General features: G+C 44.2%; 1 protein-coding gene across 1 annotated transcript; it reads right to left on the bottom strand.

The window, feature by feature from the left end:
- Nucleotides 1-4,209: 4,209 nt before the first annotated feature.
- Nucleotides 4,210-28,544, bottom strand: LOC149971438 (uncharacterized). Its single transcript, XM_090223408.1, has 6 exons — nucleotides 28,421-28,544; nucleotides 7,043-7,195; nucleotides 6,019-6,168; nucleotides 5,872-5,896; nucleotides 5,324-5,451; nucleotides 4,210-4,268 (listed from the first exon to the last, which is right to left on the bottom strand). The coding sequence occupies exons 1-6, from the start codon at nucleotides 28,542-28,544 to the stop codon at nucleotides 4,210-4,212; spliced, it is 639 nt and encodes a 212-aa protein (XP_090079534.1).
- Between the last annotated feature and the right edge of the window lie 33,385 nt (nucleotides 28,545-61,929).

The raw sequence follows: 61,929 nt of genomic DNA, 5'->3' as shown, positions 1-61,929 counted from the left end.
CCCCAACCATCCCTCCATTCCACCCCCAACTATCCACTCCTCTCCATCCCTCCCCCAACCCTCCACTCCTCTCCATCCCTCCATTCCTCCCCCAACCCTCCACTCCTCTCCATCCCTCCCCCTACCCTCCACTCCTCTCCATCCCTCCCCCAACCCTCCACTCCTCTCCATCCCTCCCCCTACCCTCCACTCCTCTCCATCCCTCCCCCAACCCTCCACTCCTCTCCATCCCTCCCCCTACCCTCCACTCCTCTCCATCCCTCCCCCAACCCTCCACTCCTCTCCATCACTCCCCCAACCCTCCACTCCTCTCCATCCCTCCCCCAACCATCCACTCCTCTCCATCCCTCCCCCAACCATCCCTCCATTCCACCCCCAACCATCCACTCCTCTCCATCCCTCCCCCAACCATCCCTCCATTCCACCCCCAACCATCCACTCCTCTCCATCCCTCCCCCAACTCTCCACTCCTCTCCATCCCCCCATTCCTCCCCCAACCCTCCACTCCTCTCCATCCCTACCCCTACCCTCCACTCCTCTCCATCCCTCCCCCAACCATCCACTCCTCTCCACTCCTCTCAAGACGCGTAAGGCAAGTTTCAGAGTTTGATAGTCTTGTTTGCTTTTAAGTTGTCCATTTAGTGGGCCTTTGAAGAGGCCCTGCTTGAAGAGAAGAGTGTGGATGCAGTTGCTTCTCTGTTGCTGTGATCTCTCCAGTAGCCTGCTCTCATTTCAGGTTGTGGCAGATTACACAAATGGCCCTCTCCCTCGTTTCTTTGACTGTTTGTTTCAGTACAGGGGAGCAGGGATGGCCATGCGAAACACAATTGAAACGCTCAACGCAGACAGCCATTCTAATGAATTAGTTTCAGCTTTATTGCTATGGACTGGATTTTCCACTCTCGTTATTAAACCGCATTGAAAATGCACTTTCATTTCAGATAAGTACCAGTAATCCTGTTTGCAGTGCGCAGTAGATGAAGTTAAATATAATTTAAGCAGAAACGGAAACTGGTGGAACAATGTAATCACTGAAAGTGAGATTGAAGTGATGCTATTATTATTATCACTATTATTATTTTCATTATTAGAGCTTACTGCAGTGTAGAGAGCAGGGATGGTGATGGCAGGTAGTATCGGTGAGGGGAAGAGAAAACCCACTCTACCCAATAGCTATCAGAGAGATCCAATAAATCATAGCTCACTCAGCACCAGGCTTTTTCATATTGCCCATCTCACTGTTTGTCCCTGTGACAATGGCTTGCAAATGACATTCTAGGGCTTATTGCCTGCAGCCTACTGGAAATCCACACATCCACAAAGAGCTGTGCACATTGCAGAAAGTAAAGTACCATAGTAAAGTGCTACTGTTAATTACATGGGGTTAATAAGACGAGGGAGCAGTTAGCATGGCCTTAGAGGTACAGTGTAGCCGTAGCATTAGCCATGGCCGTGGCGTAATGCTCGCTTTTGTCTTCTACCCACATAGGAGTGCTGCCCACTCTGGGAACAAAAAGAGAACTCCCTGGTGACAGTATGGCAGAGTTGTGATAAAAAGGTGCAAATATTAATCCTGCACTGCTTTATTTTAGTCACGGCGTTTAACAAATAGGAATTATGAATATTAAAAGAGCATTACAGAGCAGTGTTGAATAATTTAACATTCATTAGGATGGAAAATGAGGTTCTCAACACAAAGATTACAGGTAATGTCATAAAATGGAACAATTGACATGTTATTAGCCATTTGTTAGCATGCTAATTGCCCTTAATTCTTTTCATTTCTGGGCTGTGCTCATTGAAAGCATTAGCATTAATCCCCTGGTGATGAAGTTAGTGTTAGGAATGGGAAGCCCTCGAAGCAAGTACAGGTAGGGAAGAGAGTGGACACGACATTTCACATCCATGTTTATTAGACCATTTTACAACAGGGAATTATCTCAATAATAATGCAGCTAGTCTTACTATTGATGTACTGTGGGTTCTTTTATGACAGATATGCAGATATATGTTAATGCATTTCCTATACAGGTGAATATGTCTCCTTTGCAGTCATTTTTTCCTGTGGCATAATTGATCTAGATATTGTATCTAGCAAGTACATTGGACACAAAAGTAGCCTAGTACAGGACTAACTTATACATAGGCCTATCATCTGCATGACAAATAGCAAATTATTGCCCATAGTACTTTCCTCCTTATCTATTTGACAGCTAAGATCAAAAAATGGCATAACAAATGGGATCATTTGAAAGTAATGGGATCATTTGAAATATGTGTATCTTTGGTCATGATTGGACGCAGAACCCCACTGACATACAGTAGAGTGTTTCACACACCTGGGGTGCATCCAAAATGGCATCTTATTTCCTATTCAGTGCACTACTTTTGGCCAGAGCCCTATGGCTTGACCATATGGGCCAAGGTAAAAAATAGTGCACTATATAGGCAGTGGTGGCCAGGGGGTGGCCAAGGCTACTTCAGGGGGTTCATAGACCATGACAGAAAATGTGTGTGTAACCCTAACCTGGCATCTAAGGAGCATGAATGAATCCTTTGATTGCTGATTAGAGGTAGAAGTGATAATTCACTTAACCCGGATTTCTTCAATGTGGCACACACACACACACACACACACACACACACACACACACACACACACACACACACACACACACACACACACACACACACACACACACACACACACACACACACACATACTGTACTCACATACTGGAGAGACTTGGGTCACTCTGTTTTCATGAATATAGGATCTGGGTCTATAATGTTGAACATCCAACACATTTTCAGAAAATATCAAGAAGATAAGCTAGCATTTGTGTGATACATACAGTGCCTTGCGAAAGTATTCGGCCCCCTTGAACTTTGCGACCTTTTGCCACATTTCAGGCTTCAAACATAAAGATATAAAACTGTATTTTTTTGTGAAGAATCAACAACAAGTGGGACACAATCATGAAGTGGAACGACATTTATTGGATATTTCAAACTTTTTTAACAAATCAAAAACTGAAAAATTGGGCGTGCAAAATTATTCAGCCCCCTTAAGTTAATACTTTGTAGCGCCACCTTTTTCTGCGATTACAGCTGTAAGTCGCTTGGGGTATGTCTCTATCAGTTTTGCACATCGAGAGACTGACATTTTTTCCCATTCCTCCTTGCAAAACAGCTCGAGCTCAGTGAGGTTGGATGGAGAGCATTTGTGAACAGCAGTTTTCAGTTCTTTCCACAGATTCTCGATTGGATTCAGGTCTGGACTTTTGACTTGGCCATTCTAACACCTGGATATGTTTATTTTTGAACCATTCCATTGTAGATTTTGCTTTATGTTTTGGATCATTGTCTTGTTGGAAGACAAATCTCCGTCCCAGTCTCAGGTCTTTTGCAGACTCCATCAGGTTTTCTTCCAGAATGGTCCTGTATTTGGCTCCATCCATCTTCCCATCAATTTTAACCATCTTCCCTGTCCCTGCTGAAGAAAAGCAGGCCCAAACCATGATGCTGCCACCACCATGTTTGACAGTGGGGATGGTGTGTTCAGCTGTGTTGCTTTTACGCCAAACATAACGTTTTGCATTGTTGCCAAAAAAGTTCAATTTTGTTTTAATCTGACCAGAGCACCTTCTTCCACATGTTTGGTGTGTCTCCCAGGTGGCTTGTGGCAAACTTTAAACAACACTTTTTATGGATATCTTTAAGAAATGGCTTTCTTCTTGCCACTCTTTCATAAAGGCCAGATTTGTGCAATATACGACTGATTGTTGTCCTATGGACAGAGTCTCCCACCTCAGCTGTAGATCTCTGCAGTTCATCCAGAGTGATCATGGGCCTCTTGGCTGCATCTCTGATCAGTCTTCTCCTTGTATGAGCTGAAAGTTTAGAGGGACGGCCAGGTCTTGGTAGATTTGCAGTGGTCTGATACTCCTTCCATTTCAATATTATCGCTTGCATAGTGCTCCTTGGGATGTTTAAAGCTTGGGAAATCTTTTTGTATCCAAATCCGGCTTTAAACTTCTTCACAACAGTATCTCGGACCTGCCTGGTGTGTTCCTTGTTCTTCATGATGCTCTCTGCGCTTTTAACGGACCAATGAGACTATCACAGTGCAGGTGCATTTATACGGAGACTTGATTACACACAGGTGGATTGTATTTATCATCATTAGTCATTTAGGTCAACATTGGATCATTCAGAGATCCTCACTGAACTTCTGGAGAGAGTTTGCTGCACTGAAAGTAAAGGGGCTGAATAATTTTGCACGCCCAATTTTTCAGTTTTTGATTTGTTAAAAAAGTTTGAAATATCCAATAAATGTCGTTCCACTTCATGATTGTGTCCCACTTGTTGTTGATTCTTCACAAAAAAATACAGTTTTATATCTTTATGTTTGAAGCCTGAAATGTGGCAAAAGGTCGCAAAATTCAAGGGGGCCAAATACTTTCGCAAGGCACTGTAACTGCCTCAGACACTGATTTTACAGCATCGACAAGAACCAAATTCAAACAATGTTTATTACAGTGCACATAAAATGCAAATCTTGCTTGTTTTTAATCCGTGCAGACACACCAGAATGCTTTCCGCTCGTGACGCATGCACCATCATAGCCTAGCCCCACAAGATTATTTCTGTAGTCCAGGCCATGTTTTTCAAGGCAATCAATTATACTTTTTGTGAGACCTGCTGCATCTAAGCTTTCAGCTGACTGAAAGTGTAAAACGCTTTCGTGGATAGCCCCGTTGTAGTAGTACCTCACAACTAAAGACATTTCTTATTTTTTCTTGAAATATTTGGTTTCATCTGCAATTACACTAAAAACGTCACTTTCTTTTACTTCTCTTATTATTTCACTTTGTACCGGACAAAGCCCTCAAGAACTTTGTTCTGGATTTGGTGGCTCTGGTACTCATTATTTTCTCTAAGAGAGGGTCATGCTTTGCTATTTCTTCTAAGATTGTCAAAAAGTAACCCTTGTTGTGAGAGTCACTAGACTCTCGATGGCCTCTCTGCGCTATACTTTGACTGGCAGTTACTAGGAGCACATCTGTAATTGTTTTAATGTAATGTTCCTCCACTTTCTTTTCCCGGTCCTCATATACAACATCTAACATTGACGAGTTGCTGTCAATAGCCCTTTTATGCTGATTCCAAGCATACATAGCATTGATTTGATGCTCTGCCTTCGAATGGAGCTTAAACCCAGAATCTTTAAACAGCGCCTTTTTCCAGTAACAAAAACCTGACTGTGATGTGAAGGCAGATTCAGGTGTATTGGGCAGAGAAAAATGCCTACAGGCGAAACAATAAGTCAAATCTTCACTTACAGAATATTCACGCCATGAATTGTCCATATACCAGGAGCTGTTGAAAGCCCTTTTCCTAGTACCATGCTGAGTTCTGGGAAATGTTTTCAAACACGGCTGTATAGCATAACACGGCTGTATAGCATAACACGGCTGTATAGCATAACACGGCTCTATAGCATAACACGGCTGTATAACACAACACGGCTGTATAGCATAACACGGCTGTATAGCATAACACGGCTCTATAGCATAACACGGCTGTATAACATAACACGGCTGTATAGCATAACACGGCTGTATAGCATAACACGGCTGTATAGCATAACACGGCTCTATAGCATAACACGACTGTATAGCATAACACGGCTGTATAGCATAACACGGCTCTATAGCATAACACGACTGTATAGCATAACACGGCTGTATAGCATAACACGGCTCTATAGCATAACACGACTGTATAGCATAACACGGCTCTATAGCATAACACGACTGTATAGCATAACACGACTGTATAGCATAACACGGCTGTATAGCATAACACGACTCTTCTCTGGAACTTGAAATGTCTTAAATACACGTTAAATAATGTGTCATATCTCTATGGAAATGTATAATTAAGGGATCCACAATATTAGATACTAACAGCTGCTAACTTACATGTGTAGTTTAAAGTATAGGCCGGGCCTACCATTGGGTCCTTTTGGAACAGTATACCTGGTGTTTGATGCAGTTGGGAGGGGCTCGATGACATCTCCTGGCAGCTCTGGCTCACTGTCTTGCTCAGAGATAGAGGTCTCTGTGTCATCCCTTGATGCAGTTGGGAGGGGCTCGATGACATCTCCTGGCAGCTCTGGCTCAATGTCTTGCTCAGAGATAGAGGTCTCTGTGTCATCCCTTGATGCAGTTGGGAGGGGCTCGATGACATCTCCTGGCAGCTCTGGCTCAATGTCTTGCTCAGAGATAGAGGTCTCTGTGTCATCCCTTGATGCAGTTGGGAGGGGCTCGATGACATCTCCTGGCAGCTCTGGCTCACTGTCTTGCTCAGAGATAGAGGTCTCTGTGTCATCCCTTGATGCAGTTGGGAGGGGCTCGATGACATCTCCTGGCAGCTCTGGCTCACTGTCTTGCTCAGAGATAGAGGTCTCTGTGTCATCTCTTGATGCAGTTGGGAGGGGCTCGATGACATCTCCTGGCAGCTCTGGCTCACTGTCTTGCTCAGAGATAGAGGTCTCTGTGTCATCCCTTGATGCAGTTGGGAGGGGCTCGATGACACCTCCTGGCAGCTCTGGCTCACTGTCTTGCTCAGAGATAGAGGTCTCTGTGTCATCCCTTGATGCAGTTGGGAGGGGCTCGATGACACCTCCTGGCAGCTCTGGCTCACTGTCTTGCTCAGAGATAGAGGTCTCTGTGTCATCCCTTGATGCAGTTGGGAGGGGCTGGATGACACCTCCTGGCAGCTCTGGCTCACTGTCTAGCTCAGAGATAGAGGTCTCTGTGTCATCCCTATTACATTAAATTAACACAAGAACCATTCATGTATAATCACAATAAAAACGCCACAGCCATCAAAACAAGAACAAACATGAATCAACAACCAACATTTTAAAGTGAGACTTAATCTGTCAAAATCATCTATTACAAGATTAAGCTTAAATTCTTAAACTTAAATTCTGAACTGGGCATGTGACTCACTGCCTGGTAGATGCTCTGACCTGGTGGTGGTAGACTGGGTCCTTGTGAAGTCTGACCACACTGACTCTGACTAGCAGCCTCAGGTAGGGAGCTGCTCTGGGGTCCGGTGGTGATGCAAGGGCTGGGGTCTGTTTGCACCTGATCTGCTTGTTTGTGCTTCTTTAAAAAGAAGTCTGATATTTATTTTACCTTTATTTAACTAGGCAAGTCAGTTAAGAACAAATTATTATTTTCAATGATGGCCTAGGAACAGTGGGTTAACTGCCTGTTCAGGGGCAGAACGACAGATTTGTCAGCTCAGGGATTTGAACTTGCAACCTTCTGGTTACTAGTCCAATGCTCTAGCCACTAGGCTACCCTGCCTCCCCCATATCTCTCCCTTTCCTTTCATGTTTAACTGACCCTATGCAAAAATAAGAGTCTATGGTTACGTCTAAGCATCCGATTACCCACATTTTAGGTCCAATCTCAATCTTAATTACAAATCCCCATTTTCATGACTGTACCTTAAATCAACTACCAGCTTAAGTTACTATTTAGATCATGGCTAGCCCTACTCTGCAGTAAGTAACACAGCTAGCTATAAACTCTTACACCTTTACGATAGCAAACAGGCTATCTTCATATTGTGGTAACCTTTTGAGTACGTTAACAGATTGATAATAACAACTGTTTGTTTTGAGTTCAAGTACAAAAATCTTACTGAGTTAATGGATTTCAAATTGCTGAATGTTAACTTGCTGAACACTGACAGCTGTAGCCTACTAGTTACCCCACATGAACTAAATATGTATATACTGTAACCTATGACACTGCACTGTATACGTGTGTATTACTAGCACATGTAAACATAATGTTAGGCTAAATTGGGAACCAAACTCTTTTATCTGATTAACTGTCTGTTAATGGAGCCAAGGGTCTAACGTTAACAAGCACAGCGACTCAATTTTCGTAAAAGTTGTTCAGGTAACCTAAACCTGATGCTAAACCTTAAAACTTACTTCAAATATGATGCTTTCGCCAGTCGTGAAATCGTGAAAAGAGCTCGTGGAGCTGTGGAAATATTCTCTCTTCTTCTTCTGTATGCTCCAGTGCCACCCCAGACACCCCTCTGGCTCCACCCCTGTATATAGGGAATAGGGTGCCATTTTGGATGCACTCTGAACTCCTGCCAGAGTATGACCCTGTGGTCCCATCGTCATGAAGAATCCATTCACAGAGTAGGGGTCCTCCTGATGAACTTCCCTCCCTACTGGATCAATCCATGGCTGCAGTCAGGAATCTACAAATCACCACTCAATAAATCAGCCAACACATGGGGATGCAGACCAATCCACATGTAAACAGCAGTGTCGGGAAACAACATGGACTGTGCGGTTAAAGTATTTACAACTAATGTTGAACGAAACTGGCTAGACAAGAATACAAGCATCCTGCTTCATATGATGGTAATGATGATGATAATGATATTACAGTAATGATGGACAAAAAGTAATTATATAGCAATAGTACTATTATCACTACCACTACTATCACTGATTATATATATATATATATATGACCAATGAGAGTAGTAATGGTACCAAGGCTACCAACAACAAACAAGCACTCATGTCCATCTTTTGTCAGACCGTAGAAAGCAGGTGAAAGAATACACAATGGGATTGCCTTTTCAGCCGTGGCTCAAAAAGACCTTGTCAAGATTGATGTCTTCCCTGTAGCTCTTGAAGTCTCTAGTTAATAGAAGGGGAAGACTCTTGAAATTAGAATCCAATTCTTGCTAAAAGCACCAGCCGTGAATTGAGGACATTAGAGAAAAAACAGAAAAGGCCATGTCATTTCTATAGGGTGGTGAGACACCAGGAGAGGAGAATAGCCAATCTGTGCGGTGTAATGGATATGTCAAGAGTTTCTAAATCATAGGTGTCCAGGGCAGAGAGACAAGAAAGCCAAACATAATGTCATCCTTTAGAGAGAAAGAGAGAGAAGAGGAGAGGGGGTGGGAGACAAACCAAAAAGTTCAAACAGATGCAAGACAGAGGTCATGGAGTAAAGGGTTTACATTTGGGCTCAAACTTCAATAATATGAAGTGTTTATTATTTTCCTGTATGCTGTTACTTACTATTACCTCCCTGGCATATTGGCTTGTGAGCATTATGGAAATTAAGTAACGCTACTTTGCTTAACAATAACACACTGACTTTGAATCCTCTTACTTAAGGTTTGATTGCTTCTTGACGGTGGTTTTAAATGAATTGTGTTGAGGAGTGATAAAGAGCTTATTGTCAGGAATAAAAGCCCAGAGCAATGAAGAAAAGCTACACATGGAGTGGCCAGACGATACAGGCTATTACGGTGAGGGAATGGTGTCCTTGACTGCCAGGACGGCTTAGAATTTTATTTCATCTTGTTTTGCCGGCTGCTGACAATGATGCGTGACTCTGGCACTGGTGGAAGAGGGCAAACATGAGAGCCATTTTAGATCTCATTTACGTGTGTGTGTGTGTGTGTGTGTCTGTGTGAGCCGCGTGTATTAGCAAGCGTGTATGTGTGTGTGGGTGTGTGTCTGTATGTATGAGAGTGTTGTGAGAGTTTGTTTTGAATGCATTTTAAGAGTACACTTTGAGCTAGTGCGGTACTGCTTGCTATTCTCCTTGCATTGAGTGAGGTGGGTGTGTGTACTGTGTACTTGCACATGTGTGTACCACATTCAGACTGACCTCTAGAAGTCTCACGCACCTAAGCCCTAAACTTCATGTAAATGACCACCGTGGAGACCTGAGGGACTCTGGGAATTGTTGTTTGTCTGCCTTGTAGAGAGGACGGTTGAGTTGTAATGGCTCTCCAGTGTGTTCAGAATGAGGACCTTCTGTTCCTCAGCAGTTTGAGGCCGTCCCTTTGTGCTGTCTCCATGTTAGTTTGGTTGGCTGCTTGATTTGAGGCTAGCACATAGTGCGTTTAGAGGTTATCATTGGTTTTGTCAAGGTGAGTCAGTGCCTTGATTGTTTACAGGCTCAACCCTGGGCAGATCTGGACTGGCTGGAGCCCCAGGGAGAAGCTCACACCAGATATAAATGATTACACCACCATAAACGAAGGCAGAGTTAATTGGTCTTTTAGGAATAAGAAAAAAGGATCCATACAAGGAGAAAAAAGAAAGTCTGTGATAAAAACCTCACAGAGAGAGACAGTAAGTTTGTTAAAGGCAGCATCCCAATGAATTATGCAGAGCTACAAAACAAAAGGTAAGAAAACATCCAGTCTGAATTTGTCTCTGAGTCAGGCATGCCAAAAGTCTTTACTCTTTAAGTAAAGTACAGTGCCTTGCGAAAGTATTCGGCCCCCTTGAACTTTGCGACCTTTTGCCACATTTCAGGCTTCAACAATAAAGATATAAAACTGTATTTTTTTGTAAAGAATCAACAACAAGTGGGACACAATCATGAAGTGGAACGACATTTATTGGATATTTCATACTTTTTTAACAAATCAAAAACTGAAAAATTGGGCGTGCAAAATTATTCAGCCCCCTTAAGTTAATACTTTGTAGCGCCACCTTTTGCTGCGATTACAGCTGTAAGTCGCTTGGGGTATGTCTCTATCAGTTTTGCACATCGAGAGACTGACATTTTTTCCCATTCCTCCTTGCAAAACAGCTCGAGCTCAGTGAGGTTGGATGGAGAGCATTTGTGAACAGCAGTTTTCAGTTCTTTCCACAGATTCTCGATTGAATTCAGGTCTGGACTTTGACTTGGCCATTCTAGCACCTGGATATGTTTATTTTTGAACCATTCCATTGTAGATGTTGCTTTATGTTTTGGATCATTGTCTTGTTGGAAGACAAATCTCCGTCCCAGTCTCAGGTCTTTTGCAGACTCCATCAGGTTTTCTTCCAGAATGGTCCATCTTCCCATCAATTTTAACCATCTTTCCTGTCCCTGCTGAAGAAAAGCAGGCCCAAACCTGATGCTGCCACCACCATGTTTGACAGTGGGGATGGTGTGTTCAGCTGTGTTGCTTTTACGCCAAACATAACGTTTTGCATTGTTGCCAAAAAGTTCAATTTTGTTTTAATCTGACCAGAGCACCTTCTTCCACATGTTTGGTGTGTCTCCCAGGTGGCTTGTGGCAAACTTTAAACGACACTTTTTATGGATATGTTTAAGAAATGGCTTTATTCTTGCCACTCTTCCATAAAGGCCAGATTTGTGCAATATACAACTGATTGTTGTCCTATGGACAGAGTCTCCCACCTCAGCTGTAGATCTCTGCAGTTCATCCAGAGTTATCATGGGCCTCTTGGCTGCATCTCTGATCAGTCTTCTCCTTGTATGAGCTGAAAGTTTAGAGGGACGGCCAGGTCTTGGTAGATTTGCAGTGGTCTGATACTCCTTCCATTTCAATATTATCGCTTGCATAGTGCTCCTTGGGATGTTTAAAGCTTGGGAAATCTTTTTGTATCCAAATCCGGCTTTAAACTTCTTCACAACAGTATCTCGGACCTGCCTGGTGTGTTCCTTGTTCTTCATGATGCTCTCTGCGCTTTTAACGGACCTCTGAGACTATCACAGTGCAGGTGCATTTATACGGAGACTTGATTACACACAGGTGGATTGTATTTATCATCATTAGTCATTTAGGTCAACATTGGATCATTCAGAGATCCTCACTGAACTTCTGGAGAGAGTTTGCTGCACTGAAAGTAAAGGGGCTGAATAATTTTGCACGCCCAATTTTTCAGTTTTTGATTTGTTAAAAAAGTTTGAAATATCCAATAAATGTCGTTCCACTTCATGATTGTGTCCCACTTGTTGTTGATTCTTCACAAAAAAATACAGTTTTATATCTTTATGTTTGAAGCCTGAAATGTGGCAAAAGGTCGCAAAGTTCAAGGGGGCCGAATACTTTCGGAAGGCACTGTATATGTCCAATAATTATCTCATGTCATCCTGCGTGTTTTCAAACATACAGGAAATAATGATCCTTCTCCAAAAAAGTGCTCGAAAAATAGCAGGAGTAGGACATTTTGTTCTGATTGGTTCAGGCACCCCAGACAGCCTTTTCAAAGAGATTCAGCCAGAGCCTTTCTTACTCATAAACACATTGAAGAGCAATCTGTAGGATTAGAGGACATTGCAGAGATGATGTTCGTGCTGAAGAGGTCTACAAGACCAGGATCCCCCAGTGTCCTGCTAAAGTCCTCTTAGCTGGAGCCTTGGCCACAGACAGACACAGACATCCCAACCAAACCCCCAGCTGCAATCACAGCTCCAGCCCCTCTCCTATGAAGCCTCACCATCATCCACCTCCCCAGCAGCAACACCACCAGCAGCCCCAGTCTAAACCCCAGCCCTGTCCCCAGTCTCCAACCCTCCCTGTCTGCACCCGGCTGGAACTTTATTTAATGAGTGAAGTTTGGTGGTGGATATGTGGGGGTCCCACACCAGGCTGGGAGAAGCAGCAGAGGAAAAGCTTTCATAAAGCATGGGCGAACAAATGGGATTTAACACACAAGAGGCTCTGATGGCCTATTAATTCTGCTTTGGCTTGCTTCCAGAATGAGACAGCCTCTCTCCTAATACATGGCTAATTTCTATCAGAGGTATCAGGAGACTTTTTCTTTCCTGGGCAGGATGCATCCGCATAACTTTAATGGATTCATTCAAGGGCTACGGCACGGAGACATTGATTAGACTGCCTCAGAGGCCCTGCTGCTAGTCGCCTGACATAGGCAGCAAATTAAATGTGACCTCCGGTAAACAGGCCTGAACCACCCAGCCCCAGAATAATCCATTAGCTCAGAACCTTTCCCAATCCCATTTCATTAATGAAGTGATTTGAAAAGGGGGCTGCTGCAATTACCAATTTCTGCAACTGAAAATTCTGGAATACTAACAACAAGAGAAAATTGAAAACATAACGAAGGGTAAAAGATAGGTTGTTGAAACCCTTGAAGATGGGGTGGATATTCCAGCATTAAAACAGGTTGATCCAGCCGTAAACACATGCAGATGTGGAAGAACGAATATGGCGGCTTGTGGAAAATGGCCCACTGAAGGACCTTTTTTGGGCTGGATAACCAAAATATTTGTCAGCAGGAGAAAAGTCAATTTATTCATAATTTGCCAAAGTCAAGCAGTGACAGTAGGGGAGAGAGTTAATCAATTTGCAGTTAAATGATAAGCAGAGGAGAGGAAAAATTCTATCCACATTTGTCTGATGCATTGGGGATTTAACAGTAACACCATTCTGTCCATGCTACATTTACAGAGGTTACAGAAATGAATCAGAAAGCTCTTCAGATCTGGTCTTTGAGATTCACATATAGTCCACCCCCTATCCTTTTTAACCGCCATCCTTTTCCTCAGCAGGTTCTGTTGTTTATACTACTGTCTGGGGAGGGCGATTATTTCCCTTGAAAAAAGCTTCACCTTCCTCCTCAAAGAAAGACAATCACAGCATCACTGTAGGTGTATATGTATATGTGACATCACTTCTTTTTCTAATATCATTCATTTATTTATTTTCAATTAACAATTTATTATGCGACACACAGTGGTATGCAAATGAACAATTTAATTTTAATTAGGTTTTAATGACCAAACAAAGAATTAGTACTCGGTGTGGTGTGTGCATGTAATTTTCTCAGGGATGAATTTCAGAGCTTTGTTCAATTTTTGGGTAGAGGACATCCTGGACGGCAAAGGATCCTGGACATGGGAGGAGATCCTGGCCGGAAAGGATCGCCTGCCGTGGGAGCAAGTGGAAGCATCGAGGAAGGCGGAGGCAGCGAGTAAAGGGGCCCAGCGTTACGAGGGAACACAGCTAGCACGGAAGCCCGAGAGGCAGCCCCACACGAGGAGATTGGCTGAGTCAGGTTGGAGACCTGAGCCAACTCCTCCTGCTTACCGTGGGGAGAAGCGTGGTACTGGTCAGGCACCGTGTTATGCGGTGGAGCGCACTGTCTCCAGTGCGCGTTCACAGCCCGATGCGCTACATCCCAGCTCCCGCATCTGCCGAGCTAGGGTGAGCATCCAGCCAGGAAGGATGGTGCCGGTCTCTAGTCCGTCACTTCGGCCCAGGATATCCTGCGCCGGCTCTGCAAACTGTGTCTCCGGTGCATCTGCACAGCCCAGTGCGTCCTGTGCCAGCGCCCCGCATTTGCAGGGCGAAGATAACCATCCAGCCAGGACGGGTTGTGCAGGCTCTACGCTCGAGATCTCCAGTGTGCTCAACAGCCCAGTGTATCCAGTGCCTCTGCAAAGAACCAAGCCTCCAGTATGTCTCCCCAGCCTGGTGAGTCCTGTGCCTGGCCCAGAACCAAGCCTCCTGTATGTCTCCCCAGCCTGGTGAGTCCTGTGCCTGGCCCAGAACCAAGCCTCCTGTATGTCTCCCCTGGTGCGTGGAGCTGCCACAGGGCTCACCAGGCTGCCCATACGCCTCCTCCCTCCAGTGATGATCCATGGCACGAAGCCTCCAGTGATGATCCATGGCACGAAGCCTCCAGTGATGATCCATGGCACGAAGCCTCCAGTGATGATCCATGGCAAGAAGCCTCCAGTGATGATCCATGGCACGAAGCCTCCAGTGATGATCCATGGCACGAAGCCTCCAGTGATGATCCATGGCAAGAAGCCTCCAGTGATGATCCATGGCAAGAAGCCTCCAGTGATGATCCATGGCAAGAAGCCTCCAGTGATGATCCATGGCACGAAGCCTCCAGTGATGTTCCATGGCAAGAAGCCTCCAGTGATGATCCATGGCACGAAGCCTCCAGTGACGATCCATGGCAAGAAGCCTCCAGGGATGATCCATGGCTCGAAGCCTCCAGTGATGATCCATGGCACGAAGCCTCCAGTGATGATCCATGGCAAGAAGCCTCCAGTGATGATCCATGGCAAGAAGCCTCCAGGGATGATCCATGGCTCGAAGCCTCCAGTGATGATCCATGGCACGAAGCCTCCAGTGAGGAGTCATGGCACGAAGCCTCCAACGACGGCCTCCAGTCCGGAGCCTCCAGCGACGGCCTCCAGTCCGGAGCCTCCAGCGGCGGTCCCCGCACCAGAGGCGCCACCAAAGTGGAGCGAGCCAGAGGTGGAGCGGGGTCTACGTCCCGCACCAGAGCCGCCACCGCGGATACAGTGCCTTGCGAAAGTATTCGGCCCCCTTGAACTTTGCGACCTTTTGCCACATTTCAGGCTTCAAACATAAATATATAAAACTGTATTTTTTTTGTGAAGAATCAACAACAAGTCGGACACAATCATGAAGTGGAACGACATTTATTGGATATTTCAAACTTTTTTAACAAATCAAAAACTGAAAAATTGGGCGTGCAAAATTATTCAGCCCCCTTTAGTTAATACTTTGTAGCGCCACCTTTTGCGGCGATTACAGCTGTAAGTCACTTGGGGTATGTCTCTATCAGTTTTGCACATCGAGAGACTGAAATTTTTTCCCATTCCTCCTTGCAAAACAGCTCGAGCTCAGTGAGGTTGGATGGAGAGCATTTGTGAACAGCAGTTTTCAGTTCTTTCCACAGATTCTCGATTGGATTCAGGTCTGGTCTTTGACTTGGCCATTCTAACACCTGGATATGTTTATTTTTGAACCATTCCATTGTAGATTTTGCTTTATGTTTTGGATCATTGTCTTGTTGGAAGACAAATCTCCGTCCCAGTCTCAGGTCTTTTGCAGACTCCATCAGGTTTTCTTCCAGAATGGTCCTGTATTTGGCTCCATACATCTTCCCATCAATTTTAACCATCTTCCCTGTCCCTGCTGAAGAAAAGCAGGCCCAAACCATGATGCTGCCACCACTATGTTTGACAGTGGAGATGGTGTGTTCAGGGTGATGAGCTGTGTTGCTTTTACGCCAAACATAACGTTTTGCATTGTTGCCAAAAAGTTCAATTTTGGTTTCATCTGACCAGAGCACCTTCTTCCATATGTTTGGTGTGTCTCCCAGGTGGCTTGTGGCAAACTTTAAACGACACTTTTTATGGATATCTTTAAGAAATGGCTTTCTTCTTGCCACTCTTCCATAAAGGCTAGATTTGTGCAATATATGACTGATTGTTGTCCTATGGACAGAGTCTCCCACCTCAGCTGTAGATCTCTGCAGTTCATCCAGAGTGATCATGGGCCTCTTGGCTGCATCTCTGATCAGTCTTCTCCTTGTATGAGCTGAAAGTTTAGAGGGACGGCCAGGTCTTGGTAGATTTGCAGTGGTCTGATACTCCTTCCATTTAAATATTATCGCTTGCACAGTGCTCCTTGGGATGTTTAAAGCTTGGGAAATCTTTTTGTATCCAAATCCGGCTTTAAACTTCTTCACAACAGTATCTCGGACCTGCCTGGTGTGTTCCTTGTTCTTCATGATGCTCTCTGCGCTTTTAACGGACCTCTGAGACTATCACAGTGCAGGTGCATTTATACGGAGACTTGATTACACACAGGTGGATTGTATTTATCATCATTAGTCATTTAGGTCAACATTGGATCATTCAGAGATCCTCACTGAACTTCTGGAGAGAGTTTGCTGCACTGAAAGTAAAGGGGCTGAATAATTTTGCACGCCCAATTTTTCAGTTTTTGTTTTGTTAAAAAAGTTTGAAATATCCAATAAATGTCGTTCCACTTCATGATTGTGTCCCACTTGTTGTTGATTCTTCACAAAAAAATACAGTTTTATATCTTTATGTTTGAAGCCTGAAATGTGGCAAAAGGTTGCAAAGTTCAAGGGGGCCGAATACTTTCGCAAGGCACTGTAGATGCCCACCCTCCCCTATAGATGCCCACCCTCCCCTATAGGTTCAGGTTTTGCGGCCGGAGTCTGCACCTTTGGGCGGTGGGGTACTGTCACGCCCTGACCTTAGAAAGCCGTATTATTTCTCTATTTGGTTAGGTCAGGGTGTGATGTGGGGATTCTATGTTTTGTTTTCTATGTTTCTTTATTTCTATGTTTTGGCCGGGTATGGTTCTCAATCAGGGACAGTTGTCCATCGTTGTCTCTGATTGGGAATCATACTTAGGTAGCCCTTTCCCTCCTTCAGTGTGGGTAGGTGACTTTGTTAGAGGCACTATAGCTGAAGTTAAGCTTCACTGTCATTTCCTTGTTTTCTTGTTTTGTTGGCTACATTTTCTATAAATAAAAGGAATATGTACACTCACCACGCTGCACTTTGGTCCACTTCTTACGACGCCCATGACAACATCACTGGCAATTCCACTGGCTGAGTCCACCTTATGCTATAGCTGATTACATGTATAGGAAGACTTTTGAAAGTCATAAGTCAAAAACATTGACACATTTTTCCTATTGTACTAGGTCAGTTTGTAACAAGTGCTGTGCTGAAGAAATAGCAGTGAACATTACAACCAGCGTGAACATAACAATCATGTGGCAAAATAGAGGCCCTGCACACTTTGAATTAGTCACATCACTGTTCCAGACAATGGAAAGCTCCACTAGCAGCAATGTCCTACACATTCTAACGATTCCCATTGCTCTGGGAGGAAAGGCAGGCGGAGGGCTTGATGCCGCTGGACCCAAATGGCATTTGATAATGGCTTTTTTCAGCAAACCCAAAAGATATTGTTAAGATTTACATTTTCAAATATGTGCTGACCTTTTTCCCCTCCTCTCCTCTGTTCGCTTGTCATCAGGCCTGTAATTGAATCAATATATTTCCTGATCAGCCCAGAGATTGAATAAGGTCACAGGAAGCCATGTGTGGACATTAAAAATCATTATTCTACTCAAATTGAGCAGAGATGGCATAGACCATTCAGGGTTCAAAATGAAATTCTATTAGAGTCTATTACACTTTTACAATTATAGAGACGTTCCAATATTACAACGGGAAATGAAGTCATAATAAAAAGCCCAGGGGTGTATTACAAAGAAATGTCCGTGCTATTTTTTTTCTAACTTTGAGTGTCTTATTGAAATGATGAAGAGAACTTGGTGACTATCCGGTCACTACTAAGTGACCTTGGTCATGAAGTCTGTTTCAGTATAGCTCCCTTTTCCTATTTCAAGTTTTGTCTGTACTCTCCTTGGCTATACCAGCTGCAGGCAAAGTGTCCTTATTAATCAACAAAGTGTTGTAATAGTAGTGTGTCTGCCTTTAAATCGATTATCCTTACAGGCACGTTTTCAGACAAGTGTTATTTGCGGCAAAAAACGATTATGGATTTTAATTACATTGAATTATACATAAAACATTTTTGCTGAGAAATGGTTCCTGCTGTACCTTATGCACTGTTCTGAATGGCAAAACAGGCTAATTGAAAAGCCAAATGGAATCGTGCAATTGGAGGACAATGACTCAATTCTGTTACCCCATCATTCCAGAAAAAAGAAAAGGGGAAATTAAATATATCACACTATTAACTGAGAACTTTCAGTTTTAAACTCTGGCAAATTAATGTCCAACTATCAAAGCAGGGATTAGATAAAATTCCATTTTTAATTGGCTTGGTTATTGAAATGAATAACACTTATCAGCAATCAACTTATCAACTCTGCATGCAACTCTGCATGAGAAGAGACACACAGAGAGAGAGAGCGAGAGAGAGAGTTAGGAAGAGAGAGCGAGTGAGAGAGAGAGATCAAGAGAGAGAGAGAGAAATCTGCAAAGCAAAGCGAGAGAAAACTATTCCTTCCAGCTTAACATTTATGAGGATCAGTCTACTAGTAGTGCCATTTAGTTTACATGTTCATAAATGAGCACTGGGTCTGTCTTCCTCAAATGGCAAAATCTGTCTTGTGTCACAGGAGGAGGTTGGCCTGTGTCTGGACTGTAAACATACATCTGCTAATGTGGAGGAAGATGCTCGCCTCGCCTCCTGAGTTGTCATGCTGATGTTTCACACTAACTACAGCCCCTCTGGTCAATTAGGTGTGATGGCTACAATGTCTGCAGTGTTCCTACGCTCCTTAAACCCCAGTCAAATGACAGCGAACAGGGAAATCCGAGCGGCTTGGAATCGTTGCCGGGCATTGCAGCCATTGTCGGCGGGTGAAAATGGGCTTTCATCTCAGGTGGAACAGAGTCATTGATAGACTACATCTCCGCTGTGAACCGGCCCAGTTAAAGTCTGCATAAAGAGAGGGATGCTAATGAAACAGACCATTTATACCTTCAGTTCCACCCCCACCACTCCACATTTCTGGAGCATTAAACATCCAAGTGGAACGTTTATGAAACACGTAATGACAATCTAAATCAGTGGGCTGCTCCAATCTTCGAGGATTAGTGGTTTTGATGTAGTTCAATACGGGAAGGCATACTTGTCTCCTTATTAACAGCTTCAGAAGTCGTCCCTGAAGAAGCGGGCGGGGGAACTCTCTCTGCTACAGTACGCCACAGACCTCAGCTAGCAAATTAGGGCCTGTGATAATCTATTCAGGATGAAAAAAAGGGAGCGGGAGATACTTGGCCTGTCAGATCTGTCAGGTAGAAGAATGGAGGGTTATTTCATGTCTCAGTGGATTTCTTACTTTAAGGGTATCTTTTTTTGTCTCCTCTGTAAAACTCAGTGCACCACCTCCTCTGCAAGGCCCATATTAACCAGCCCAGTACAAAGGCAGTAGGATGACAAACATCATGGCAAGTTTATAGCTAGGTTCATGCTAAATAAATTTGCTGCTTGGTGGCAAGTAATTATACAGTATATGTCACAACCAGTTGACCACACCAAGAGCATCTGAGAAGGATCTTATTAAACCCATAGCTCCCATCCCACCCAGACATTAGGGGCAGTGTATTCACTTCCAAACTGTATACAAGATGTTACTAATCCACAGCTGTTGTCTGTCTGAGACACTGAAGCCTGTGGGCTCTAACAGCTCTCAGACCAGCACTGGTGCCTGCCCTCCCCAAAGACCCCGGTTACCTGTCCACACACGCAGCATTAACTGAAAGCAGAGCTCCAGTTTGGGTACATTACCAGCATGTCGGAGGATAGTCTCTCAGAATGCATTAGCAGGTGACTGGCAGGCATGCAGGGGGACTAAGGTCACTGCCTGGACTGCCTCGGGGGACCCAAGGAGGTCATTCATATCATATCACTTCACCCACACTTACTGTGGAGATGTGCAGACAGTTAGGCTACTATTCCTCCGTCACTCCAGCCCCAGCAGCCCATCCACACAGGAACACTAAGGTGTCTTGACTGGGATGCTAAGCCTGGCTGAGGCCCTCTTCTCTCCAACTTAGCAGGCTGGCCCTCTCCCTCTCCCCCAGGTTTGTTGGGGGCCCGACGGTGATGAATGTATTTTCCGTTGTGTGGAGCCCCCTGTACTGCTACAGCAATGCCAGATGGAATGAAAAACAGATTAAGGAAGCAGGCAGCCGGCACCGTGAGGATGTTTGGCTGGTAGCTATTGAGTTATCGGCCGTTTTCACACTTAATGAAACAACTTATAGCGCTGCAGCTTACTAAATATCCCCCAGTCGCTGGGCAGCACAGCAGAGCTGCCAGGGCTGAGAAGTCGACATTAGATTTTAATTAAAAACAAACAAACAAATTACCAAAAGAAAGTGGAAGGAAATGTAACTCTCCATCCAAGCACAGGGAACTTTGAACTCTTCAGGTTACTTTTTTTCAAATCCACACTGAACTGTGGCACCATCTGAGTTAACATGGTTGAGGAGATGACAGGGTAGCCTACACACCCACATGAAAAAATACTATAGTATTCTATGGTTAAATCCTATAGTATTCACTGTAATGTTTTTGCTAACTTTACCCTCGTATCCACTGTAGTTTTGCAGACATGTCTGTACTATACTGTAGTATTTACAGTTTACTATAGTATAAATACTGTAGTAAGAAAAAACGGTAGTATATACTAACTATAGTAATTACATATTCAATCAATCCCTATCCCAGTTCAAGATGGCCACCATTGTTCCTGTTCCCAAGAAAACCAAGGTAACTGAACTAAATGACTATCATCCCAAAGCACTCACTTCTGTCATCATGAAGTGCTTTGAGAGACTAGTCAAGGATCATATCACCTCCAGCCTACCTGGTACTCTAGTTCCACTCCAATTTGCTTACCGCCCCAATAGGTCCACAGACGATGCAATCGCCATCACACTGCCCTTAGTCATCTGTACAAGAGGGATACCTATGTAAGAATGCTGTTCATTGACTATATCTCAGCATTCAACACCATAGTACCCTCCAAACTCATCATTAATCTTGAGTCCCTGGGACTCGACCCCGCCCTGTGCAACTGGGCCCTGGACTTCCTGACGGCCACCCCAAGGTGGCGAAGGTAGGAAACAACATCTCCACTCCGCTGATCCTCAACACTAGGGCCCCACAAGGGTGCGTTCTCAGCCCCCTCCTGTACTTCCTGTTCACCCATGACCAACTCAATCATCAAGTTTGCAGATGGCACAACAGTAGTAGACTTGATTACCAACAACAGTGAGACAGCCTGCAGGGAGGAGGTGAGGGCCCTCGGAGTGTGGTGTCAGGAAAATAACCTCTTACTCAATGTCAGCAAAACAAAATAGATGATCGTGGACTTCAGGAAACAGCAAAGGGAGCACCCCCCTATCCACATTGACGGTACAGCAGTGGAGAAGGTGGAAAGTCTTAAGTTCCTCGGTGTACATATCACCAACAATGGTCCACCCACAAAGACAGTTTGGTGAAGAAGGCGCAACAGCACCTCTTCAACCTCAGGAGGCTGAAAAAATGTGTCTTGTCACTGAAAACCCTCACTAACCTTTACAGGTGCACAATCGAGAGCATCCTGTTGGGCTGTATCACCGCCTGGTACGGCAACTGCACCGCCCACAACCGCAGGGCTCTCCAGAGGGTGGTGCAGTCTGCACAATGCATCACCAGGGGCAAACTACCTGCCCTCCAGGACACCTACACCACCCAATGTCACAGGAAGTAAAAAAAGATCATCAAGGACAACAACCACCTGAACCACTGCCTGTTCACCCCACTTTCATCCAAAAGGTGAGGTCAGTACAGGTGCATTAAAGCTGGGACAGGGAGATTGAAAAACAGCTTCTATCTCAAGGCCATCAGATTGTTAAACAGCCATCACTAGCACAGAGAGGCGGCTGCCTACCTACATGCTTGATATCATTGGTCACTTTAATAAATGGAACACTAATCACTTTAATAATGCCACTTTAAGAATGTTTACATATCTCACATTACTTATCTCATATGTACGTATGTACTGTACACTGTATCCTACACTATCTATTGCATCTTACCCGCTCTGTCACTGCTCATCCATATATTATATATTTATATATTCTTATCCCATTCCTTTACTAGATTGTGTGTATTAGGTTTTGTTGTGGTATTTGTTAGATATTAAGTTTTGTTGTGGAATTGTTAGATATTAGCTGTTAGATACTGCTGCACTGTCGGATCGAGAAGCATTTCGCTACACTCACAATAACATCTGCTAACCATGTGTATGTGACCAATGCAATTTGATTTGATTTACTTTAGTGTTTTTGTGGACTGTAGTATACTGTAGTATTTACTCTAGTGTTTTTGCAGACATTACTGTAGTGTTTTTGCAGACAAGACTGTAGTATTTACTATAGCGTTTTTGTTTTATTATCTTTGACATAGCAGTTGGGGTTTTGTCCTTGAGAAAACCTACTGGCCAAAATACTCAAAAGCAAATTTTCCATAACCTGTAGGTAGGTAGTATCGCCAGAGCTCGCCAGAGGTCTGAACAGACAGTTCAGCGCTTCTGCTCTTTTCATAACATGTATGGAACACACTATATGGTCTATATTTGGCATGTAAGTTTCTCACTTATGGGTGGCACAGATTATGATATGGGGGAGGGGACTGGGCAGCGTATAAGCAAATGTGTACTTTTTTTAGGACATTGCTATAGTAATCACTATAGTGTTTTTGCAAAAATTACTGTAGTATTTAGTGTAGTGTTTTTGTGGTCTGTAGTATACTGTAGTATTTACCATAGTATTCCACAGTATACTACCACATTCTATAGTAAGTACTACACATGATCGAGGTATACTACAGTGTGTAGTATAGTATTCTACAGTATACTACAGTTTACTACTGCATTCTATAGTAAGTACTGTAGTATTCTATAGTAAACTGTACTATTTTTCATGTGGGCACACATATACAGTACATCAAAAGAACTCATCAAAAGGCGGAACACTGGATATCAGAAGACAGCCAGGAGAAAGAGAATGAGAAGATTAGAGTCAATCAAAGAGAATGCAGCGTCTACATCAACAAACACGTTCCACAAACCCAGCAATTAAGACTATACCACTGTCTCTGATGTATGATTTGATAATCAACCTAATCTCTTTAACCTTCACTGCAGGGCACTTATCAGGAGCACATCAGATTGCTTTTGAAAATCATATTGAGACGGGGCAAGAAATCATTTGACTTCCCTTTTGTTCATGCAAATTTCAATGAATCTTTATTTTCAAGGCTACACTTGTCCTTTCAGGTGTAAATGGTTGTGTGAGATGTTCTATCATGGTTGCTGTGTTCTCTGGAGATGCTAGATCTTTAAATAGAACTAGAATCAGCCAGGCAGCTCATTATGCCCCTCTCTGTTTATAATGATGTTTCCAGAAATCTATCCATCGCTCCACTTTGTAATTAAACTTCCCCAGAATTGCTGGGTTCAACAGTTTCTCCTCGTACAGGCCAACTCCTTATCGTTGCTTTAATTTTCTCTGTGCCTCCAGCACAGCACATCCAGCTTTGAAGGCTATCCTCTCCTCTCAGGGGGGAAGAAAGTTTGTTTTAGCAGTATCGGTTTTTAAACAGGACCTTAATAGACATTCTGTACTAACACTTATGGACTTTTCTCATTGAAATAGATATGTATTATAGGAACAAGAGCATTAATATTTGTGCTCTCTCATCACTTTGTGAAAAAAGACAAATGATGTCAGAGTGGAGGCGATGTAACAGCTGCAGTAGGGGCTGCTGGCCTCCTATCCAGGCAGCCAAACCAATGTAGACCATAGCTTCCAGGGGCCCTTCCTCCTAACAGCCTCCTACTCCCTCTGGATTCTTGCTCCTCCAACTGCACACATTGCCTGCCTTGTTCCTTTCATTTGAGTTTGACCCCTGCTTTCCTTACTTCCGAGTGGGCTACATTAAATGCCTCTCTGGCTCTTTCACAGCCCTCTCTCTCCCTCACTAAGTGGGAGAAACGTTACAAAAGGAAAGCTTCCAGTGCACAATCCTCAGTGGAGAGGGTGACCCCAACTTTAGGGAGAAAAAGAACCTGAGGATAATAGCAAATGAAGCCAGGGGCCACATTAATGGGTAGACACTAGCTCGCCAAGTTCTGGGAGCTGCTTAAACTGACAGACGTGTATATTAATACTCAGCACTTTTATTGAGAGTAGAAAGAAATATGAATATTCATCCTCATTTATATTTCAAGGCATTTCCATTCCTGCGGGGGCCGGGCTAGGTTTTGACCAATTTCCATCCCCATTACGGAAATGACAGCTCTCACTCCTGGGCCCTGACAGAGGTCTGCCCAATGCACAAGAGGTCCTGTGAGGAGGGAGCTTGCGCCCGTTCCCAGCTGTCCACAAACACTCATTAACAGAGGAAAATATCCAATGGAATCTCTGTGAGAATTTTTAATCACACAAAGGGCCTGCTAATTAGGCAGCTGATGGGGCATGGAGAGCACAAGGACGAATTCTTTAAACAAAGGACTGGAAACTTTAGGAGCCTTAATTACTCGGGCAAAGAGTTCATTCCAGAACTGGAGAGCACATCATTCCACTAATGAGACCAAGTGGCAGCACATATTAGTGAGAAATAATGTGGAAAGTTCAATTATATTGTGCTTTTGGAGCCTTTCCCCCTTCTGTTGCCTGCTTCTTATGCACACACATGTAAGACAAAGCCCAGGCCAGGGGAGGAAGGAGGCAGTGTGTGGAGGACACGGAATCGCTGGCACCACGACTTCGTTCTTCCCGTGTAGCTTGGCAGGCTTGATCGTCTTAATTGCCCATTAGAATGTTCTCCTGTTTGAAAATGAATATCATTATGGCCCCCGGACTTGGCCTTCGCTGGAGTAAGTCTTATTGCAATTTTGTCATTCAATACCGCGTGTCTAGAATTCTAAACACACAATTGACTACTAATTTGCAGTAACTGGACCCCAGCAAAATTATGAAAGAAGAAGCAGGAATAGACTTAATCACCCTGCCCTCGTTACTGAGAGGTACAATTATGTTCTATCTTTTTCCTTTCAACATGAACAAATATCCTTTATTAAAACTAAATACATATACATGACCCGGTCTCTTGGTTACCAGGAACAATGAAAAACAAATCACCAAACTCCAAACGGATGTCATGGATTCAGGCCTCTGGGAAAACATTTCTGATGGAGTCACAGACCAAGGATCTAAGTTCCTCTCACAGTAAGGCCTTTGCTGGGCTAATACAGTGTTGACGGTTGAAACGATATGGGGATTATACTTACATTATAACCATCTAGTAGTATAATGAAGAAAATACAAGAACCACCAATGAAAGCTACCATGCCAACCATGCTGCTACTATGGATCTGTTTCCCATGTTTTGTACTGGGGCAGAAGTCAGTTGGAGGAAATAGTGATGCCCATGTCTTTACAGGCCTCAGATGAGGTTATTATCTCAGTGTGTTATGAGAGAAGTTGGTGGGAGACATTAGGCCCACAACCCAGCTAATAACATTAGTTACAATGTTTAACTCTGCTGAAACCAAGTGTTTCACAACAATGTTGTGGTAAATAATGGAGAATTACAATCAAATAACGGGCCACTGAAGGGGTAATTATTGCATCTTTCACCTGCGTAAAAGATTGCATTAAAAATCCTAATGCCCCACGTCAGGAGGTGCCTACATACCAATTACAGCATGCAGGAAGCAAATTCCCCGTGAAATAAAACAGCTAATGGGAAATAGAGTGCGGCAGGCAGGCAGGCAGGAGCATTCCTCTCTGCTAGCTTAACTAGCACCAGGGGAAGAGTCAGGCAGGGAGAACTAGTGAGAGACCACAGCTGGACATAACCTACTGTAGCGCGGTGGGGCCTAATGCACCATCTCTAATGAGATGGAGGTAGACGTGTCAGCCCTCAGAGACAACCTGATCACCACACTCATGGTCAGGCTCTTCACTTACATTACATTTCTTTATAATGAAATATAGACGTAGGCCTACTATATATATATATATGTCTTCCTCGTATATGTCAACTTTTTTTCACAATTCTTAACCTTGACTTCTATGTAACATTCAGTATAAAGGCTATTTTTACTATGGTCCTTACGTACAGTAGGCTTGATCGTCTTAATTGGCTTTATTATCCTTTAACAACATGTGCATCAGACATGAAAATACCCTAATGTGCATATATTCTAAGGACAAAAACACATAATATCATAGGGAGCTCGCCAGTTAAACCAATGCATTAAAAAGTTTAAGTTTGAGACCACTGCTTCTACTAAGTACTGCCTCCCTCCTACTGAGAAAAAAATAAGCCCTTAGCTGGAAACTATCTGACATTTCTAAGATGAGTCACTAATGTGTATGCTCTTCTAGAGCCCCTTCCACCAGCTCCTCACACTGTCTAGGTTAAACGCATATGAGCTGCGTTCACAGGCCCTCGTTCCAGCTTAAGATACTATATGTTGGGAAATTAGGAAGAGCTTGACCGTGTCCTCCTCTATACCCATCGCCTGCCTCTCCAGACGTCCTAACGCAGGAGAATAGATTGACCTCAGAGTTAGGGAATCTATCGATTTCCTCCCCGGCTGCTGTCTTCCTCGTTGTGTTTGTTTCTTCTCGCCTATCGCACTCATTTTATTTCCAGTGAACAGGATCAATAGAGACGCGTCTGTACTTGCTTGTTTCCAACTCTATGAAAACACAAAGTTTCACACCCTTAAGCACATCAGCGGATCTGCATCATTTCTCCAGTGGTTCAAATCATTTGGGTTGAAATGATTGACAAGTGTAATTGTGTGTGAGGGCTGCTGTAGAGAGAGATAGGCTGACTCTTCATATGTATATTTGTAGAGCAGTCTTCAGGGCTGTCAGGAACTAGGCAAAATATCTCCACTATATCGACCTTTCTAACTTTCCGTTTTTTAAGAAGCCACTTAAATGTGCATGGAAGACTTTCATAGTTTCTACCTGGAGACTTCTTAACTGTGTCTCTCTGGGACTTAGCCTGAATACCAATCCTCCTATATAATACCACAGGATTTGAGTTATGTCCACAATTTAGGATTATATCTTCATAATTAGGCAGCTTAAAACATTGTCAAATGTCAATTGACTGGCGCTTTATCAAATCTATCCACACAAGGTAGCTAAAAATCCTTATTTTGTCCAAACAATGAAATATAATCAGTTTAAAAAGACAGTACTGACATTGCATACATTAATACAATTTTACCATATGTGATAAAAGCAGGGAAGAGGACGTTGAAATAAATCTCACTGTATAATTTCACATTAGAGACAGGACTCTAATGACGTTGGTGATCAAGATGTTGATAACAGGTGCGCACCAAAGTTACGTTTCAGACCTGTCTATAGCAGTTTTAAAACTTGCAAGTAGGCAAGTATGAGGACAGCTTACTGTAGGCTCACACACACTCCACGTTTTGCTGATGTGCAGAGTGGTCTGAGAGAGTGGACCAACATGACTCCCCAATTATGAACTGGTCACTCCTCTGTGAAGCAAGTGGTATAAACAGACACATTATGTCTGTGCTGGTTAACTATAATAAGACAATTTGAGAGCTTGGGACTATAAGGTTAAATCTGCATTTTTGAATAAATGTAGTTATTGTAATAGCCTTGTTCTGTTAACTTTTCTATACCTGTATAGTACTCTAAATACCTACAATTCATTTTGTTAAGTTCAAAAGAATACAACAAAAAATTAGCTGACACATTTCAAACCAATGTGAGTTCGGAACTTTAGAGTCAATTGTCTCAGAATCATATTTTTTTGCGTTAGGAACCTTTTAGTCCCAAACTCTCAAATTGCTAGATACATAACTGCAAGGGCTCAATAGCCACCATACAGTAACATGAAGTGTGTGTTAAAAAGTTTTCTATTTTTGGAGCCTTCATCCTCCCAACCAACTGTTCCCCCATCCCTCGCTGGATACACAATGCTGAGACACCCTTTTCACCGCAGAGGCTGCTACGCGTTGAATTAAAGGGGCCTGATTGATAAGGAGGTTGAAGGCAAATCTGCTCCCACTAATTGTCTTTCAAATGCCCTCATTAATCAAAGCGGAGCGGGCCGTGTGACGGGTGGCCCTGTCAGCCGCTGTGCTCCAGCCTCTCCTCTGGCCGCTCACCTCCCAGCGTGAGGCCCGCTCCCTTCCCTTCCCCTCCGTCACGCGCCGCCGTCCGAGGAGAACGGGCCGTCCGTCCGCTGCACACCTGCCTTCTGCCAGACAGGATCTGACCGCCCCCTGCCATCGTGACGGCCCCAGAGACCAATTTAGCAGCCACTTAATGATTCATGGCTTCAAGTGGGGGAAATGAGGGCAGCATATGATAACCGGAATAAACACATTTAATTAGCTCCTCATATACATTATTTATTTATTTACCTGCACCCTGATTAATTTATATATTGTGTTTGTGTTGCAGGGTTTTTTGGTATTCACAGCATCTGGTGGGAGCCTTTGTTGTGCGTTTTAGAGAGTGCCCTTTCTTCACATCCCTGTTCTGGGGGCTGGCTGTGTAACTCCTGTGTGTATCTGGGGACCCACAGAAAGGGCCCGGGGGGAGGAGGGCAAGCAGGAGGGTGGAGTCATGAGGGATTTGGCAATCCCCTACAATGAAATGACTGGGTGTATTAGACTTTAAAATATACAATTCTCTGTGCACTAAGTAGCCTTGTTTGTGAATTTTCTGATAGGTAGCTACTCCCCCGGTTTTCTTTGAGCGCGGGGCATACATTTTCATGGAGGCGCTAATCAAAGCTGAGCTGTGGCAAACGGTGGAGCCACAGCCAGCCCAATCAGAGACGGACCTGGCTCTCTTCCATAAGGAACGCTGATGACAACTCTTACCCCGGCATCTGCCATCACAACCTCGCCAGTTTGTCTTCTCACACACACTCATCAGCAGTTTACAGGGATCTCACTCAATAGAGAATCACCCACAGAATATGAAACCATCGGTGAGCTAGAGTAACAAGTTACGCCCTTACCCAAACTTCTATGGTGCAGCTGTAACCGGAATGGTTATGTTTCCACGTGCCACTGCTAATATTCATTCAATGTGTATGTATTCCGATTCAATTAAGACACCAATAAGGTGTATGTCATTGGGTACGCTTGCAGATAGGTGGAGATCTCGAACATCAATTCTTCCAAGTCTGATAATTCTACCCAAGCGGTAGGTCCCGTTCTGAAATATTGTACTCTATCTACATATTCACAATGTGTACAAGTTCACTATGTACATTTCCTGATGTATATACAGTACCAGTCAAACGTTTGGACACACCTAGTCATTCAAGAGTTTTTCTTTATTTGTACTGTTTTCTACATTGTAGAATAATAGTGAAGACATCAAAACTATGAAATAACACATATGTTATCATGTAGTAACCAACAAAATGTTAAACAAATATAAATATATTTTCTATTTGAGAGTAGCCACCCGTTGCCACAATCACCCAACCTCAACCCAATTGAGATGGTTTGGGATGAGTTGGACCGCAAGGTGACGGAAAAGCAGCCAACAAGTGCCAGGCATGTGTGGGAACTCCTTCAAGACTGTTGGAAAAGCATTCCAGGTGAAGCTGGTTGAGAGAATGCCAGGAGTGTGCAAAGCTGTCATCAAGGAAAAGGGTGGCTACTTTGAAGAATCTAAAATAAATGTTGATTTGTGTAACACTTCTTTGGTTACTAAATGACATCATATGTGTTATTTCATAGTTTTGATGTCTTCACTATTATTCTATAATGTAGAAAATAGTAAACATAAAGAAAAATCCTTGACTGAGTAGCTGTGTCAAACTTTTGACTGATAGTGTATGTGTATGGTACCTGTTAGATATTGGGGGCTTGCTGTGATGTGCTCTTGTATGTATGTTATTGCTGTAGGAGTGAGTTACATAGCATGCTCTAAATGTAATGGTCGTTTTAGCTCCCTGCTAATACACATTTGTTGTTACAGATTTATTCATATACAGCCATCAACAACATCGAGCCTTGCTCAGCTAATGTGCTGTCTCCTATCTATTATCATGTACTTACACATATATTTTGTCATATGTTTGTCATTGTTGTCATTGTTTTTTGCTAAGCCCAGTCTGGTAATTCTATGCATGAGAGTTAACGAGCGCATCTGTTAGGAGAGGAGAGTAACCAGGAACTACTTTGGATATTAAAATAAAATGACAATATAATGCACTCAATTTACTATAAAGATAAAACATTAGTTTGGTTTCTACTGATTCTGTTGTTTTTCTCCTGGAACACAGTGAGCCAGCCCACCAGCCAGATAAATAGACAGGGAGAGAGAGAGAGAAAGAGAGCGAGAGAGAGAGAGAGAGAGAGAGAGAGAGAGAGAGAGAGAGAGAGATAAGGAAGGAAGGGAAGGAAGGGAGTAGGATGGGGGAGAATCTTATCACTGACATCCTCTTAATTACCCAATCTGGAGGAGATAAACAATCATTTCCTCCACTGCCGCAAATTAAAAATGTTGAGTGGTTAACAAGCTCAGAAACACTGAGCTGTCCACACAGCCAGAGAGAAGAGACCTATTGTCTTATCCAGGATTCCACTCCAGCCAGTGGCACTTGTGTGAAGTGAAATCAGTGAGATTGTGTGAGTGTGATGAGGATGGGTGAGGGGGTGGGGAGAGGGGTGAGGAGGTGAGGTAGTCCAGGGTCCAGTACTGTGAGACACAGAGACCCCCTCTGTCCCCCTCTCCGTCCCCTCTCCCTCTAATCCCTGGCTGCTGAAGACCTCCAGACGCCCTCCTCTCATAATGACACGGCTATCAAACGCAATTGCTGTGGCTCAGACCCAAGGCAGTGCATTAAACCCCTTAGAGTCTGATTGCTTCTCCAGAGTCAAGTGGCTGTGTCCTCCTTGTCATTCCCCTGGCCGCCACACCACCATTGCTGCTGCTACTGCTGAGGAAATCCACTAATGTCCAGCTGACCCACACTGCATCCCAAATGGCACCCTATTTCCTACATAGTACACTACTTTTGACCAATGCCCTATGGCCCTGTATAGGTAATAGATTACAATTTGAGACGCAGACCTACTTCCCCATTCACACTGACCCAACAACACACAGCCAGACTTAAATGGAGTGGACATCCACTGTTTTCATCATTGTTTTTGTGACAAACATGAAAGTAAGCCCACCTATCCCCTTATCAAACATGAAAATAAGCTCACCTATCCCCTTATCAAACATCAAAATAAACCCACCTATCCCCTTATCAAACATGAAAATAAGCTCACCTATCCCCTTATCAAACATCAAAATAAGCCCACCTATCTCCTTATCAAACATGAAAATAAGCCCACCTATCCCCTTATCAAACATGAAAATAAGCCCACCTATCCCCTTATCAAACATGAAAATAAGCCCACCTATCCCCGTATCAAACATCAAAATAAGCCCACCTATCCCCTTATCAAACATCAAAATAAGCCCACCTATCCCCTTATCAAACATCAAAATAAGCCCATCTATCCCCTTATCAAACAGTTTGGAAAACAACATACATGTTTGTTAGTCATTTATTAGGAATCTTCCATAAACAAATATTACAGTAGCAGTTTATTGACACATTCAGAGTGCTGCCCATTGATCATTTTCCCAAAATGTGAGTGTACTCTTTACTCAAATCATAATATGCCTCCAGGCAGCCATAGCAGGAGAGCGCTGTAAAGGCTGTTTTTACAGTAATGGTTTTGAGTGCAGGGCAAATGGGAACTTCCAACTCCACTGCTAACTCACAGTCACAGTCAGGGTGCTTGTGTTGTATGTGTGCACAAAACAGAGTGTGAAGGACATAGAGCGAATATCTGCAAGTGTTGGTTTGTCAGCGTGAGTTTGTGTGTTTTGTGCGTGTGTGCCTATGTGTGTGTGTGGGCGTGCGTGCATACACTGTATGTGTATGTGTGTGTCTGTGTCTGATGGAGCGCTGTGCCAGAGTTTGGGCGGAGGGTGAATAACTACAGTGCTTACAGTGTAATCATGGTTCCCGTCTGGGCGGCTGCAGCCCTGCGGTACACAGGACCCTGCAGACTGAGATCTATGGTGATGAACGGCAGGCGCTGAGGAGCCCACTGCACCTGGATATTTATTAACACTGGTCTGACAGTAATGAGGCCTGAACAGGTGGGCTGGGACACACACATCACAGAGTTAGATGCCGTCCACCAGGAGGCGGTGGAAGAGATGGTGGTGCAGAGTGGGAGAGGTTCAGATCACCCTGCAGGTATACAGAGCACCACAGAGACCTGAGGCTCCACTCCCACTCATCACCACACTGACTGGGAAAACTGAACATCATTTTCTTCGCTTTACAGTATACGTTACAACCTGGTGCAATTCAACAAATGTTCCGATGGATGATCATTGGAGTAAAATAACAAGCAATATTAATAGCAGAATAGGTTTTCCTTTATACTTAAGAATGTATATAAAGACTTGATTCCATGTTAGTGTTACTTCAGTGTCATCAGTGGCATACATTAGTGAGTATTGAGAAGGGAGAAGGGTTCTGCAGCATAGCAATACAGGTAACAACAGCACTGCCACAGCTTAGGTCAAAGATCAAGGGTCATTCTCATTCTCAGACTCTAGTCAGGAGTCCCTCAGACTCTAGTCAACAGACACCTCTAAACTTTCCTTCTCTGAGGGTACTTGAATGAGTAGGATTTGAATGTCTTGCAATAATCATGAACACTTTACAGCAGGGAAACAAAAGAGCAGCAACAAAGCATACAAAACATTAAAATCCTCTTGAATTCAAACACCAAAGCCACCTTCAAGTACACTTGCTCACAATGCAAACCTCAACATAAAAAACTATTTCCAAAGAGATAGAGATGGAGAATAGGGCTGGTTCTCAGCCCACGCAGTATGATCTACAGGAGTTAGAGCTGGGAGGTCTGGTCTCTGCAGAGATAGACTGGGTAGAGACTGTGAGCGCTCTGCTCTACTCTGCCTGGCTGTCTTAATAAGACCCATAGTGAGGTTGATAAGCCTTGTCACCTGATGCTGAACAGATGCACAGAACAAAGGGAAGGAGGAGGCCTCCACCGGCCAAAGGTGCATCTGCGGGGGAGGAGAACCCTGAGCTGCTGCTACAGCGCTCTCTGAGCTGATGCTAGGCGATTGGCGCTCCCTCTCAACTATGGCGTGCAGAGCCTAATGGATGGGGAAAGGGTAGAGGTGGAGTGTGACTCCGTCCGACATCTTGTGTCAAAACCACCTCGGTGATGCATCACCGTCAGATGTGAGTGACATGATTGGGGAAGCCTGGTGTCTCAGAATGCCCATCCTAAATGGCACATGGAGAAATGTATTTAACTAATGTGAGTCAGTCACATTCAGGATCCAGTCCGGTAATATAGAATAGAGGTGGCCAACTGTGAACAGAGGTGCTCAAGTGTAATCTAAGCACAGGGGTTTGACATCGTTGTGAGGGTTTCAGATGAACCTTTGATATTGTGCCTCTATTTGTTTCTCATCCTTTCTCACTCTTCCTCCCTCTACATTTGGAAACATAATGACAAATACATAACCCCTGTTTCTCTGTATCTCTGTATCTCTCTTGCTCTCTCTCTCTCTCTCTCTCTCTCTCTCTCTCTCTCTCTCATTCTGTGTCTCCCAAACAGAGACATGGTGCAGGGTGTGGCAGGGCTGTAAGGCACTGGGCTGACTCACCTGTTTGCCTGTAGGGGAGTTACATGCTGACCACACTGCTCTCATCGCGTGAGCGTTGCAAAATAAATGTACATAAACATGTTATTCAATCATTGCATCCACACTGCTTGCGCGCGCCAACGAGCGTAAAATAGAAGTCAGTTCTATTTGTGACGCTGACTCTCCCATCCCCTCATTTGTTTATAGAAGCATATAACCACATGCCATCTCCTCATTGGTTATACCCACGTGGGTGATTGAAAGATGAACTGAGGTCGATTGATCGGTTGTGGTAATACACCTTATTATGAAAGTTAGATGCCAATCGCCATATAAAGTCCAAAGAAGAAAAAGCCTAGAAGGAGGAGAGATGACTTGAAATAATTCAGTTGACCGTTTTATGTGTGGAGTAATTGTGCAGTGCAGGACCTTGTGCATTTCAGGTAAAATAACAACCATACATTTTATATCCCAGGACAAATTAGCTAGCAACAGCAAGTTAGCTAAATAGGACAAATTAGCTAGCAATTGCAAGCTAGCTAAATTGTCATAAATGTTTAATGCTTTTCGACCTGTCCCCAAATTAAAATAATTGGTTCAGAGTTTGTTTTGATATTTCAACCTAGGTGTCGTGATCGCGTTTGGTGTGGTGGGTCAAAATCAATTTGCGCACAAGCGGACGCACGCGCGTGTCCAGTTTGGGCATGGTGTTAAATCACATCTGTAAGCTTCCTGCAGAGGCACAATTCCCATGGAAGGCCCGACTCATTCCCTATTCAGCCCTATTCATCTAGCCCTTCATAATGTGTGACCTTGGGCCGATCAGAACAGGTCCATGCCCTCAAAAACAGACATGAAACCATCTCTACAGAGAAAAAGTTTAAAGTGAGTGAGTTTGAACTTTAGCTAGACTATTCCAATTTACTGGCTATGAGCACATCTAATTCCAACATTTGGGGGAAGCTGTAGCGTTTTGTTAATCTGTGGAGATGTGTATCTCGTTCATGCAATTTAATCTCGCCTTGAAAAAGAACATTCATCAAGGAATATCTATCATCCAGGGCCAATAAGCTGAAACACAAAACAGAATGCAGGATAAAATTGGAAATGCCGAAGCGTTCATGAATATGGATTAAAATGATAATGTTCAACATGCCATGGCACGCATGTCCTGCTTCACACACCAGTAAAATGTTTTTCTTTTGTGGTAAGGGTTCCGTTTCTAGCCTTCCAGTCAAACCTGTCACAGGCACAGACAATAGCCCTTTATTCATCTATTCCCTACACAGGGCCTACACAGTAACACAATGAGGGCAGATCTCCAATCTGAAGGGAACAGCAGCTCCCTTTAACAGAGCCTGTGTCTGGGCCTAATCTGGTCAACTCTGGTAAACGCTGCTCAACACTCCAGATGGGGGGAATTAGCTGCCTCAGACAGAGCAGAAAGGCCTTAAACCCAGAGATACCTCTGAGATTAATTAGCTTTAAACTTGAGATATTGTTAGAGAATTATATATTACAACAGCCATTGCCATGTGTCCGACTCCCTTCCTCAGATATAGGGGCAGACTCTGACAAATATTCAGCCCTGGCATTTTAGCCACACCAGCGTCACTCTGTGCTTCTCCTTGTGCTCCTCTGTTGTCACACGGTCTGTCTGTATTTCACTCTTAAGTGTTAATTGCTATTACATATAGAGCCAACATATTAAGGAACTGGCAATTCATCTGTGTCTCTCTGTTTTCTTCCTACCCACTGCACTCATCTCTGAGCTGTCTCTGCTAAGCCTAGCATCCTTTCCCACAGCACCGGTACCAGAATGCCATTGGACCAAACTGCCTGTGCTGGGCCTAGTAACATCCCAATGACTAAACACATGTATTAGATAAAGAAGAAAGAGAACTGAATAAATGCCTAATAGATAACCATTGGCTCATCAAAGCAAAACAACTTATATTGCAAATATACTGTATAGAGCCAAAATATTAAACCTGGCAATACATGTGTCAGTGTGAGTCTCTCTCTTTCTTTTTCCTACCTCCACTGCACTTGACTGCTGCTGCAGCTGAGCTGTCTGTGCTACTAAGCCGAGCATCACTGGGACCAGACGACCAGGGGACCATACACGGACCTTTAACAGAGGATCATTTAGCTATTATTATGCATTAACTCAGTGTTCCATTGTAATACATAACTTGTATTAAGTACAAAGCAGTAGCACTGTATTTAAAACTTCTTAGGGCTCGGCGTCCAGTCAGTGAACGGTTGACAACTTCTGTTGAAATTGGAGGGTGCGCAATTCAAATAAATAATCATAAAATTATGGATATTAAACATCTAGGTACATACAAATGTCTTATATTGGTTAAAAGCTTAAAATCTTGTTAATCTAACTGCATTATTCGATTTACAATAGCTGTTGGCTTATGTGTTATAAAAGCCAATCAAACAACTTTTAGACTATTGCAAGTTAGTGCCTGTCATACAGTATGCGTTCCCCCGAATACCCCCTTCCCTTATTAGGCCTAAGTGTTAATCAGCCTACTATTTCATACGATATACAGCCAAAATATTAACTGGAAGCAGTAGGAAACATCTGTGTCAGTGTGTTTATCTTTCTCTGTTTTCTCCCTACCTCAACTGAATTGTCTTCTGCAGCAGCAGCTGATCTGTCGGTGCTAAGCATAGAGTCATTTCTGAGCACAGACTCAGCCAATAAGAATACTGGGCCGGACCATCTTGGTAGGGGGGGCTGGCCGTTGCCCACTGATCAGGCAAATGCTCACATATATTATTACAACAATAGGGAAATTGCACAAAAATATACAAATATAAAAAACGTATCAGAAACATGGGCCACTGACCGTGTCCATGATACATTTTTTGGGACCAGCCCACCAAACAAAAAGATGGTTCAGCCCATCTGGCATTTTCCAGAATTGCCAGATGGCCAATCCGCCCATGCTCAGACAGTTCTGTTGCATAGACCAGGCAGGTTGCAAGATGGAGAGGAGAGGAGAGGTCCTTAACAGGCCCTACTGTGTTCCATAGTAGTACATGTTGGCCTCATCCCCACTCTAACAGCACTTAAAGAACATACAGCGATTTGAGTGACAAAGATCTCATCTATTTTTCAGCTGCGACTCACAGATCCTGCAGGAGGAGAGCTGGGGTGGTGGGAGGGGATGGTGGAGGTGGTGGGAGGAGAGGGTGGAGGTGGTGGGAGGAGAGGGTGGAGGTGGTGGGAGGAGAGGGTGGAGGTGGTGGGAGGAGAGGGTGGAGGTGGTGGGAGGGGAGGGTGGAGGTGGTGGGAGGAGAGGGTGGAGGTGGTGGGAGGAGAGGGTGGAGGTGGTGGGAGGAGAGGGTGGAGGTGGTGGGTGTAGGGGTGGAGGTGGTGGGAGTAGGGGTGGAGCGAGTGACAATTAGAAATGTGTTGTTGGACAACAGCCTTGGACTCACTCACAAATTAGCTCAACCCTGCGCTTGCAGCACGAGCAGAGGAGTCTCTGTGTGTGAGCTGGAGTTTTAATGAGTTCTGTTCACACAGTCTCGCCATGGCCCCCGCTCGCTGGAGGTTGCCTACTTTTACTCTGCCTTACAAATCTATGTGTCAGAGTATATGTGTAGGATAAACCTTCCAATTTACGGAAGATGAGGAATACATACCCAGAAATGATCCAAACATTTTGAGGGGGAAAAATAGAAAATCTCCAGCCAGTATGAAATGTATATGAAATCATGTGAGTCCTTTACTGAAAATGACCTGCAGCAAACACACTGCTCAGAAGCTGCATCTCTCTCCCTGTCTCTGTGTCTGAGAGCTTAGATTCTGAGTCCACCGATCACACTGTAGGGTTCTCTGGAGATGAATTTCATTTGATGTGATTTAAAGATGCATTATTAAAAATACTTTCAAGCACTTTCAACATCCGGCTAACATGTACAATATAAGCCTGGCATGTTATAGAATTGTATTGAGCAACTGTCAAATGAATTTGCCTAATGCAGAGTCAAAGTGCACTCTGTCAGTAGTAATTGCCCACTTGCAAGTTGTTTGTCAGTCTCTCTTTGTTGCGTCACACAGAGTGGGATCTCAGCTTTAAATTAATGTTTTGCATGCCATTTACCCATGTAATATTTTTTGACAGTGCCGCTCAACATGTTATGCTTCACTCTAAAAAAAAGCCATCCAGCTAGACAAGCCATTAATGCAGCATTAATGCAAACTTTTAAGCCCCATCAAACAGGCCCTTTCTCCAATATTGGCCTCTATTTTGGAGGGGTGATTCCTGGTGCTCACTAGGACACACTAAACAGACTAAAGAGGCTAGAGAGGCTCAGCACAGCCAGCAGCATATGGTGAGAGGCGTGTCAGCGGCCTGGCCATCCAGGATATGTGCTCTCTCCTCTCTCATAGACGCCAGCACTATTGATTTCGATAGGGCTTTTAATTTAAGGCACTTCACTTAAGGCTGGGGCAGGTCTGTGAATGGGCTGGCTGCATATTCAGCCGTTAATACTATCAGGTCCAATTAAAAATGCATGAGGCCTCGGATGTGCAGATAGGGCCCACTAACAGGCCTGTATTACTCATTAGATAATAAGGATTGATAAAAGTTACAGGGCACAACGCTAAAAATGCATCTATCGATTAGCCAGCACCTCAATAATGAAAGCGTAGGCCCGCGGGACGAAAGCCATGGATCATTTTGACAAAGGGCCCTCAGATCATGGATGAGACAGTGTGGGGACAATTAATCCCTCCGAGGCTCCGACTCGCAAATAAAGTAGTTGCAGCTCATTACTGGCTGACCTTGCTAAACAGTCTTGAGAGCACAGGTGACCTTCCACCACTTGATACGTTTACCCTGGCCATGCGGCGCTAGGAAAAACTGCTGTTTCTAGCTTTGGGGGGTGGGGTGGGCTAGGATGGGGGTGGGGATGAAGGCCTGGGGAGAGAAAGGAGGGTAACCTTGTCTGACTGACCCCAACAGGACAGGAAAGAGAATAGTTACAACCAACTACACAGAAGGCGTGCATGACACCAGGGCACATATTATACTGCTCTATGTAGAGCCCACCACTCTCCTTTTAAGTAGCCATACAGGATCATGATGGATCATGTTGTCCTATGGTGTAATGGCAATACTTTGAGTAGGGGGATGAGGAACAGGCCACAGTGTGTAGAGTGATGTTAGACACTGTTGTACTGGAGCCTACATCAGAACAGAGGGGGAGCCAGAGAGCCCCAGCGGTGAGGTGTATGAGATATGAGCTGTGGATTTTATGGAGACAAACAGAAGTCATTATGCAGTTCCAAGGCTTCTCAGCATATCTTCATTTACCATGTCACCATAGCTCATCATCTGGCTTCCCCACCTGCACACAGCCTGGGCACACAGCCTGGGTCTGCCTGGCCACACACAATCAGAGTGATGACTAAATACATAGGTCTATCTTGCCTATTAATCTGGGCACCCAGCTGTGCTGTGCAGGTGAGCGGGAGGCTGGCCTATCTCTCCAGGCTTTCCCCAGGTCCACAAGGGACGCAAACAGGGGTGGTATCACTCGCTATGTTTGGATTTCATTGGGAGCTCTGGGTCGTTTCGGGGGAAGGCGATCACACCAGATACATGGCCAGAGAGTTAATGTTTTTCAGTTGCTACTCTTCGGAGCTAACTGCCACACCTCCTACAGAGACAGCCAGAGACATACAGGTTCACACAAAAACACAACGACAACAAAACCACAGACACATGTGTGCACTACACACACGTACACTGGTATGTGAAAGTACTGCACAGTGCCACACAGCCTGTTACCTGAGTATTAGCACAGAGCAGCTCCCCATAGTGGCTGTATAGTCTCAGTCACCATTCTGAAACCAGAGAGAGAGAGAGGTAGAGAGAGAGAGAGGTAGAGAGAGATAGAGAGAGAAAGAGAGAATATTATCTCCTGCAGCACAGTCTTAATTAATCCATCACTAGCTGATCTCCTATTCATACTGCTACTATGATGAGATACAATATACAATACAGTGATATAGTAAGGTTTGAAAGATTAATTAGAAGCATCAAGGTGTATTACCTCCTCTGTCACAATACAACTACTGCTTTTGTATAAAAATGCTATTATTGTACTCCAAAATTCATAATCTGTTAAAAAAAAGAGACCTACTGGACATATTGGATGTAAAATAATTTAGAGAGCATTTTAAAGAATGCATAGAACATTTACATTTTATTAAGACCAGTATTCAACATATCACTGTTTAACCATCACTGAAAACCATTTCAGGCAATCCAATTCATAGAAAATGTATGCATATTAATAGAATATAATAGAAAATCCTATTACTCTTTGGATCTCTGTGTGAAACGCATATATTGTGCGGGTGTGAGAGGCGACGTGGAGGAGACCTGTTAATGAAGGGGCCTGATTAGCATTTGTAAAAACACAGTGAAGTTCTGAAATGCTAAAGGTCAGTTCACTGTTCTGACATGGGGAGATGAAAACCTTCAACTTTTGGGGAATGTCATGATTTGAATTAAGATTGTCAGATTGGCTGTAAGGTCGTATCGCAGCGCAGGCGTCTTGAATGACCTTTTCAGGGAATTGTCATTTTCTGCCCCTGTGATGCCACCATGGCTCAGTGGTGGAGAGGCACCTCTTCTCCTGCCGTGTAATTTGTCCTGGGTGTTACCGTTCACACTGCACTACTCCCAGCCAGTCTACTAGACGCCAATGTATCTACAGACCAGCAGGCTGCAACTGGAGAATAAGGAGAAAGAGCCAGCTCAGGGATCCACTCCATGCTCTGTAGCATACAGGAGGGCCTCTCTCTGCCACTGGCTCCTGTGTGTTGCTGCTTACTGCAGCTTCTGTCCAGGACTGAACAATCCCAAGGCCTGCGTGTTAGGAGCACTCACTGATCTCGAGTATATACAGTGTCTTCGGAAAGCACTCAGACCCCTTTACTTTTTCCACATTTTGTTACCTTACAGCCTTATTCTAAAGCGCATTTCTAAAAAAAATCCTCTGCAATCTACACACAATATCCCATAATGACTAAGCAAAACATGTTTTAGAAATATAAAAAATAAAAACAGAAATGCCTTATTTACATTGGCATTCAGACCTTTTGCTATGAGCCTCAAAATTGAGCTCAGGTGTATCCAGTTTCCATTTATCATCCTTGAGATGTTTCTACAACTTGATTGGAGTCCACCTGTGGTAAATTCAATTGATTGGACATGATTTGGAAAGGCACACACCTGTCTATATAAGGTCCCACAGTTGACAGTGCATGTCAGAACAAAATCCAAGCCATGAGGTCGAAGGAATTGTCCGTAGCGCTCCGAGACAGGATTGTGTTGAGGCGCAGATCTGGGGAAGGGTACCAAAAAATGTCTGCAGCATTGAAGGTCCCCAAGAACACAGTGGTCTCCATCATCCTTAAATGAAAGAAGTTTGGACCCACCAAGACTCTTCCTAGAGCTGGACGCCAGGCCAAACTGAGCAATTGGGGGAGAAGGGCCTTGGTCAGGGAGGTGACCAAGAACCCGATGGTTACTCTGAAAGAGCTCCAGAGTTCCTCTGTGGAGATGGGAGAACCTTCCACAAGGACAACCATCTCTGCAGTACTCCACCAATCAGGCCTTTACGGTAGAGTGGCCAGACGGAAGTCACTCCTCAGTAAAAGGCACATGACAGCCCACTTGGAGTTTGCCAAATGGCACCTAAAGACTATCAGACGATGAAACCAAGATTGAACACTTTGGCCTGAATGCTAACCATCACGTCTGGAGGAAACCTTGCACCATCCCTACTATGAGCAATGGTGGTGACAGCATCTTGCTGTGGGATTTTTTTCCAGCTGCAGTTACTGGGAGACTAGTCAGGATTGCGGGAAAGATGAACGGAGCAAAGTACAAAGAGATCCTTGAAGAAAATCTGCTCTAGCGCGCTCAGGACCTCAGACTGAAAAAAAAAAAAGTTATCCTACAACAACCCGAAGCACACATCCAAGACTTACTTTTTTCAATCTTTACTAATGAATTGCCACTGGCTTTGAGGAAAGCCATAGTGTCTATGTATGTGGATGACTCAACACTATACATGTCATACCCCACAAGATATGCCACAAGAGGTCTCTTTACAGTCCCCAGATCCAGAACAGACTATGGAAGGTGCACAGTACTACATAAAGCCATGACTACATGAAACTCTATTCCATATCAAGTAACTCATGCAAGCAGTAAAATTTGATTTAAAAAACAAATAAAAAACACCTTATGGAACAGCGGGGATTGTGAAGCAACACAAACATAGGCACAGACACATGCATACACACACACGCACTATACACACGTACACATGGATTTTATAATGTATATATGTGGTAGTGGTGGAGTAGGGGCCTGAGGGCACACAGTGTGTTGTGAAATCTGTGAAAGTATTTTAAAAATGGTATGATCTGCCTTAATTTTGCTGGACCCCAGGAAGAGTAGCTAATGGGGATCCATAATTCATTCAAATACAAAAAGACAACGCAGGAGTGGCTTTGGGACAAGTCTCTGAATGTCCTTGAGTCACCCAGCCAGAGTCCGGCCTTGAACCTGATCGAACATCTCTGGAGAGACCTGAGAATTGCTGTGCAGCAACGCTCCCCATGCAACCTGACAGAGCTTAAGAGGAATGGGAGAAACTCCCCAAATACAGGTGTGCCAAGCTTGTAGTGTCATACCCAAGAAGACTCAATGCTGTAATCACTACCAAAGGTGCTTCAACAAAGTACTGAGTAAAGGGTCTGAATACTTATCTAAATGTAATATTTTTTATATTTCTACAAACCTGTTTTTGCTTCGTCATTATGTGTGTAGACTGATGAGGATTAAAAATATATATATTTTAGAATAAGGCTGTAAAGTAACAAAATTTGGAAAAAGTCACAGGGTCTGAATAATTTCCGAATGCACTATACGATCGCGCTAACGGATAGAAGCAGTGCTGCGCACTTCTATTCCAGCAGAGCAATGGAGCAAAGAAGCCTGCAGAGCAGTCAAAACTAATTTCAAAGTTGTAGAACACTTGAAATTGAACACTGCAGAGCTCTAGTATACAGGTAACTTGCAAGAAAACATTGACAGCACATAGAGCAAGAAAAATTTGCACATATGAGATCAGAAAAACAGCTTGTGGTTAGTTTTATAGTGGTAAATAAATAAGAAGGAAGGGTCATGGCCTTAAAACTACATCCACTAATAATTACAGCAGGGATTCCATACTAGCCAATGAGGTGTGTGTAGTGGTGAGGTGATTGATCAAGATGGCGCGGGAGAACAAGGCTAACATTTTAAGTATTCCTAACCAATAGTTTTTTTGTTTATTTCTTTGCGTTGTTTGTAACTTAATTTTTAAACTTATTTTGCACATGTTGCTGCTACCATCTTTTATGACAGAAAATAACTTCTGGGCATCAGAACTGCAATTACTCACCACGGACTGGCAAAATCCTTTTTTTCCTTTAACGAGTCCGACGAGCCCGATGTGAATGATATACTGCTTGCCCGTGAAGAGGCCCAGATCCCCGTCATTTGCGTGAAGAGAAGGTGGAGAAAAAGGGACAAGAGGGCGGGCTGCCTTCTGAGAATTTGTAGGCGATCGAATAAACCCTCACTTCCTTCCATTCTGCTAGAAAATGTGCAATCTTTGGAAAATAAAATTGATGACCTATGCGGAATATTAAACTACCAATGGGACATTCAAAACTGTAATATCTTATGCTTCACGGAGTCGTGGCTGAACATTATCAAGAAGGAGTGGCGGACTATGTACTTTTGTAAAGTGCACGATATCTAAGGAAGTCTCAAGGTTTTGAGGTAGAGTATCTCATGATAAGCTTTAGACCACACTATCTACCTAGAGAGTTTTCATCTGTATTTTTCATTGCTGTCTACATACCACCACAGACTGATTGTAACGGCTTTCTTCCTGGGAAGGAGAGAACCAAAGCGCAGCGTGGTGAGTGTTAAACATCTGTAATAAAGACGACTACCGAGAACACTACAAATATACAAAACAATAAATGTGAAAACTGAAACAGTCCTGTGTGGTGAAACAAACACAGACACGGAAACAAACACCCACAAACAAACAGTGAAACCCAGGCTACCTAAGTATGATTCTCAATCAGAGACAACTAACGACACCTGCCTCTGATTGAGAACCATACTAGGCCGAACACAGAAAACCAACCTGACCGCAAAACCTGAACCTATAGGGGAGGGTCTGGGTGGGCATCTGTCCGCGGTGGCGGCTCTGGCACTGGACGTGGACCCCACTCCATCATTGTCTTTGTCCACCTCCTTAGCGTCCTTTGAGTGGCGACCCTCGCCACCGACCTTGGCCTAGGAACCCTAACAAAGGGCCCCATTGGACTGAGGGGTAGCTCAGGGCTGAGGGGTAGCTCAGGACTGAAGGGTAGCTCAGGACTGAAGGGTAGCTCAGGACTGAGGGGTAGCTCAGGACTGAGATAGCTCAGGCTGGTTGACGGCTCCGGCAGCTCCTGGCTGACGGCTCCGGCAGCTCCTGGCTGACTGACGGCTCCGGCAGATCCTGGCTGAATGGCGGCTCCGGCGGATCCTGGCTGACTGACGGCTCCGGCGGATCCTGGCTGACTGGCGGCTCCGGCGGATCGTGGCTGACTGGCGGCTCCGGCGGATCCTGGCTGACTGGCGGCTCCGGCGGATCCTGGCTGACTGGCGGCTCCGGCGGCTCCATGCTGACTGGCGGCTCCGGCGGCTCCATGCTGACTGGCGGCTCCATGATGAATGGCGGCCCCGGCGGATCCTGGCTGAATGGCGGCTCCGGCGGATCCTGGCTGACTGGCGGCTCCGGCGGATCGTGGCTGACTGGTGGCTCCGGCGGATCCTGGCTGACTGGTGGCTCCATGCTGACTGGCGGCTCTGGCAGCTCCATGCTGACTGGCGGCTCTGGCGGCTCCATGCTGACTGGTTTAGATCTTATCTGTCGGAAAGATATCAGTTTGTCTATGTGAATGGTTTGTCCTCTGACAAATCAACTGTAAATGTCAGTGTTCCTCAAGGTTCCGTTTTAGGACCACTATTGTTTTCACTATATATTTTACCTCTTGGGGATGTCATTCGAAAACATAATGTTAACTTTCACTGCTATGCGGATGACACACAGCTGTACATTTTAATGAAACATGGTGAAGCCCCAAAATTGCCCTCGCTAGAAGCATGTGTTTCAGACATAAGGAAGTGGATGGCTGCAAACTTTCTACTTTTAAACTCGGACAAAACAGAGATGCTTGTTCTAGGTCCCAAGAAACAAAAAGATCTTCTGTTGAATCTGACAATTAATCTTGATGGTTGTACAGTCGTCTCAAATAAAACTGTGAAGGACCTCGGCGTTACTCTGGACCCTGATCTCTCTTTTGAAGAACATATCACGACTGTTTCAAGGACAGCTTTTTTCCATCTACGTAACATTGCAAAAATCAGAAACTTTCTGTCCAAAAATGATGCAGAAAAATTAATCCATGCTTTTGTCACTTCTATGTTAGACTACTGCAATGCTCTACTTTCTAGCTACCCGGATAAAGCACTAAATAAACTTCAGTTAGTGCTAAATACGGCTGCTAGAATTCTGACTAGAACCAAATCATATTACTCCAGTGCTAGCCTCCCTACACTGGCTTCCTGTCAAGGCAAGGGCTGATTTCAAGGTTTTACTGCTAAACTACAAATTATTACATGGGCTTGCTCCTACCTATCGCTCTGATTTGGTCCTGCCCTACGTACCTACACGTACGCTACGGTCACAAGACGCAGGCCTCCTAATTGTCCCTCGAATTTCTAAGCAAACAGCTGGAGGCAGGGCTTTCTCCTATAGAGCTCAATTTTTATGGAATGGTCTGCCTACCCATGTGAGAGACGCAAACTCGGTCTCAACCATTAAGTCTTTACTGAAGACTCATCTTTTCAGTGGGTCATATGATTGAGTGTAGTCTGGCCCAGGAGTGTGAAGGTGAACGGAAAGGCTCTGGAGCAACGAACCGCCCTTGCTGTCTCTGCCTGGCCGGTTCCCCTCTTTCCACTGGGATTCTCTGCCTCTAACCCTATTACAGGGGCTGAGTCACTGGCTTACTAGGGCTCTTTCATACCATCCCTAGGAGGGGTGCGTCACTTGAGTGGGTTGAGTCACTGACGTGATCTTCCTGTCTGGGTTGGCGCCCCCCCCCTTGGGTTGTGCCGTGGCGGAGATCTTTGTGGGCTATACTCGGCCTTGTCTCAGGATGGTAAATTGGTGGTTGAAGATATCCATCTAGTGGTGTGGGGGCTGTGCTTTGGCAAAGTGGGTGGGGTTATATCCTTCCTGTTTGGCCCTGTCCGGGGGTGCCATCGGATGGGGCCACAGTGTCTCCTGACCCCTCCTGTCTCAGCCTCCAGTATTTATGCTGCAGTAGTTTATGTGTCAGGGGGCTAGGGTCAGTTTGTTATATCTGGAGTACTTCTCCTGTCCTATCCGATGTCCTGTGTGAATTTAAGTATGCTCTCTCTAATTCTCTCTTTCTCTCTTTCTTTCTCTCTCTCAGAGGACCTGAGCCCTAGGACCATGCCTCAGGACTACCTGACATGATGACTCCTTGCTGTCCCCAGTCCACCTGGCTGTGCTGCTGCTCCAATTTCAACTGTTCTGCCTGTGATTATTATTATTTGATCATGCTGGTCATTTATGAACATTTGAACATCTTGGCCATGTTCTGTTATAATCTCCACCCGGCACAGCCAGAAGAGGACTGGCCACCCCACATAGCCTGGTTCCTCTCTAGGTTTCTTCCTAGGATTTGGCCTTTCTAGGGAGTTTTTCCTAGCCACCGTGCTTCTACACCTGCATTGGTTGCTGTTTGGGGTTTTAGGCTGGGTTTCTGTACAGCACTTTGAGATATCAGCTGATGTACGAAGGGCTATATAAATATATTTGATTTTATTTAATTTGAGCTAAAGGCTGCTACTTTCAAGGAGTGGGACTCTAACCCAGAAGCTTATAAGAAATCCCGCTATGCCCTTCGATGAACCATCAAACAGGCAAAGAGTCAATACAGGGCTAAAATTGAATCGTACTACACAGGTTCTGACGCTCATCGGATGTGGCAGGGCTTGCAAACTATTAGAGACAACAAAGGGAAGCACAGCCAAGAGCTGACCAATGACACGAGCCTACCAGACAAGCTAAACTACTTCTATGCTCGCTTCAAGGAAAATAACACTGAAACATGCATGAGAGTACCAGCTGTTCCGGAAGACTGTGTGATCACGCTCTCCTATAAACAGATCAATGTTCACAAGGCCGCAGGGCCAGACAGATTACCAGGACGTGTACAGTGAGCATGCGCTGACCAACTGGCAAGTGTCTTCACTGACTTTTTCAACCTCTCCCTGTCTGAGTCTGTAATACCAAGATGTCTTAAGCAGACCACCATAGTCCCTGTGCCCAAGAACACTAAGGTAACCTCCCTAAATGACCACTGACCCGCAGCACGCATTTCTGTAGCCATGAAGTACTTTGAAAGGCTGATCATGGCTCACATCAACACCATTATCCTAGACTTGCATACCTCCCTAACAGATCCACAGATGATGCAATCTCTATTGCACTCCACACTGCCCTTTCCCACCTGGACAAAAGGATTGAGAATGCTATTCATTGACTACAGCTCAGCGTTCAACACCATAATGCCCTCAAAGTGCATTAATAAGCTAAGGACCCTGGGACTAAACACCTCCCTCTGCAACTGGATCCTGGACTTCCTGACGGGCAGCCCCAAGGTGGTAAGTGTAGATAACAACACATCTGCCACGCTGATTCTCAACACAGGGGCCCTCAGGGGTGCATGCTCCACTCTCTAGTGGAGCAGGTTGAGAGCTTCAAGTTCCTTGGTGTCCACATCACCAACTCAACATGGTCCAAGCACACCAAAACAGTCGTGAAGAGGGCACCACAAAACCTATTCCCCCTCAGGAGACTGAAAAGATTTGGCTTGGGTCCTCAGATCCTCAAAAGGTTCTACAGCTGCACCATTGAGAGCACCCTGACTGGTTGCATCACTGCCTGGTATGGCAACTGCTCTGCCTCCGACCGCAAGGCACTACAGAGGGTAGTACATACGGCCCAGTACATCACTGGGGCCAAGCTTCCTGCCCTCCAGGACCTCTACACCAGGCAGTGTCAGAGGAAGGCCCTAAAAATTGTCAAAGACTCTAGCTACCCTAGTCATAGACTGTACTCTCTGCTACCGCACGGCAAGCGGTACCGGAGCGCCAAGTCTTGTACCGGAGCGCTGCTACTCTCTGTTGTTATCATCTATGCATAGTCACTTTAATAACTCTACCTACATGTACATATTACCTCAACTAACCAGTGCCCCCGCACATTGACTCTGTACCAGGACCCCCCTGTGTATAGCTATTTTTATTTTACTGCTGCTCCATTTTTACTTGTTACTTTTCATTGTTATTCTTACTCATATATTTTTGTTAAACTGCATTGTTGGTTAGGGGCTCGTAAGTAAGCATTTCACTGTAGGGTCTACACCTGTTGTATTCGGCACATGTGACTAATACAATTTGATTTGATTTTGATTTGAATACACAGCACAAACATTGACTTTGGTTCTACTTTTCTCAGCTTCGTGCAGCATGGCGTGATATGCCTCACAGTGGGGACCTACAGTCAAAGGTGTGGACCTACAGTCAATGATGTGGACCTACAGTCAATGATGTGGACCTACAGTCAATGGTGGGGACCTACAGTCAATGATGTGGACCTACAGTCAATGATGTGGACCTACAGTCAATGATGTGGACCTACAGTCAATGATGTGGACCTACAGTCAATGATGTGGAATTACTGTCAATGATGTGGACCTACAGTCATTGGTGTGGACCTACAGTCAATGATGTGGACCTACAGTCAATAATGTGGACCTACTGTCAATGATGTGGACCTACTGTCAATGGTGTGGACCTACAGTCAATGATGTGGACCTACAGTCAATGATGTGGACCTACAGTCAATGATGTGGACCTACAGTCAATGGTGTGGACCTACAGTCAATGGTGTGGACCTACAGTCAATGATGTGGACCTACAGTCAATGATGTGGACCTACTGTCAATGGTGTGGACCTACAGTCAATGATGTGGACCTACAGTCAATGATGTGGACCTACTGTCAATGGTGTGGACCTACAGTCAATGGTGTGGACCTACAGTCAATGGTGTGGACCTACAGTCAATGGTGTGGACCTACAGTCAAAGGTGTGGACATACAGTCAATGATGTGGACCTACTGTCAATGGTGTGGACCTACAGTCAATGATGTGGACCTACTGTCAATGGTGTGGACCTACAGTCAATGATGTGGACCTACAGTCAATGATGTGGACCTACTGTCAATGATGTGGACCTACAGTCAATGGTGTGGACCTACAGTCAATGATGTGGACCTACAGTCAATGATGTGGACCTACTGTCAATGATGTGGACCTACTGTCAATGGTGTGGACCTACAGGCAATGATGTGGACCTACAGTCAATGATGTGGACCTACAGTCAATGATGTGGACCTACAGTCAATGGTGTGGACCTACTGTCAATGGTGTGGACCTACAGTCAATGATGTGGACCTACAGTCAATGGTGTGGACCTACAGTCAATGATGTGGACCTACAGTCAATGGTGTGGACCTACAGTCAATGATGTGGACCTACTGTCAATGGTGTGGACCTACAGTCAATGATGTGGACCGACAGTCAATGGTGTGGACCTACAGTCAATGATGTGGAAATACAGTCAATGGCGTGGACCTACAGTCAATGATGTGGACCTACAGTCAATGATGTGGACCTACAGTCAATGATGTGGACCTACAGTCAATGGTGTGGACCTACAGTCAATGGTGTGGACCTACAGTCAAAGGTGTGGACCTACAGTCAATGATGTGGACCTACTGTCAATGGTGTGGACCTACAGTCAATGATGTGGACCTACAGTCAATGGTGTGGACCTACAGTCAATGATGTGGACCTACAGTCAATGATGTGGACCTACAGTCAATGATGTGGACCTACAGTCAATGATGTGGACCTACAGTCAATGGTGTGGACCTACAGTCAATGATGTGGACCTACAGTCAATGGTGTGGACCTACAGTCAATGATGTGGACCTACAGTCAATGGTGTGGACCTACAGTCAATGGTGTGGACCTACAGTCAATGATGTGGACCTACTGTCAATGGTGTTGACCTACAGTCAATTATGTGGACCTACAGTCAATGGTGTGGACCTACAGTCAATGGTGTGGACCTACAGTCAATGGTGTGGACCTACAGTCAAAGGTGAGGACGTAGCTCTCAGGCCTGTCCTAAGCCAGTGATGGCTTTAGTGTTAGCATGGCATTCCTCCAGCTGATGTGGCACATCAGCAAGAACTGCGTTTTTATAGCTAATTATCTGCCCTGCGCTCGTCATCTGGTTATCAGGCTCGTCATTGGCTGCCGCTCCGCTCAACCTGGCAATTCTTGTGTCACTAGTCCATGTTTCTGTAATTAAAATCTGTCATCCAGAATCACAGCCCTTCTCAACTCTAAATCCTCCCACCAGATGGCACCACTCAGATAAACTGCCCTGAGCTAGGGATGCATGTGTGTGTGTGTGTGTGTGTATGCCAGTGAAACTCAGAAGAGAGAGGCAGTAAAATACATTTAAGATATCCTTTCAAAATGAGGAAATTGCCTGAAGTTCTTGGCCTTGAAAAAACTTCCATTAGAAGTCTATAGACAAATCAGTAGATGAATTGGTAGATTAATCAATTGATGGCTAAATGTAATCAACCCTGAGAGATTAAATTGATTAACAACCCTTGAAAAACATTAAAAGAATGTAACTGTTTCCTTCTTCATGTCTGTATGGTACATGAAATTAAGCTGGGTCTACAGGTACCCTAGTGGAGGCACAGGACTGTTTGGAGCCTGCAGAAAGAGCTGTGATGGTGCATCACGTTCACAGTGTTTTATCAGCGACATGAACAGCAGATCCAGATAGCAGCAGTGAGGGGAGTGAAAGGCACTTGATGTTTTTAATGATGTCGAACATTTGCTCAGGGCTGTCGCTGCAGGAGAGCAGATCCTCCGTTCAGTTCCTACCAGGCTGGCCTTCCAAATGGGGGGGATGAAAATCTTTGGAAATTAATTAGAAGCAAATCCCTTCTCGCTGCTGAAGTGTGGCATTTAAGGCATTGTCCTTGGTACTCGTATAACACCACCTTTCAGTGTTGACCTCTCTCCTCTCCGACGGTTGACTAATGCAGCCTAATCCACATATGCAATCACTCCAGCCCCTGTTTTCTAGCAGCAGTCACTTCTAATTGCCTGGCATTATTAGGTACTTTACTTGTATATTTGCAGAGGAAGAACATAGCTCTTCTGCATCCAAGCATTAAATCACCAAATGTCCCTTAATTTCCAACAAACGTCACTCTGTGTCTTTTTCTATATGCTCTCCCCCTTTAGTGTTTTCAGCTCCATGGGATGATTTAAGTATACATATTTTTTTCCCCAAATAATGGCCGATAGTTTCTTATAAAAAGGGATTAAAGGGAATCACTACAGACAGGTTTATGGTAAATATTCTGACACCAAAAGTATCACATTTACAACGAAGTGCATTTAACATGTCAATAGGGCTGTGGGACTCAGTGAATCCATCAATAATTCAAGGTTGTAGGATATATTCCATTCAATATCCATTATTACATTCAGTTTAAATACTGCACGAGCCCACATTCTAAACAGCAGGAGTTTGAGTTGCATTAACTTCTAAACAACAGATAAACGATTACAACAGACTGAACAACAATGGAAGTTTACACTGCCAGGCCAGGTCTGTCGGACAACTCTGAGTTCCCTTTCAGGGGCATATCACACTTGTTTACCAGATTATTAAGGAGAGATGAATTTAGGATGGTTTCATTTTACGTTTGAAATTCAAACACAGAAACATCAACATCTGTCACGCCCTGACCTTAGTATTCTTAGTTTTCTTTATTATTTTGGTTAGGTCAGGGTGTGACATGGGTGATGTATGTGTTTTTTGTTCCTGTCTAGGGGTTTTGTATGTCTATGGGTGTTTACTAGTCTAGGTGTTATGTATGCTGGCCAAGGCTTTCGATTCTGTCAATCACCATATTCTTATCGGCAGACTCAGTAGCCTCGGTTTTTCTAATGACTGCCTTGCCTGGTTCACCAACTACTTTGCAGACAGAGTTCAGTGTGTCAAATGGGAGGGCATGTTGTCCGGTCCTCTGGCAGTCTCTATGGGGGTTCTCGGGCCGACTATTTTCTCTGTATACATCAATGATGCTGCTCTTGCTGCGGGCGATTCCCTGATCCACCTCTACGGAGACGACACTATTCTGTATACTTCCAGCCCTTCCTTGGACACTGTGCTATCTGACCTCCAAACGAGCTTCAATGCCATACAACACTCCTTCCGTGGCCTCCAACTGCTCTTAAACGCTAGCAAAACCAAATGCATGCTTTTCAACCGTTCGCTGCCTGCACCCACATGCCCAACTAGCATCACCACCCTGAATGGTTCAACCTAGAATATGTGGACATCTATAAGTACCTAGGTGTCTGGCTAGACTGTAAACTCTCCTTCCAGACTCATATCAAACATCTCCAATCTAAAATCAAATCTAGAGTTGGCTTTCTATTCCGAAACAAAGCCTCCTTCACTCACGCCGCCAAACTTACCCTAGTAAAACTGACTATCCTACCGATCCTCGACTTCGGCGATGTCATCTACAAAATAGATTCCAATACTCTACTCAGCAAACTGGATGCAGTTTATCACAGTGCCATCCATTTTGTTACTAAAGCACCTTATACCACCCACCACTGCGACCTGTATGCTCTAGTCGGCTGGCCCTCGCTACATATTCGTCGCCAGACCAACTGGCTCCAGGTCATCTACAAGTCCATGCTAGGTAAAGCTCCGCCTTATCTCAGTTCCCTGGTCACTATGGCAACACCCACCCGTAGCACGCGCTCCAGCAGGTGTATCTCACTGATCATCCCTAAAGCCAACACCTCATTTGGCCGCCTTTCGTTCCAGTTCTCTGCTGCCTGTGACTGGAACGAATTGCAAAAATCGCTGAAGTTGGAGACTTTTATCTCCCTCACCAACTTCAAACATCTGCTATCTGAGCAGCTAACCGATCGCTGCAGCTGTACATAGTCTATCGGTAAATAGCCCACCCACTTTTACCTACCTCATCCCCATACTGTTTATATTTATTTACTTTTCTGCTCTTTTGCACACCAGTATCTCTACCTGTACATGACCATCTGATCATTTATCACTCTAGTGTTAATCTGCAAAATTGTAATTATTCGCCTACCTCCCTCCTCATGCCTTTTGCACACAATGTACAGTGCCTTGCGAAAGTATTCGGCACCCTTGAACTTTGCGACCTTTTGCCACATTTCAGGCTTCAGACATAAAGATATAAAACTGTATTTTTTTGTGAAGAATCAACAACAAGTGGGACACAATCATGAAGTGGAACGACATTTATTGGATATTTCAAACTTTTTTAACAAATCAAAAACTGAAAAATTGGGCGTGCAAAATTATTCAGCCCCTTTACTTTCAGTGCAGCAAACTCTCTCCAGAAGTTCAGTGAGGATCTCTGAATGATCCAATGTTGACCTAAATGACTAATGATGATAAATACAATCCACCTGTGTGTAATCAAGTCTCTGTATAAATGCACCTGCACTGTGATAGTCTCAGAGGTCCGTTAAAAGCGCAGAAAGCATCATGAAGAACAAGGAACACACCAGGCAGGTCCGAGATACTGTTGTGAAGAAGTTTAAAGCCGGATTTGGATTCAAAAAGATTTCCCAAGCTTTAAACATCCCAAGGAGCACTGTGCAAGCGATAATATTGAAATGGAAGGAGTATCAGACCACTGCAAATCTACCAAGACCTGGCCGTCCCTCTAAACTTTCAGCTCATACAAGGAGAAGACTGATCAGAGATGCAGCCAAGAGGCCAATGATCACTCTGGATGAACTGCAGAGATCTACAGCTGAGGTGGGAGACTCTGTCCATGCAAAACGTTATGTTTGGCGTAAAAGCAACACAGCTGAACACACCATCCCCACTGTCAAACATGGTGGTGGCAGCATCATGGTTTGGGCCTGCTTTTTTTCAGCAGGGACAGGGAAGATGGTTAAAATTGATGGGAAGATGGATGGAGCAAAATACAGGACCATTCTGGAAGAAAACCTGATGGAGTCTGCAAAAGACCTGAGACTGGGACGGAGATTTGTCTTCCAACAAGACAATGATCCAAAACATAAAGCAAAATCTACAATGGAATGGTTCAAAAATAAAAATATCCAGGTGTTAGAATGGCCAAGTCAAAGTCCAGACCTGAATCCAATCGAGAATCTGTGGAAAGAACTGAAAACTGCTGTTCACAAATGCTCTCCATCCAACCTCACTGAGCTCGAGCTGTTTTGCAAGGAGGAATGGGAAAAAATGTCAGTCTCTCGATGTGCAAAACTGATAGAGACATACCCCAAGCGACTTACAGCTGTAATCGCAGCAAAAGGTGGCGCTACAAAGTATTAACTTAAGGGGGCTGAATAATTTTGCACGCCCAATTTTTCAGTTTTTGATTTGCTAAAAAAGTTTGAAATATCCAATAAATGTCGTTCCACTTCATGATCGTGTCCCACTTGTTGTTGATTCTTCACAAAAAAATACAGTTTTATATCTTTATGTTTGAAGCCTGAAATGTGGCAAAAGGTCGCAAAGTTCAAGGGGGCCGAATACTTTCGGAAGGCACTGTATATAGACTCTCTTTTTTTTCTACTGTTTTATTGACTTGTTTATTGTTTACTCCATGTGTAACTCTATGTTGTCTGTTCACACTGCTATGCTTTATCTTGGCCAGGTCACAGTTGTAAATGAGAACTTGTTCTCAACTAGCCTACCTGGTTAAATAAAGGTGAAATATATATCTCTTTTTTTTATTAAAAAAATGTCTATGGTTGCCTAGATTGGTTCTCAATTAGAGGCAGCTGTTTATCGTTGTCTCTGATTGGGAAGCATATTTAGGCAGCCATATTCCTTGGTTATTTTGTGGGTTATTGTCTATGGTTAGTTGCCTGTGTCTGTACTTGTTTATATATAGCGTCACGTTCGTTTTGTTGGTTTGTATAGTTTGTTTAGTGTTTCTTCGTTAATAAATAGAAGAATGTATTCACATCACGCTGCGCCTTAGTCTCCTCCATTCACCGAACGTGACAACATCAGAGAAGTAACCCTGGAACAGAGAGTCTCCCTTCTCTGCTGGAGCTCAGCTTCCAACAACAATATCTGGATTTTTATAATAAAATACATAACAAAACAACAACAGGAACAGCAACAAAGGACATTGTCAGAAATCAACTTGCATTTATTTTCCCCTTTGTTGGATGGAATGTAATAACATCGCCTTATTGTGTTTCATGTGTGACGCTTTTCATTTGGAGTGCCAGCGCTGTCAGTGGGCTGTGGACAGGAGGATTTCATCAGCCCTATTTTTACCCAGATACCCCCTCTCCGTCTCCATCTCCTCTCCCACCCTAACTAGGCCAGCAGGCCTGCCACTTTGAGTACATGCAGCATAGCCCAGATAAATGAAATGCAGATGATTGGTAAAATGATATGATACAAAAAAGCAAGTGTCATGATCCTGTCGTGTTCCCCCTTCAGTGTCTTGTGGCACGCTGCCTAGGGCCGGGTTGCCTGCGTCCAGACTCCAGATCCATGTATACATGCCTGGCTGTACGCTCGTTATTTCCACGTGTTCCTGTGATGGTGGCCGTCTGGCTGACAGACAGAGGGATGGGCGTGGTGGCCCCGGCTATGTGGGCCCTTTAATAGAGCCAGATCACACTCACAGACATGAAAGCAGACCAGCAGTCAACAACTCTACATGCAGTACAGACAGACAGGGTAGGCCCAACATGAGACAGAGAGACACTGAGGGCAAATGAGAGAGAGAGAGAGAGAGAGGAGTGAGGGTTAAAGAGTGACTATCACAACGTGAAAGAGAGAGAGAGAGAGCGAGAGAGAGATGAGACTATTTTCCTTTCCCTCAGGCCAGTATCTGAGTCGCAGATTAGGTCACTTAGATATTTACATTTGAGGGATTTAAAGCTGAGATCCTTCACTAATAGCCGAGCAGTAGTAACAGCAGCAAGGGCCTGAGGGGCAAATTTCTGCCTTGATGCTAATGCAGAGCCATCACGAGCCTTAACCCCTCTATAAATAAATATAATTTGGTAATTAAGTAAACGACTCGCAGTGCTGAAGCAAGCCTCCATTAGATCAACGATGCTCTCTTCCGCCGTCGCTTTTTGGAGTTTAAATGATGACACCTACACTATTCATTTGAATACAAGCTGACTCTAGCGAGGTTTCCACATTTGATTGAGGCCATGGATAGAATCAAAAAGATCTGATGAAATGATTATCTACATTGGCTCTCCATCTGTGGCTATAGCCTTTCTAAATACATTCTTCCTGGCCTTTATCTCTGAAGCCTTATTCAGATACACCATTCATTTTCCTGAGTAAGACCAAGACAACGTCGGGACTCCCTTGAAGCCAGACACAGATACAAGTAGGGGCTATGTCGTTACCACGAGGACACTTCACTCCAGATCAAAACAGCGATAATTCCACTACCTTTGATTTCAATTCATATCCGGGCTACTTCAGGCAGTGTATCAGAAAGACAAATATCCCTTGTGACCTATTATTTCCCTGAACTAGAAATTAAAGGAAGTTAATTGAGCTACAGAGCTCGACTTTTCTTTGGGGGAATCAAATCATATTTTATACATTCTCAATTATCTTGAACCTGGGCTATAAAGATGGCCTATATAACTTCGGCCCTGCACAGAATTAAGAGGAGTAAAGATCAGCAATTAGGCCTCCATCCATCCACTCTTTGTTGGCACTCCAGCATCAGGCAGCCATCAGGAGAGAGACAGAGAGAAGCGGGTCTGGAAACATGCAAAAGCTCTTTACGTAAAAACAGGAGGAAACACTCTGGATGAAAGTGTCTAAATACATAAATGAATAAATAAATAAGACGAAGTGTGGGCAAGGTTCTCATTTTGTGGCTTGGATGCTGTGTTGTCGTATGGCACTTAAAAGCAAGGGGGCTGGTGTAGGGGGAGGTTGAGATGTTTACTCTAATGGATGCCATAATGAATGCATACAGAGCAGTGCTCTGGCTCTGATAGGGGGCCCTGAGCCAGCATAGCTTTAAAGGAGCTAGCTCTGTCTGCTGCCTGCAGCCCTGGGCACTTGGCATGGACACTTCTCCCCAATCTCCCGGCACACACAGAACCAGCGGTGAGGACCAGGAGATAACCGGCCGTGAAATCTCTCATCACATGCCTCTGATTGCCTGTCCACAATTTAATGTTTTAAACCCTCAACCTCAAACGCAGTAAATAAAACATGATTCCTAAGACCCCCCCTTTCCTCGAAAGGCTCTGTTTATTGAAGACGTCTGTCAAAAAGTTGCTGCAATGTTCCCTTGAATCTCTCTGCAAGCCCTAAGCCTCTATGAGAGAGGGGGAGGACTACACATGTATAATCTGGTGCTGGATCATCATCAAGTATCTGATTGTTTGGCTATTTCCTGGAATAAATTAGAAGGCCTTATCCTCATCAAAACAGTATGCATGTGTGGCTGTTGTTTATGTTTGTGTATGTGTACATGCCAGTGTGTGTTTGTGTGTGTGTGTGTGTGTGTGTGTGTGTGTGTGTGTGTGTGTGTGTGTGTGTGTGTGTGTGTGCGTGTGTGTGCGTGTGTGTGTATGTGTGTCTGCTGGGGTTGATGAGTATGGGGCGTTATTAAATGATGAGAGCGATTTCAATTTGAATCATGCAGAGCCTGTCAGTGGCTTCTCAAATTGCAGGGCTGATGAAATTGACTTGCAGTTATTTCAAGCAGTTGTAATCCATATGAAAAGGATGTGATATAATCCATTTAATTTCTTATTCCTCTCAGCAATAACACTGAGTAACAAAACATGTATCAAAGCTAGTGATTTAGTAATTATCTTAATTTAACATTACTGCAATTCAGTCCGGATTAATTGGAGTCTTATCTGCACAGAGCGGCAGGTCACTTACCTCAATACACCACAATGTGTTTTATCTTAATCATCAGCCACCAACCAACAGCCGTGACCCGCAGTGACAAGGCAAGATTATTTTCAAATGCTTAAAATCAGAAAAATAAACACCCAATCACACTGAAGTCACCAATTATTACATTACCTTTAATTGGTTCCCCAAGATAAAACTTTACAGTGAGGTGAGCCAGTAAAATGTGTGTCTCTACTCGCTACACTGGGCACAAGGCCTCTCTATGTGACACAGATAATGGCAACAGGAAAGCCTTCAAAACCATTTGAGAAGTTAACACTGTAAAAAAATGCCTCATGGCCCAAAATGGCACATCTCTGAGAAGACTGCAAAATGTCAAAATGTATAATTTGTGTTCAGTGCGTCATAAAATAAGCATTTTGGTGAGATCCCACTGTAAGAAAACCGACACCATGATCCTCTCACCCTCAACACCCCCTGGGAGAAAGAAACGAAGCCTGGTGCACATCCAAGCTTGATACAGTCTGCACATTTACCCCAGCTTAGAAGAAATTGAGTACATTTTTGAGAGATGCTAAGTGTGCCCCCTAATGAGTAAGAAGGCTTTAGGCTGCACCCCCTCATAATAATACCCTCACAGCTCCATGACTCAGCCAGCTCTGACAGCACGTTGTATCTCCTTGTACCTGGACTATCTGACATCTGACACCAGATAAATCACAGGGCTTCTAGAAACAACATAGAGAGAGATAGAGAGAGGGAGCGAGAGAGATAGAGAGGGAGAGAGGAAGGGGCTAGGGAGGAAGTCAGAAGGAGGAATGGACATTTTAGAAGTTCCTCATTATAACCGTACTGCCTTTGTTACAGTGCTTGATATATATACCTCTATATAACTCTACACTGAGTATACAAAACATTAAGAACACCTGTTCTTTCCATGACATAGACTGACCAGGTGAATCCAGTTGAAAGCTATGATCCCTTATTGATGTCACTTATTAAATCCACTTCAATCAGTGTAGATGAAGGGGAGGAGACAGGTTAAAGAAGGATTTTTAAGCCTTGAGACATGGATTGTGTATGTGTGCCATTCAGAGGGTGAGTGGGCTAGGTTTTTCACGCTCAACAGTTTCCCTCGTGTATCAAGAATGGGCAACCACCCAAATAACATCCAGCCAATATGGGCTTATATGCTTTCAACACCCTGTAGAGTCCATGCCCCAACAAATTGAGGCTGTTTTGAGGGAGGGGGGGATGCAGCTCAATATTAGGAAGGTGTTCCTAATGTTTAGTATACTAAGTGTATGTACAGGTTAAATGTAATACTAAAGCTAACAACATACAGTATGCCGAGCATTAATCATACCTAAAATAACTTAATTAATGGTAAATAGTTTCCTCATATATATACGGCAAGTGAATAAATAGAACAGAATAGAGTCCTTGTCATGTATATCTGAGACAGGATCAACTATTTTCAAGGCCACCAGAAGCCTGCCTGTCTGCTCTATGAGGTGGCTAAAATGCATGAGGGCCTATCCTCAGACTCACTTTTGAAGAATAATTGATTCCTCCACATGTCAATTCACTTCAGAGGAGCACAGAAATGACTTGTTTTGAAATGGGTTTAGAACTCACTCAGTCATGGCCTTGGTCTGTCTCACATACATACACATGTACACATGTACAGTGGGGCAAAAAAGTATTTAGTCAGCCACCAATTGTGCAAGTTCTCCCACTTAAAAAGATGAGAGAGGCCTGTAATTTTCATCATAGGTACAACTATGACAGACAAAATTAGAAAAAAAATCCAGGAAATCACATTGTAGGATTTGTAATGAATTTATTTGCAAATTATGGTGGAAAATAAGTATTTGGTCACCTACAAACAAGCAAGATTTCTGGCTCTCACAGACCTGTAACTTCTTCTTTAAGAGGCTCCTCTGTCCTCCACTCGTTACCTGTATTAATGGCACCTGTTTGAACTTGTTATCAGTATAAAAGACACCTGTCCACAACCTCAAACAGTCAGACTCCAAACTCCACTATGGCCAAGACCAAAGAGCTGTCAAAGGACACCAGAAACAAAATTGTAGACCTGCACCAGGCTGGGAAGACTGAATCTGCAATAGGTAAGCAGCTTGGTTTGAAGAAATCAACTGTGGGAGCAATTATTAGGAAATGGAAGACATACAAGACCACTGATAATCTCCCTAAATCTGGGGCTCCACGCAAGATCTCACCCCGTGGGGTCAAAATGATCACAAGAATGGTGAGCAAAAATCCCAGAACCACACGGGGGGACCTAGTGAATGACCTGCAGAGAGCTGGGACCAAAGTAACAAAGCCTACCATCAGTAACACACTACGCCGCCAGGGACTCAAATCCTGCAGTGCCAAACGTGTCCCCCTGCTTAAGCCAGTACATGTCCAGGCCCGTCTGAAGTTTGCTAGAGAGCATTTGGATGATCCAGAAGAAGACCGGGAGAATGTCATATGGTCAGATGAAACCAAAATATAACTTTTTGGTAAAAACTCAAACCTCCTTCCATCAGCAAGGGCATTGAAGATGAAACGTGGCTGGGTCTTTTAGCATGACAATGATCCCAAACACACCGCCCGGGCAACGAAGGAGTGGCTTCGTAAGAAGCATTTCAAGGTACTGGAGTGGCCTAGCCAGTCTCCAGATCTCAACCCCATAGAACATCTTTGGAGGGAGTTGAAAGTCTGTGTTGCCCAGCAACAGCCCCAAAACATCACTGCTCTAGAGGAGATCTGCATGGAGGAATGGGCCAAAATACCAGCAACAGTGTGTGAAAACCTTGTGAAGACGTACAGAAAACGTTTGACCTCAATGCCAACAAAGGGTATATAACAAAGTATTGAGATAAACTTTTGTTATTGACCAAATACTTATTTTCCACCATAATTTGCAAATAAATTCATAAAAAATCCTACAATGTGATTTTCTGGATTTTTTTTCTCATTTTGTCTGTCATAGTTGAAGTGTACCTATGATGAAAATTACAGGCCTCTCTCATCTTTTTAAGTGGGAGAACTTGCACAATTGGTGGCTGACTAAATACTTTTTTGCCCCACTGTAAATCCCCACACACATTCTGCAGAATATATGTTCATGTCTGATGCCTTCAGAGGTTGTTTTCTATCTCTGTGAGTCTAATTTGCAGTAAATCTGCATGTTTTGGGGCTCCTGGGGCCAAGCATCCCATCTCTTTTGGGGGAGGGGGAGGTTGTTGCGTCAACTGGCCCTTTCAGGACGGGAGGAGGCGCAGATAAGATCGGCGGTGGGAAGTGGTGAGCCGGACCGTTTGTTCTCCTTGACCGTCTCTCATGTTGCGCCGCTGATTGGGAGGAAAGCTAAAATTGCTTTCACCGGGGCCGTGGCTCACTCCAGCAGTAGGCAATGATAACTAACAATGCCCCCAGGACCTAGTTAAAGCTGCATCACATGCACTGGAAAAGCCCTTTAATGTGGCAGCATTAGGAGGCTGTCAGCTGGTTGGTGGGGAAAACAGACTTGAACACATCGAGGATTATGAAAACATTTGTTACACTCACTTTAAAAAACATATATAATCAAGAAGGAATGTTTCATTTTGCTTCCCAGAGCCCTAGCATTAAGCAATAAAGGTTTTAAAGATGATTAAAGAA

Source organism: Oncorhynchus mykiss, chromosome 26 (assembly GCF_057628025.1).
Source record: "Oncorhynchus mykiss isolate SJ-2025 chromosome 26, ASM5762802v1, whole genome shotgun sequence".
NCBI lineage: Eukaryota > Metazoa > Chordata > Actinopteri > Salmoniformes > Salmonidae > Oncorhynchus > Oncorhynchus mykiss.
This window is presented reverse-complemented; position numbering and strand designations above follow the sequence as displayed.

Coding starts and splice junctions, on each gene's coding strand:
- LOC149971438 (XM_090223408.1), bottom strand. CDS start 28,544: ATGGCAGGGGGCGGTCAGATCCTGTCTGGCAGAAGGCAGGTGTGCAGC. Junction 7,196..28,420: donor AGCGGGCCTCACGCTGGGAG/GTGAGCGGCCAG, acceptor AATAAATATCAG/ACTTCTTTTTAAAGAAGCAC. Junction 4,269..5,323: donor AAGTGAAGATTTGACTTATT/GTTTCGCCTGTA, acceptor AAAATTATTCAG/CCCCTTTACTTTCAGTGCAG.